General features: G+C 35.1%; 2 protein-coding genes and 1 long non-coding RNA gene across 24 annotated transcripts in view; 2 read left to right on the forward strand and 1 right to left on the reverse strand.

The window, feature by feature from the left end:
* Nucleotides 1–13,825: 13,825 nt before the first annotated feature.
* Nucleotides 13,826–28,884, reverse strand: LOC104890554 (uncharacterized). 15 transcript variants are annotated; one of them, XM_048643397.2, is made up of 17 exons: nt 28,553–28,775; nt 27,705–28,110; nt 26,972–27,378; nt 26,432–26,631; nt 25,708–25,878; nt 21,159–21,473; nt 20,029–20,187; nt 19,802–19,951; nt 19,015–19,212; nt 18,874–18,915; nt 18,470–18,670; nt 18,339–18,380; nt 15,784–16,297; nt 15,357–15,487; nt 15,127–15,179; nt 14,918–14,974; nt 13,826–14,710 (listed from the first exon to the last, which is right to left on the reverse strand). In XM_048643397.2, the coding sequence occupies exons 2-14, from the start codon at nt 28,063–28,065 to the stop codon at nt 15,485–15,487; spliced, it is 2,763 nt and encodes a 920-aa protein (XP_048499354.1). In that variant the 5' UTR covers nt 28,066–28,110; nt 28,553–28,775; the 3' UTR covers nt 13,826–14,710; nt 14,918–14,974; nt 15,127–15,179; nt 15,357–15,484. The 15 variants fall into 15 exon arrangements, with proteins under 15 accessions (XP_048499354.1, XP_048499364.1, XP_048499362.1 ...); XM_048643407.2 differs by having other exon boundaries at nt 14,918–14,963; nt 15,127–15,172; nt 27,705–28,143; nt 28,553–28,774; XM_048643405.2 differs by having other exon boundaries at nt 14,810–14,963; nt 15,127–15,172; nt 27,705–28,143; nt 28,553–28,774.
* Nucleotides 28,885–38,636: 9,752 nt separating this feature from the next.
* Nucleotides 38,637–59,800, forward strand: LOC104890553 (ultraviolet-B receptor UVR8). 8 transcript variants are annotated; one of them, XM_048643412.2, is made up of 15 exons: nt 38,637–39,160; nt 39,364–39,440; nt 42,424–42,502; nt 43,559–43,618; nt 44,748–44,849; nt 44,949–45,042; nt 46,252–46,294; nt 46,388–46,433; nt 46,529–46,575; nt 46,656–46,758; nt 50,947–51,025; nt 51,145–51,211; nt 51,437–51,489; nt 51,663–51,742; nt 59,289–59,800. In XM_048643412.2, the coding sequence occupies exons 1-15, from the start codon at nt 38,905–38,907 to the stop codon at nt 59,300–59,302; spliced, it is 1,200 nt and encodes a 399-aa protein (XP_048499369.1). In that variant the 5' UTR covers nt 38,637–38,904; the 3' UTR covers nt 59,303–59,800. The 8 variants fall into 8 exon arrangements, with proteins under 8 accessions (XP_048499369.1, XP_048499372.1, XP_048499371.1 ...); XM_010676084.3 differs by having other exon boundaries at nt 38,642–39,160; nt 51,437–51,473; XM_010676085.4 differs by having other exon boundaries at nt 38,642–39,160; nt 50,971–51,025; nt 51,437–51,473.
* Nucleotides 59,801–71,486: 11,686 nt separating this feature from the next.
* Nucleotides 71,487–72,089, forward strand: part of LOC125497055 (uncharacterized) — a 1,413-nt gene continuing 810 nt past the window's right edge. The window contains exon 1 of the long non-coding RNA XR_008969122.1: nt 71,487–72,089. This exon is cut by the window's right edge and continues 359 nt beyond it. This is a non-coding gene — a long non-coding RNA (uncharacterized LOC125497055).

Genomic DNA, 72,089 nt, shown 5'->3' on the forward strand with positions numbered 1-72,089 from the left:
ATCAACCCTATTATTTGAATCTTTTGAGGTGAGATTTTTGCTCTCCTCTTACTTCCTCAAAATAATAATAATAATATCATATATGATATTCTATCAATTAAAATAATTACATTATTCTCAACATAATACTATGAATTACCAAATTATATATGGTTTAATTAATCTGTGCAAGATTATTAAGCTTTACTCGGTATATATAGTATCGTCTTCCTTTATCTTTTTTAAGAAAAAAAATAAAAGCCTAAAGCTAACAAGAAACAAATATACTAATACAAGAAATACTTGTATAAGTAACATATGCTACCTTCATATTAAAAAAAAAAAAAGTAGGTAAACAAAAACATAAATAAAATAACGGAGTCGAATAATATTTCAATGTCATATAAATTTGCAGAACAAACAAAATAAGTTTTTTTTTTCTACTACGAGGAGTTTCCCACCATTTTCGTCAAGTGGACTAATCTCTTACGAAAGTTTGCATGGGTACCTCAAATGACAACATCCCTCCCAACTGAGATTTTTTTCATACCCAAGACTCGAACCCGAGGGCCGAGACCTTAGTTAAGAAGCGAGAAGTCTTTAACCACTCACGCCAACCCTAATTGGTAAAAACAAAACTAAGTTAGTTAGTGAAGACGTGAAGTTACTTCATAAAGTTTTTATATATGATATTTAGGACTTGAATCCTGTCTACGCCATCCCATTTTTGGGTGTGCATGCTAGCTAGATCCTCTATATGTTGTGGGTTAGTTTTATAATCGGCTGATATTATAGATAATTAGGTTAATTCAATTGATAATAGTAGAGCAACCAATCCATAATTCAGAGTATGGTTATAGTTAATATGTGGGCCAATATTATTATCTTATAATATGAAAAAACAGCAAGATTTTTTGTACCCCACCAAGTCACCCACAGGCCACAGCCGCACTATTGACTATAGTAATGGTAAGAATAATAAAGTAATAAATTTGCAAAGCAAAGAGATAAATCTAAAGGCTTTTTAATAAGAAAAAAAAAGGTGTGGAAAATAAAGTATATGATGAGGCATTGTCATGATCCAGTAGTACGGAAGCCCGTGCACGATGAGTACCTCAAGTCTTTAGAACTTAGAAGTGCGTGAAATGAAGGGAAGAACACAAAGTGAAAAACACTACGCAACTTGGTATATTTATACTTTATAGGCAGGGGACCATGCAATTCACAATTTTTTAATACTCTTCTACATGTATTTATGCTTTTTCATGTGATAATTTTATTTATTAGATTATTTATTTATTTATTTATTTTTTGTTACCAAAGAGTACGGATGTTAGGTCAAGAAAGTTGCAATGGTCACTCTAGGTAGTTGGCAATTTTTTTTTCTATTTTACCAGCCTTTTATTTTTGTGTTTTGATTAGTAATTCATTTGTATTTTGATTAGTAATTCATTTGGGTTTTAATTGTTCTTATTAGTAAACATCAAGGAGGTTTTATCACAATTATTCAAGTAATTTTTCTATCTCTTATATTATTATGTACTGTATTGTATTCTTTGTTTTACACCTAAAACTTTAAACTTGTTATCTCCTGAAGTTAGTGTTAAACATGGTCAAACCCTCAATATGTTTGTTCTCCTTCTTTCCCTAGATAATTACCGCTTCATTCTATTACATATTACTTCATCCTGCTTTTATTAGTACGTAATTAATATATTATGAAAAATATAATCACGTGGAATGTTAGTAGATTTTTTTCAGTAAATACTTTCAAATACATATAGTTTATTATTTTTTAAATAACCAATAAGATATTAATGATTAATGTTGTGCATTAATATGCATGAAACTCTAATATTGCAATTATCGAAAAAAAAAAGCAAAGGAATATATATCTTTGCATGTGTTACTCGCATCCACCTCGAGTTAATCACCATAATCCTTCTTTAAAATAAATCATCCTAGCCAATGTTATCAAAATCAAGATTTAAATCGTAAAATCGCAAAATTCTACGATTTAACTTGGGCTAAACAATTTCATGAATCGTTCATAGAATAGCAATTGAATAAAATCAGGAATAGAATCGTACAAAATTGGTAGAATCGGTTAAATCATGATTCATTACCGTTTTTCGCGATTCTGCATTTACCCCTTTATTGAAGTCTATTGCTGGATATTAAAATAAATGGACTAGGCCCATAAGATCTCATTTGTTTCAAGCACTAGCTGCCACATATTTACCCTCAATCTCGCACGCATTTCTCTATTTTTTCGGTTCTTCTTGGTACAATATGTTTATTGAATTATCATTTCATTTGCTTTTGACTTAGAAACATGTATTTTCTATACCTCTTTTATTCCCTTAATGTCATCATTTCTCATGTCATATGATTATCAGTACGGCTAAAATTGAATTTTTAGTGTTGTCATTGGAAAAATAGGTAAACAATGTACATATTTCATCATAGAATCTTATTCCCGCAAAATCCGTAGAATCTTATGATTTTACGATTCAGTTATGAAAGACCCTTCCAATTTAAAGTAGAATCACGATTTTGACAACCTTGCTTGATCCTAGCCAAGGCAAGCAAAAGTTGACCAAACTTGACAATCGACCCGAATCTAATTCAAAATAAGCGGGTTAGGGTTGAGATTTTTGACATGATTAACCCATGTAATTAAACGGGTTAGGTTCAGGTTGATATTCTAGACCCAAAGATGACTTGTTTTAACCTATATTATTAACTATACATATAGAAAATTCTAGAAAAAAAATTAATAAATTTAAAATTTGGTTAAAAAAGAAAGTATTATATCTCTAAAATAGTTCATACTTTTTCTAAGAAACTCTCAACATGCATGCTATCAATACTGTACAATTGCTCATTTAGTTTTTAATAAAATAATTATTTTAAATATAATAATAATTATAATTAAACGAATTATGCGGGTACCCGTTTATTAAATAGGTCATATCAAGGTTAAGTTCTTTTAACCTATTTATTAAATGGGTTAGGTTTGAGTTGAGGACTCGTCTATTATCGATTCGAATATAATCCCAACCTGATTGTGATCCCTAATTCTAGCTACTCTAGAACCCAACAATCTGGTCGACTTGTACAATAAATTTGGAAGAACAACATTCATGGGATGTCCATATAATTAAGTGAGGAATATTGTCGTGGCATAGGATTTGAGGTGCTTGCTCATTTACATTTTTAAAAAAATACTTATTTTCAATATGATAATAATTATAATTAAACCCGTTTATTAAATATTCTTGTCAAGATTGAGTTCTTTAATCTATTTATTAAATGGTTAGGTTTGAATTGAGGACTCATCTATTATCGACAGAACACAAACTCAACCTAATTGTGATCCTAATTCTAGCTAATCTGGAGCCCAACAATCTAGTTGACTTGTACAATAAATTTGGAAGAACAACATTCACTGGACATCCATATAATTATTGAAAAACATTGTCATGGCATAGGATTTAACTATTTAAGGTGCTTGCTCGTTTAGCTTTTTCTAAAAATAATTATTTTTTTAGTATAATAATAGTTATGATTAAACGAGTTATGTGGGTACCCCGTTTATTAAATAGGTCAAGTCAACCTAAGGTTGAATTCTTTAACCTATTTATTAAATGAGTTAGGTTTGAGTTGAGAACTCATCTATCGCATCAACCAGAACAAAAATCCAACCTGATTGTGATACCTAATTTTAGCTAATCTAGAGCCCAACAATCTGATCAACTTATACAGTAAACTAGCTATTAGGCCCGGGCTATTCCCCGGGTAAGAAAATTTTCATTTACTAATATTGTACTTTGATATAATAGCACTAAATACTATTTGGTCTAGTGGTTAAACCTTTAGTACATGAACTTGAGGTCACAAGGTCAAAACCTATACTATGCAATTTCTAATTTTTTTATTGTACATGGATTACATGATCTAAAACTCCCTAGGGAGAGCGCCACGTGGCACCGTTCCTGGTTTACGCACGCCTTTTAATATATTAGTACTAGAATTTTTTGCACGCGATGCGTGCTTAAGTTTTTTCGAAACAGAAACTCGATTTTCTTCGGCATAAGAGTCAAATTTTGAACAATAGACATACGAAGTATAATTGTTTTTAGTTGCAAAAATTGATTGGTTTAGTTTCTGTCACTTAAGTCTCTCACCATTCATATTACATGAAAACCTAATGATATCCTTTTCTCTCTCCCCTCTCTCCTCTCTACTTTCAAAAACCCTAGCCTCCATTGTTGATTTTTAAAGGGGCTTCCATCGGTTTTACCGTTGGAAAGCCCCCACCTTTGTTTTTTATTTGTTTTTACGTTTCCAATAACGATTTCTCCCTCGAAAGAAAGGGTTTTCGATCTTCTTCGTAAGAAAAGGTTTTTCGATCTCCTTCGAAAGACAAGGTTTTTCGACCTATTTCGAAAGACAGGGTTTTTCTCCTCTTTTAGAGGGGAATTTCTACAGGTTACAATCCGGGATACTAGATCTAATGGATTGCCGTGAAATTATTTTGTTGGTGAAGAATTATGCGGGATCACAAAGGTTATCAATTTTTCGAATACGGTCAGATGAATCCGACGGAAATCATCCTCACGACTACAAGGGATCGTTAGATTGTCTCTCCAACAAGGCTGTATTTTCCAGCGATATAAGCGGGAGATGTTCCACATTGCAAGATTTGTTTGACGATCGTAGTTTTTATGAAGGAAATTTTTGTTTGATTCAACTTATGTATTTGTTTGATTCGATTGCTTATGTAGATGTCGTATGACTTTTTAATAATGAATTAATTTTACTATTCAAAAAAAAAAAAAAAGTCTCTCACCATTCTTTTTTTTTTTTTTACTTTTCAAAGTTAAATTCTATGAACAAGATAGAAATTTCATTGAATTTATTTATGATTTCTGATATTATAATTTTTTAGTTGATTTTTGAATTAAGTACAGTACTTCATAAATTGTAAAGAAAGTGTAGACTTTGATTTCAAATCAATTTTTTCATAGGTTGTAGTTTGTAAGTGAATTTTTAAGTTTTTGTAAAGTTTCCTCATTTTAGTGATTTGCATAATGTAAATCATGCAATTTTATGATTTTAGTTGACTTGTGAGTGATTGTTATAATTATATTTTTAGTATTTTTGTTTGAAGCCCCCTTTGATTTGTAAGTAAATTTGTAATTTAAAATGGGAAGAGGGCCAAAATAGGCATTTCAAAAGAGGACACCATTGCTCCCCCTTCCCTTATATAATAGAGATAGATTTGGAAGAACAGCATTCATGGGACGTCCATATAATTAATTGAGGAATACTGCCGTGGCATGCATATGATTTAAGGTGCTCCATCCTATTAATTTGTGCTATCCAAATATAATCCTTTGCCAAACAATACATCCAAGTATCCAACTACAAATATTTGGGATATCTATAAAAACATATAGGTTGAGAAACATGCACAAAAAAAGGACCTTTATATTGAGATACTTATTAGTTTATGAGGAAATTACGTAAAGAGATGCGTCGGATATTTGGATGTGCAATCCACTAATTTTTATATTTCACATGTATAATATATACTCCCTCTGTTTTTTTTATCTTTCTCACTTGGAATCTTGACACTATTCATGCATAGAGAGAATCTTCTCAAATGTTCTCAATTTATAAGAAAAAACATAGTCATGTGAGGTCTTGTTTGATTCGTCTCAATTAGTACTTTATTAATATTCAATCGTTATAATTTTTACTAATATATAATGAAAGATATTTAAGTTTTAAAACGTGTATTGGAAGACGCTCACAGAAAAGTAGGAACGATAAAAAAAAAGAGGGAGTATAAAGTATCTAACATATTGTTTGTCAAGTTTCTAGAATAAGTAAGACACTTTGGGTGGATACAAAATCATGTTGAAGTTGAGCCTTCTATATTCGAGTATGGAGAAGTTATGAAAGTGACCTAGCTACTCTATATTTGTCAATAGATTAAGGGTAGGATTCTAGGAGCACTATGGATGGCCAGAAGATGGTGAAGTAGTTAGACCTTATTAGTTTGTTGCGATGAAGTATACCCAGGATTATTGGGAGTCAACTATCATGCATATTATCCATAATATATGCTATCAATCATTTAGCAAAAGTCATTAGTCAACTGTCTCAACTAATGAACATGATAATATGAGGGGCTATTGGCCTGATGAAAATCCTATTTAACCCCTATTATTTTTGCCCCTCTTTAGTGTGGTAGAATATACCCATAGCTTTATACATTATTTTTATTACTTCCTACGTTTAGATAACTTAACATATACTTCATCTTATTGACTAGCTACCTTCACAATCTTGTTAATAACCTACCTTAATTAAGACTATCATTACAATTATATAATTAGTGACCAATGAAATAAAATTAAATGGGGAGTTTACATTATCTACATAGTATCATGAGAATATATATATATCATAATAAATAGAAAAATATTATTATTATATATTCTCCCCCTATTCTATTTCATACAATGTACACCTTTTTATTTAAAAGAGTTAGGTAAAAATGAAGTAGGACGAGATGAAACTACTCAAAATGCATAACACTAAAAAAATGAAAAAAAAAAATATAGAGGAAGATTATCGAATATGTCAACACGCTTATTACAATTATAATCCAATGTAGAATTGATCATTTAAATACCAATCGAATTCTCTACTCAGATTATATGAAATGGGTCTGGGTAACCCAATAAGGAGGAGGAGAGTCCAGCCCACTTACAAGCCCAAGGAGGTTCCAACCTAAAACCCATTGACGATAGGAGGAGTAACTCCCAAGCTTATAAAGTGGTTTAGTCTCTCCTCTTTTCTCCAATGTGGGACACTCACATGTGGGCATCAATGGGATTCAACACTCACAACACCCCCCTCACATGTGAGTGTCATTAGAATTTAGAGATAACTGAAAAGGTACTTAGAAATAATCCTCTTAATTAGGGGCTGGACATCTAGTCGAGGTAAACCTTTACCTAGTTGCTTGATTATAGACCCACAACCCAGCTCTGATACCATGTTAATTTTAAAATTATATGAAATGGGCCTGGGTAACCCAATAAGGAGGAGAGTTTAGCCCACTTACAAGTCCAAGGAGGTTCCATCCTAAAACCAATTGGTTTTAGTATGGAACCTCCTTTAGGCTTATAAAGTGGACCAAGTCTCTCCTCCTCCTTGTTCGGGTCACCCAAGCCTGTTTCATATTGTTTCTAAATTTAACATGGTATCAGAGCCTGAGTTGCGGGCCTCATCTAAACTGAATATTTGATCGCTATTGGATAAGGATTTACCTCGATAGGATGTCCAGTCCCTAAGAGGATTATTGCTCTGTAGCTCTGAATTTCTAAGGACACTCACAAGTGAGGGGGTGTGTTGAAACCCATTGAAAGCCCACTTGTGAGTGTCCCACATTAGAGAAAGAGGAGAAATTGTTGTACTTTATAAGGTAGAGGGGTTACTCCTACTATCACCAATTGGTTTTAGTATGGAACCTCCTTTGAGCTTATAAAGTGGACCAAATCACTCCTCCTCCTTGTTCGGGTCACACATACCCGTTTCGTACTGTTTCTAAATTTAACACATTTTTATCTCCAGCAAACTACAAATTCTGTTATAGCTAAGTAGAAGAAAATAGAACATGAAAAATTCAAAATCTTCTATTTAGTGACCAATTGAAACTATTCAATAAGGAGAGACTATAAATAATCCATCATATATATATAATTGGAGAAAATAACTCTCAAATATGAAGAGATTTATTACAAGTAAAATTACTAAACAACTACTAGATTTATGAGAATGCCTATCAATGATAATTGGGGTTTAACGTCATTAAAAGTCAATGGTTGCCTGTGGTTGGAGGCTAAGACGGGAAGAAGAGGGGCCAATAAGTTGTGTACTACATAAATGGATTTTTGAGGATCAATTTAAAACTAAGATTGGTAAGTAGGAATCTCAATTTAATTCAAATATACACTTGGTAAAATTTTATCCTACAATTATAACAATCACTTAGATAATATTGGTATCTTGGTGACAATTTTGATTTTTGCACAAAATAAACTTTGAGTTGTAAAATTTTTCCTTGCATCACCATTTCATAAACATTTTTGATCCATTGATACACGATAGAAACAATTCACATGGGCTTTCTTTTTCTCTAATTATGTATAGTCATCGATAAAATCTAATCCTATTTTTTTGATAATATATACCTCAAACCTTTATCTGCTAAACTAGCTAGTTGGCAAGTCATGATAGCATATCCTACTGATTTAGGATTTTCACAGCAAATGGTAAAAGAAGAGATACAGATGTAGCTTAAATAAGAAAAAAAGACTCGATCGTTAAAACATATATAACTTATCGTTTAATATTTATTAGCTTTTCGATTTACGGGTGCGTTCTCTTTAACTTATTGACCCTGAACTTATTGGACCTTATTTGAACTGAACTTATTGAACCTGAACTGAACTTATTGGAACTTATAAACCTGATTGGACCTGATTCAACTTATTGGACCTGATTGAACCTGATTGGAACTTATTGGAACTTATTGACCTTATTGAAACTTATTAGATCTTATTGTCCCTGATTGAAACTTATTAGACCTTATTGGCCCTGATTGAAACTTATTAGACCTTATTGGACCTGATTGAAACTTATTAGACCTTATTGGACCCGATGAAACTTATTAGACCTTATTGAAACTTATTTGACCTTATTAGACAAAAAAATTGACCATTAATAACATAAATATTACCCCTAACGTAAATACTACCCCTCAAAATTTATTATGAAGTAATAATTATTAAAATTCATCCTTAAAAAATTAATAATTATTAATTATCTCTTATATATGATAATTAATTTAACAAAAAAAAATTACTATTTATATATATTTGCCTATACATAACTTTGACCGCTAATATATCTAATACTCTTGTTTTGATTTTATAAAGCACTAGTGGAAAATCAAAAGTTGATTAACATTTATTGCTAACAAGTTAAAATTGACACATATGAAATAAAAACGACTCTCACCCCATTTTCATTTATGTGAAGGTAGTAGAATGCATTAACTCCTTATCTCTCACGCTACATTTATATCTTTCATTGTTATTAGTAACGAAAATATGTTATCTCTAGTTATTTAAAGACGAATTGCAAAATATTGTAATTATAATGTTTATTATTGTTAACCTTAATTATTTGACCATGATTATAATATTATTTAACAATAATATAATCACCTAATAGTAATATGAATAATCAAATAATAGACAACAATACAAGTATAATACTATACATTGTGGTACTTTAATAAAAAATTCTAATAATAACATAATCAGCTAATAGTTATATGAATAATAAAATAATAGACAAGAATATATACAAATATTTAATAAAATAATAGACACTAATACAAGTATAATACTATATCATCATTGTGGTACTTTAATTAAAATTCTAATAATAACATAATGGACAATAATACAGATGTTTATTGAAGATTGACTATTTGGACCTTATTAGACCTTATTGGAACTTATTGCACCTGATTGGAACATATTGGACCTTATTAGACCTGATTGGAACTTATTGCCCTTATTGGACCTTATTGCAACTTATCTGAACTTATCTGAACATATTGGACCTGAAATTAATTTTTTAAATTGAGGAGAACGCACCCGTACATATTGGTTAGTAAATTATGCTTAAATTGCATAGTATAATATGATATATGAATGAAATATTCCTTTCATTTCTCACTCCTATAAGACTATACATATACATTTCACCATCCTATAGATAATTATTATCAAGAATATCAACCACAAAGTAACGAACTAATTGTCATATCTGACCAATCTAGGGTTATAACTTTACATATATGAATGGACCACCCATAATCTTATCAAATCATATTCAGATATATACACACCCAACATAAAACACAAAGTAATGTACAAGAAATAAAGATACAAAATTATGATCATTGACAAAGAAAAAAGCATATAGACTTCTTTACCACTAACTGTTATATTGATAAGGTTTGGTTTGATTGATCGCACAAAATATGACAAAGCTGCCAGTGGCCGGTGGGGGGTACGTCATTTTCAGATCTTCAACGAAAACCAAGTAAGAATCTCCAACTTTTCATTTTATATAGTTGTATTTTGCACATTTGATTCCTCAAACATGGGGATCAACTATAGAGTGTCCACTTTACATAAAGGAGTGCCCATACAACTATACAAGTAGTATACAGGATATAGCTATAACCTTCATTGGTTAAATGCTGCAAAAAAATAGCTAGATTATACTGCAATTGTGATTTCTGATATAGTAGTATTATACCTTGGTGCACATATATCATACATGTGTCTCTTTCACTAGTAAATTCTTTGCCTTCTTTTCATGGTGGCTGAGTGGCGACTGCCCCATTTTCACTTGACTTATAGAGTTATAGTGTTCTTAATTTTTATATAGATTAGCTCTAAAAATATTACTATAGAATAATTTTTTATTCTTTTATCTAAAACTTGTATCAAGTTAAAATCTTATTTCATTGAGATGCTCTAAAAATAATTTTTTGTAAAAGTAAAGTAAATAATTTTTTCACCATATAACATTTTTTTTTTGCACCATATGCAAGTTTCATGATTCACCTACATTTATTGGTGAATTTTGAAACTTGTTTGATGAAAAAAAATTGTCCGAGGATTTATGGTGAAAAATCGTACATTTGATTATATAATAGTTTTTCAACCCGTGTATAAAAATTCGAAAAGTTTCTTGTTCAATAATATATATGCTTATATATGAATAATATTCATGAATGCTATTTTCTAAAAGTAGTTTAGTTCATATATGATAAATTAATGATGTAGGAAATCATAAATACTTAATAAAGTAGTAAGCAAATTTAAATATTGTCTCAATAATTAACTATATTAACCGATGTTATCTAATAAGATGGAAGTATCAATAATATTATTCAACTAGGTCAATGATTTAAAAGTATTACTCGTCTAATTAAGTAAATTCAGCAATGAATTACAATACTCCTTAAGAATGTTAGCTCAGCTATTTGTGTAGGAATTACTCAAAATTTTACACTCCATGAAGTTTATCAAATTCCCTCTATATCTTTATTATCTTTCCTACTTTAATTATGCTCATTTGTTAATGCACTCATTGTACCATAATATTTTTCATTACATATTAGTAAAAATTATAATAATTAAATATTAATAAAGTACTCATTAAGACTAATCAAACAAGACCCTACATAACTATCATCTTCCTTAAATATTGACAAAATTTTAGAAGATTCTCTCTAATTGTAAATAATGTCAAGATTCCAAGCGAGAAAAATAGAAGAATACAAAAGGAAAAGTTTATAGTTGTATATTTAGAAATTTAAAAACTTTCAATAAGATGAAATTTCACTTTAATATACTTATTTGTTCTAAAATGAACATAACACTTATCATCTAAGTCATATTGAAATAAATGAAATATTACTTTATATGGCAAATATTTCTCGTTGCCTCTATCTTCATCATATGAGATCCTCATTTTATATTAACTTTTATGTTTATGGTGTAGTTAACATAGTAAATAAATGCATCACACGTCCCGGCGAGAGACCAAGATTTGACTACCAGCTAGAAGGGTTTAGTACCATTGTAACCCTATGGTTCACATCAATCTCTCCACAAATATTCTAGGCTATCCTAGCTATTTGATAGCAAAAGTCCTCAACTCCTCACCCCCTTGGAAACTGGCTAATCAAAAGAGGGCATTTTCGAAAATGGATCCTCAACAAAAGAAAAAAAAAAACAAATACGAATATGTTCAACTTTGGGTTGAAAAGATAAGGAATTTGACTCCGACTATGATTCTTGTCTAAGGTGTAACAGACAAAATAATTATTTCAATTAATTTACTTTTAGATTAGTTTTTTTGAAAGATAATTCGTCAATTTTGTTGCTAAATATTTTTTCCGTTAAGCTGGTCCCACATAATATATTCCTAAATCATACCCTATCCAAACATAAATATAAGTAAGATTTACCCTCTTCTCTATATTGCTCACACCCATCCTCTATTCCGCTGAATTTACTCATCTATTTAAAAAAAAAAAAAAGCATCTAGCAAAATTATTGATCTCAATTTTTCTTCCTTGAATCTAAATAGAAAAACAACAATTTTAGATAGTTTAGGCAAACCAAATAACCTTCTATATCTCTTATTAGATTTTGTTGAATTTTTGAAGTACAATGCCTTAACTTTGCATGTCGATTTTCTGTAAATTATATGATATTCGAGCTGACGATTTCTTTGGAACTAGGGGTGTCTTTAGAGAGAAAGACGAAAAGAATTGAGATCAAATTTGAAATGATTTCTCGCCATTGTAAAATCTTCATTTACATGGCCAAGGATTCATGGGTTTCCATACATTATGCCCTATATTTGTGTCTATTAGGACTCTAGATTGGATTTGTATTAGGAATATGATTGTTATTCCTAATTTATGATGAAGTAGGACTCTACTTTAGATTGGATCCCTAAGTGGGTGGTTTTTCTTGTTGGGGTATTCTCCTGGAAAACAAAAAAACAGATTATAGTTTCTCGCTCGTCTGCAGAGGCATAATATCGGTAATTCTATGGCTGCTATTGTTTGTGAATTAAAACGGCTAAAGCAACTGTTAGGTCATCTTGAGGTTCAGCATCCTGCAGGGATGAGATTTAATTGTGATAGTCAATATGCGTTATATATTGCCAAGAATCCAATCTTTCATGAACGTACTACACATATTGAAGTTGATTGTCACTTTGTTCGTAATGCAGTGGCATAAGGTCTTGTGAGTCTGTCATATGTTCTTACTAAGTTTCAGTTGGCAGGCATTTTCATTAAAGCACTTGTAGGACTCAGTTTGAATTTTTGTTATCCAAGTTGGGCGTTAATTTACATGCTCCAACTTGAGGGAGGGTGTTAGGACTCTAGATCGGATATGTATTATAGGAGAGATATTTAGCCGAAACTAACCTCTTCTGGATATTAGCCTGCAGGGCATACCATTTTAGAGGCTAAATATAACACTAAATAGCTTATAAGACAACGAGCCTAAAGGCCCTCTGCCATTACAAAAGAAATCTTCAACATATTGTTAGAATAACGTATAAAACCCTGAACAAAGCCCTAAAATTCGAGAAAGTATTTCAATGAGCTACCACATTTCCGATGTGTTTCATATCATTACTATTTTGTTTAATGTTATTTTTTTTCTTTTTATATTCCATTGCACAATAATTTATTGGTTCTAAAAAATAGGCTATTGAATGGGTCAAACTATAACTGAGATAATTAAATTGACATGAAAAAAAACAAAAATAGTTTTTGTACTAAGTAATTATTTGGTATAAACAGGAATTTAATTCCAATGAGAAGTTGCATTTCTGTAGGAAGTTATTTCCCTCTTGTAATTCTTATGAAGTTATTTCCCTCTTGTTATTCTTATGAAATTGACTAACGTTTTTTGTTCACAACAAGAATTTTGTAATTCCAATGAATTAATGTGAAAATCTTCAATGACCAATGGAGACTAGGTGAATAAATTTTCACATTTTGTGAAAATTCTAAATTCCCAAGTATTTTCATTACCTCCATTTCTCACTATTTAATTTAGAAAATCATGAGAATTCCTATTTCCTACATATCCTGTAAACCAAATAACCACTAAATGCATTAACTAAAACTGTGAAAAAATGGATGATATAAAATAAAAGTCGAAATAATTATAAATACCACAATAAATATACAAACATGCTAAACTCGGTCATAACCTTGTAGTAGGAAAATTGTAATCAGCCACTAAACGGGAAAAATAATCAATTACCTAAAATTTTAACCCCTACAGAGTACAGACTACAGACTACAGACTCTTTTTCTCTAAGCTACTTTCCATTGTTTAAGCCCTAATGATATTAGGTTATATCTTGCAAGAAGTTGTAGAATCAAATCCTAGCCGAGGCACTTTGCGAAAGCGATTTCCTCTACCCTTTTTCCTACACCCTGGTCTTACTCTTACCTATATAGTTTAGACCAAGTTAACCTATACAAAATTTCAATTCAATACGACACTTCTTGCCAACCTTACACAAAAGATTAAAATGTTGTGATCATAACATGCTAAAATACTACAGTAGCACAGCCCATAAGAGCATTTTAATCACACAGATAAAAAGATGAGATGCTCTGGAAAACCGCCACAACAATCAAAGAGTATAGCAAATTTGGCAGGCATCATAGTACATTCCTCGGTCATGATTCAGCTTAGTGAACAGAGCAACTTCAACCATTGGCACTTTTTAGGCCAACTGTGATGCTGTAATATTCAGCACCAAACTTGCTGTTCAACATCATCGACTTCATATGCCTCAACAGCAGCTATTGGTGCATCAAAGCAACACTTGGAAGATAAGAGTCCTTAAAGGTGATCCACAGGATTCGTTACTGGAATAGCCTCTCACATAACCAAGAAAACCAAGTCGGTGAAGCAAGATAGCTACAGAAAAATGTCTGGTACCAGTTTCAGATCCATACTTGGAGCACATATATCTTCTGTTGTTTGGGACGGGAATGTCAAAGAGAGACAGGATGCTGCAAAGATTAAAAAGAACTTTAAAGAATCTCCAAACACACAATTTAACCTTGAGCAATAAAAGACTACAAGCCAACCCCCGCCAAAAAAACCCGTACCCCAAAAGAAATCACTTGATAGTTAGATGGACGTCGTCGTTCGAATAGGTGACGGACTTGTAGAAACACGGGCAAGACAAGAAATGAGCAATAAACGCTGCACACTACCTCCCTTGGAGAGGTCACTGCAGAATAGGCAATAGCTCAGTCATCACTGATCACCACCTAATGCAAATAAAATAGCATCAGTGAAAACTAACAAGAATGATAAACACAAGTTATCATAAACATAAATCATCCTTTAAAAAATAACATAAATCATCAAGTCCTTATCCACACCCCGACCCCAGCCCAAACAGTAATAAAAAGAAGCTGACCTCCAAAACAGTCCAATACTTGATGGCCAACAATTGTGCACTAATGCTGAAACCTTAAGCCACATAAAAAACAAACACTTTAGTAGATAGAAGTTCAGATACCTCTTAAACAATGGTAAGGACTCGAAAATAAGAATTGTAGGCGTGCAAAGTGGTATGACATTGCAGGATATTGAACTTTAAAATGTTTGATACCAACATTGTTTATCCCATGATCAAGATAAACTTACCCATGCATAATACCAACCCTTTTATTTCCACAAGTCAATGATACATCAGGGCAATCAACCATCTCCCTTGTCAATATAGCCTGTTCTTCATCTCTAAGTCTTCTTCAGATAGTATCCTCTCCAAGAAGTCACTGCATGACCAGGAAAACGGAAATCACACACATTGCTTGTGCAACAAGGATCCTACATGGACGATATATACAATACTGTTTCTGAACTCAATGAACTACACATGTACATAGTTTATGGTACTGATCCTAATTATTATATTGCACTTCCAAAGGATGGACCAGTCAAAATGACCATCTAGGGAGGGTGAAGAAAAACTCTTTAGAAACTTAAAGTAATGTTAGAAAAGTACATCTCAAAGAAGTGATAGAGCCCTTAGCCACATCTCAAAGCATATATGAAAGGTTTGGAAACTCACATTGGACTTCCTCTTCTGTATGCGAGTAACAGACCCATGAAAAAGACTAGCCAAGGGCAAGTCTTCCCATTCTATGTCTTGATCAATATGCAACGTGCTTTTCTTCTGCTTACTTGAGCCAGTTATATTCACAGAATGGGTCTCATTGTCATCATTAGATGTTCTTAACTCCATGGCAACATAGTTTTTCTCTCCAAGAATTGTCTCAGCTGAAGGCCTCCTTGGTTGCAATTTAGAGGACTTCTTTTTCCCGAGTAAAGTATGTATGCTTGACAGTTCTAACGTTTCTTCTTCATGTATCCTCAACTGTGAATCAGAAGAAGTCGACTGACCATGCAGGATTTCAGGACCATTATTCTGATTTGAGCAATGCACAAAGGTAGTTGCACTCATCTCAGTGTCATGTATATCATGTATGTCAGAAGCCTGAGACCCACCAAGATTCCTAATCAAAGGAATCTCCTTCACCCTCACTCCCCGTGGTCTTCTCAAACTGGTCCCAATTGGAATGTCCCTACAAATTACATAGTGCAATATACATTAATACAGTAAACATATTATGGAAGGCAAAACAATGCCCAAGATATACACATGCTTCCGCCTTCCAGTATCTTTTTTTAAACTCTGAGACTGTATAAACATACAACACACACACAAATGCAAGCACCCACGGACACACACGCATCCCCCCCCCCACACACACACACAAAACCACCCCACCACCGACCCCCCCCCCGCGCCCGCACGCACGCACCATCATACATACATTTACATATCAAGGAAGAAAATCGCAGATGTTGTCGTGTTCAAGGTAAGGATTGTGATGATGCAGAAAGGAAAAAGGATGCTCTAACGGGTGAGCCAACTTTACGTAACGGGCAACGAGGCGAAAAGGACGTGGATTTCATTGCAACATTATGCAGGGGTATTCTGTGGGATGTCAAGTTCAAAAGTCGTTGCATAACGGTCATTACTTAATTCTATGGTACATATAGATCTTTATATATGCAATTTTACATGTCCGTGCATGATTGCACGTAAACGTGTATAATGTTCTCCGGGCATGGGTTGGATCCCAGCTTCTATCAGGATCACATGACCCAGACCATTGGCTCCGGCGATCCATTTCAAACCTGGCGGCAAAAAACTATTCTTACTCTGTTAACCAGAATCCACCCAATTAGACCATCATGCAAAAAAATCAAGATAATTTCAACTCCAGGATTAAGGTAAGCCTTGAACTGTAATTGACACATTGATATACAACTATGAAGCACAAAAGCAAAGGGCTTGTTGGTTGCCTAAGTACAGCCAGTCCACCAGAAAGTTTTTTTCCAGCTCCAAGCGTAGTGCATGTTGCAAAGGGAGAGAATAGCTTTTAGTTTTATGTGACAAGTGTTTAATGGAACACGTGCCTCTTACAACAGTGCAACTCACATATCTAACTGGTAATTCACTTCCCACTCAAAAATTCTACCCTGTACTTCAAAAAAAAAAAACTCCTAAGTATACATAGCCAAAGAGAGCACATACAAATAATAGCAAATATATACATAAACAGCCATACCCAGTTCATAGTAGGTCGCGTACAGTGTTCTCATTCCTGTATCCCATAGAATGTACAATGTACTACTATTAGTACATACATATGCACGTATGTCGGTGTGTGTACCAAGACATCTGCATATATATGAATGTGGATGTGTGTCTAATTTTCCCATTTCCCGGACCCCGCTTTTCCTTATTTGTCTTATGAACGACTGATCTCTATTATATAAGGGAAGAGGGGAGGAAGATAGTGTCCTTTCTGAAAACACTAAATTACCCTTGAAAAAAATTACAAATAAACAATTTAAGAACCCTTTCTCATTTTGACTTGTCATTCTAAACAAGTTAAAAATAGTATATGAATCAAATATTTCGATCAAAAATTTAAATGGACAAAATACATCGAGTTCTTTTCATAAGAGAAGATGGTACACATGACGTCCAGCTGAAAAGTCTGAAACACTCACTACCTTTGATACTCTTTAATTCAGTCAACCCAATTCATTATGTCTATTCTTTTTGTTTAAAATCCATTCATGAAAGATTAATGTTAAAAATCACTCATAACCTTGATTATCAGTTTTTTCACATTAGCGAATTAATAATATCTAAATTCTTCTAACTATTAATCTTTCACAGTTTAAGTGTGATCATAACTATAGTATGGATAGAGTATATAATAGGATAAGAAGTTTTGAAATTAACGCACGCATCTTGTGCATATAAGGCTAGTAGTTCCTATACGAGCCCAGTGTCCTCAGTTTTAATTTACTTGTCAAAGAAATATAGCCTTGAGCTAACAAAATACCTATTACCTAACAGTTGTCCTCAAACAACCAGTTAGATAGCAATAATAACCTTAATAATTGGTGAAGCTGCTGACAAGTACTAGAACAAGTTCGGCCAGAAGTACACAAATTTGTAGTTAAGGGCCAATAAGCTCAGGGTATGGAGAATATGAGTTCAATAAAAGGTGGAGAAAAGGTAAACAAACAAAGACGCCTTACCAGGCCTCTATTTCTCTGTCATCATGTGATTTTGTGCTTTTACTGCGCAAAAAGTTGAAACTATCAAGAGAGCGAAAGAGTATCATCTACAAGATAAGAAGTAAATAATAAATGCTACTCATACATCATACCATGAATTCTTGGGTTCTGTTGCAATATTAAGGTTTCCAGTATGTTTCTTTTTCTTGGAACCTGATTTACTGGCCCTTCTCTTCTTATTGTTAGAGGAACCATTCCCAATATTGTTCCGTGCATCATCACAGTCATTATTGCTCTCAGGTGATCGATCAATTTTCTTACGCTTCCTTAATCCACGCTCCTTCTGATCGCGGCTGCATTTTTAAAATAAAGATAATTTCTACAACATTAGATATATATACTATCCTCTTTTTTGGGGATCTCCCTCTTTGTTATTAAAAAAAAAAAAGATATATATACTATAAAATCCTCAACTTAAGAAAAGTTGGAAGTAACGGCGAGACGGATAGGAATTACACAAATGTAAGACTACAGACTCAGCCAAGAAGGCACTAACCAGGAGGCGAGCTCTCTAGTTGGATGTGCTTTCCTACTTTTCCTGCAGTGACATATTTTGATTAATTGCTAGAAAGCGAAAGAAGTAAAAGGCCTGAAATGAATGTAGTTCAAAAATCACAATTAGAAACGATACTGAGACTTCTTTCGTGCATTTGGAACATTTTCAATTTCCTCTGCAAGAGTTGAGTCAGTAATAGGCAAATGGACAAAGTCACTCGGCCCAAGTGCAGGACGTTCTGACTCCCTATCAACAAAATTTGATATAAGAGCAGCCCTCTTTATATCTCTAGCAGCTTTAAGCAGCGGAACTTCATTAGGAAACAACACCTTCCATCTCCTGGTCCAATTAGATAGGATAACAATCAAACAAGAAACCCTAATCAGCAAGAATACAATAAACAAAATGACAATAAAAACATTAAATCATTGGGTTTGCTATACAAACAAAATAGTCCACTTTTCACCATGGGTTTCAGATCAAGGGGTCTGATGAAAATGACTACTATAATGTTGCTACTTCCATCTATAGCCTCAGGCTTTCTTTTCCACTCTTATTCTTAAACCTATTTCACTAAAGATTCAAAGCCAAATTTATGATTTAAAGTTGTGATATTTACATTGTTCAATTATTGTTAGACTATAAATTACAACCTCCGTTCCTTTTTTATTAACAGAACTGAAAGATAGAGGAGAGATGACTTTATCTAGTGATGTAAATGTAATAGAGGTTTATCAATTTAATCAAGTGGGCTTCCTCCAGCTAATGAACATTACATTGAGATAGTTTTGCAATTTTCAGATCTCCAGAATTAACAAAGCAACTTTCCTAGATGATAAAAATGTATATGCTTAAAAATATATAATCCTCATGACTTGTATCTACTGCAATTTGGAAGGAAAATTGGAAATATTCTTCACTATCATACCTACGGCACTGGTTATCTGTTCGTGAACAAACACAGGCAGCAACTTTGGACCAGCAATATCCATATTCTGCTATTGCTTCTTTTAACCTCATATCATCTTCTTCAGTCCATTTACCATGATTCAAAAATGGATCGAGAATATTGACCCATCTACAAGAAAGAAAACCTTAGAAATTTTGATCGAAGTTTTGCAACAAATAGGAGCACGAAATATAAAAAAGTTTTACCTTTCTCTACACTGTACTTGGGTTCTTCCAGGCACAAACTGGGCTATTCTATACCAGCTTTTACGTCCAAAAAGAGTGGCAGCAACCCTTAAACGTTTATCTTCACTTATACTCCACTTCCCCACCTTTTGTCTTGCTGGAAGCAAAGTTTTCTTCCACCTGATTTTAGAAAACAAGATGGATATTCAATATGTCAACTTCCATATTTTAGCATTGCATTTAAATCCAGTAAGACCTGCAAAGGATCACAAAACTATAAAATTGCAAGTAGCTAACTACGGCATAGATGAGTCAGATAACCACTGAATGGAATGATGTCCAATGCTGTCTAATACAAAATGACTACCACAATAGGAGAACATATTTACATAAATGTAAGCCCAAGTACCTTGAAGATAATTGCCTCTCAATCATATGGGGCCATCCGAAAGACAAACATAAAATCTGGCATTGTTCCCATCATAATTCCACATAAAATGTAAGAATGACCAGATACCATATGTACAGTAAGTTGGTATCTGAACTCTCTATCAAACGAAATCAATACACGATGGTCAGTAGCTATGTTACTCAGACTTTTCACTTTACCTTAAATACCCATGTCGGTTCCTAGACTCTCCCATATGGGTATGGACACATAGACACTTCATTTTGGGCCACAATCATGATATTTCCATAAAGTTGCCAATTTGGACACTTAGATAAGTACCCGGTCCAGTGAAGCAAAATTTTCCCTAATCTCCCCACGAATTGCGATCCGAGAAATGAGATTATGGTCAGTTTTGGCCTATTTTTGGCTCATTTTGGGCGAACCGTGAACTGACCCAGTCCAATACTTGCACCCAAGTTTGAGTAACATAGGTCATCAGATGACACTCTTTATTGAGTTCCGCACAAACAACCAATGAACAAAGATTGCTCAAAGCATGAGTCAGATGATATAGGTCTTGTACTCCAAGGAATGTAAACAGAATCATCTGAATGAACCATCATAGCATCAACTTGAGATCATATTCTTTTACATGTACACATAGGAATTTGAAGTTGACTTTGTAATTTGTACTATAGTAGTCCCTAGTGTATGAGAAAGTGCAAAACTTAGTGTAAAATTGTCAACCTGCTTTACTGACCTATTAGAGCACTGAGTACCTGTCCGTCCTTCTAATACAGAAGCAACAGCTTGCCAATTACTCTCCCCAAAAGACTCCACAGCAGAACGCAATTTAGTATCTTCTTCCTCTGTCCAGTCTCTTTTCAATATGCTGGCGTTAAGACTCCTTTGATAACGTACCAAGCATTGGAATGGAGTCCTGTTAGTCTCTAACTTTTCAGCTATATAACTCCAATTATGAATTCCATTCTTTTGGATGAGAAGCAAAAGATGCTTATCCTCGTCTGGTGTCCAAATATCTCGGTTGATCAGACGGTTTTCATAATTTAACCACCTGCATATTTTGATCAACAAATTCTCAATCATTGCCAATAGACATGTTACTGAATGCAACACTGAGCATTGAGGCTTCAGCTAATTTGCTTTTCTTAAGTTTCTGGATAGGAAAAACTCTCTCAATTCAATGTCGGTCCCACGGCCTAGAAAAGGAGGGTTGGAGCAGGTCATACCCAACGTAAAACTTAGTCACAACCATGACCATGAATCAACATAATATGATAATTTTTTTGAATAAGGACATCATTAGCAGATAAATGACATCACACTAAAAAGAACCAAGTCAGCCACCAGGTAAAACCAGAGTAAGAAAAAAAAAAAAGATCACTGAAAATCAGCTAAGGACACAACCACAGAAGCCACAGAGTCATATGTCCGAAGAGGGGTAAGCCAACTGCTCTACCATAAGGACATTGAATGGGTAAGGCTATGTTCTTTTTAGCTTACTTTGTTGAACTTAATTTATTTTTGGTGAGCTTAACTTATTTTTTATGAGCTTAACTTATTTTTACTGAACTTAAAATTTTTTGAGCCATTTTCGCTGATATTAATTTATTTAGCTTATCTAAACACATTGCTGCACAAACATAATTAAGAAGCTGAGAACAAAGCATCTGTCTAACTTCGAAACTCAAATACCCTATTGGTTCTTTTGGACCATACATACCCCACCAAAAAGTCAAATGTTTTCCCCTGTAACGCCTATCAAATACTGCATACATAAAACCAGAAATGTGACAAATTAGGGAGCTGAATATCAAAAAATTCATACCGCAAAAACCAAGAAAAGCTACAATTCACTACCTCTCATTACACCTCGAAAAACATATAGCACACGCATCAAGAGAAATTACTGTAATCTGGAGCAGGGTAGTAATTTAGTACGAAGTTCTTGAAAACTACTGCCTAAACTAAAGCCTCGCCTTCTTAAGAACCTTTAAATTCCAAAAGCAAGTTGAGATAGGGAAAAAATCGTAATCGTTCTTCTACACTAATCTAGATATATAAAGTAAACAATTTGTAAGAACATTCATGTTAAACTGCAATGATTATGCAACCTAACTTAATATTTAGTTGCATGAAATATGTATGTCGGAAAAAAAAGTAAGGTGATATTTAGAACTTATTTGTACAATATATTCTAAATCCTAATTTAGAATGACATGAAATAAAAAAAAATTAACATTATAAGTTAATAAAACTCAAATGAAATGACTGGAAAAAATTTAAAGTTCTGAGAACAAAAACAAAAATACATAGTTCCAGTTTTATGAGAAAATTTCATTGCATTAAACTTCTCTTTCAGGGCTCGTTAATATGCCTCTATGATCATTACAAAATAGTAGATTGTTTGTACGCAGCCATATTCCCTTTTATATATGTAGATAGTTTCAATATAAATATTTGAACTTATTAATGTTCATGCAGTGCTTAGATTTAGAAGGATCCATGGCGCCAAGGTTCCCTTGAGCTAGGCAAAAGCGCACCTTTACATTTTAATTTTGTTATTGGCTTGTGGTTTAAATTTTCAGTAGAAGATCTTAGACTAAAATCGGACGCGTAAGGCATTCTTTCAAAGTGAAAAAAATCGCAAATCAGGGTTTTCCCACTTTATGGATTTATTTTAGATTCCATGTGAGACAATATCATGAAATTATGTTGGTTGCTCTTTTGGAATTCGCATCTAAAAGCCTAGGTAAGATTAACTTTGGAAATAAATTGGTACTTCTAAAATTATTAATTAAAATTTCTCACTCCCTTTAAAAGCTCCTCGCATCACACGCATCAATTCTCACCTTGCCAAAGGCAGCCTGGGGTGCGTGCTTTGACTTGCCTTTGGTATTGAGCTGCACCTCAAACTTCAAAGGCAATTTTCCATTGTTAGCACCCAGGCACACATTTTTAAAACTAAGATGGAGTTTGGTGAGATATAATCTAATTTAAGCTAATCTAACGCGGCCTAATTTTCTTCTGGTGTAAAATAATTATTTTCGTTATGGTCTAAATTGAAATAAATTATTGCGATGTGATCTAACCTGATCTGAAATAATTATCTTACAATATTGCAACCTAAACATAGCCTTAATTGGGCTAGTGCACCGAACATAAACAACTACCAGCCCAACCAAATTCCAACACAAATCACCAATTAAATTTCCCTACTAAGAAGATATCCTTAGAAACCATACCAAAACAGAACCCCTTTCATTGCTAGGTAAACAAAGAAAGTCTCAACCTACTAACTAGATGATTCCTCTTCCCTCTTTACTCCTTTACAAAGAAAATCTTAAAAGCTGGACAGGTTATGAAGTAAAGTCTTATGATATCTTCCATCTTCGCCTTTAACATTGTAAAGTGATTTGTAAAGTTTATGATGAACATCCCTTAATTGGTTGTCCCTAAATTTCATCATAGAGAAGTGTATCTACATCTTTCCCACAAGGGTTCTAAAGAGAGACAAACTGTAAAATAGGCTACCACAGAGACCTAAGTGAACAAGCATTTCTTTTCAAAGAAATTTCAACTTATCCTTGCCTGGAAACACTCAAGAAAGAATATGGATGAGCCATGTTATTGCAAATATAAAAACTCACAGAATTTGGAGACCATTTAAGACCAAGTAGCAAGCACATAACAAACTCACCATCTTCAACAACTGTACATAACCTTCTTCTTCCGTCTAATTAATATGTAGGTTATAGCCCAAATAACTCGAAGCCCCTGTTTTAGCTTCTATATATGAGAAAGCAAACCAAATTCTTAAAAACAAAGGAATGATTTCATTTATAAAATACTCCTTCAGTCCCTCCATTCCAAAGAGCTCTTCCCACTTTCCATTTAAATGTGTTCCACAAAGTTTTTCTCATTCTTGCTCTATTCCATATTTGGTAAGTTTATAATAATTTAATATTTGCATATGACCCACAGGTTGTCCACATTCCACAATATGACACTCTCTCGTATAATTTCATAATTGCATGTCACTCTCTCTCCTCCCCAAATAATAATCCTCCGATCCCACTATGAATACTTTGTAATACTCCTTGGTTTGTGGAGGAACTGTATACGATAACACGAAAAAAAGGAACTTGAGACTAGTGTGGAGTTTAAGGCCCTGGGAACTCAAGACTAATCTAGAGTCTATGCTTGTTCTTTTGGAACTAGTTGTTCATTAATATAACTAATAATATAAATAATATTAATATTACTATATTAATATTAATATTATTTATATTATTATTTATATTAATATTAACTAGTTGTTCATTAATAGTAATATTAATATTATTTATATTAACAGCACCGCCAACGCCGCCGACACCAATAACAACAACAACTACTACTGAATCGAATCCCATTACTTCATTCCAAAAGAGAAACCACTTAATCACCCTATATCCAGTGGTCGAGATTACTTCTTCACCACAGTTACAGTTCCATTAATTTTAAAGATACTTTATAATTCGAAAAATTCAAAATTTTTCTGAAAACACCCATCCCCATTTCCACAATGGCCAGATTATCTTAGCATCGATAAACACCACTACTAGCACTGATGCCATGCCACCCAGGTACCTAACTGCTGCAAACACCATCAACAGACAAGGTTTTAAATGCTAGACTCACAAGCACAAAAGGCCAGTTTTTCAAGGACAGTGATAGCGCTGATAAATCTTACTGCTTATCGTAGGTCTAGATAAGTTACATCTTGTCACCACCCATCTCTTTTTCTCCCTAATTTGACCCTTTCCACATTGGATGTACTCACCCCCGTTATTGTTCAAGTTTTGTTTGAATTTGACAGCAACGCTGCCGGATACTTCCTAACAACTATGTTAGCACTGGTTGTGGAAAGTGAGAAGCAGAGGACTGAGCAGAAAGAATAATGACATGTGTGGATTAAACATAGATCTACAAGTGGTCTGTGTGCTTTGCTGTAGAGCAGGGAGGAGGGAGGAAATGATGTGAACGGCCACTACCATGTGCCTGGTTACTACAAAGAAAGAACTGCTATAAGCCTCTTCCCATGAAGATAAGGAGGAAGACGGAGGAAAAAGGTCATCGGTGAAAGAGGACACTTAATATTTTTTTATTTCCCTTTAGTCAATTAATGTGTTCAGACATTCAAAGCAGAGGGGGCAATAGCCAAGCTAAATGCTCACAAAAAGTCAATTAACCACATGAAGTAAAAGCTTGTAGAAAAAATGACAAGCACTGGCTAAAGCACTCACCTTGCCTCACATTCTGTTCCAGAACGCCGAGTAAACCTAGGGCCAGAAGCCAATTCATTCCAGTCTACCTTCCTCGAAAACTCTTGGATAATTTCCGGAGTAATGTCAAGATTTGTGATTGATGATATCATGTCATCCAGTCCATTAGCAAAGCCAGGTTCCTCCAGAGCACTGACAGAAGTTATATCAGTGAAACGAGCTATATTCACCAAAACTCACTTTATCCCAAAGAGGAAAGAGGACTTAAAAGAGATTCAGAAAGCATTATGAGAGAGACTAAAGATTCAGCTGGAAATATCATTCGAAAATATGAAATAGCAGAAGAAAAAAATAACTGTTCTGAGAAAAGCATTCACATTCAGATATTTAAACTCAAGCAAAGCGAGTATAGTATAAGCCTACAAGCAGTTGATTTTCTTTTTCTTTCAATATATGAAAAGAATTTGCTCTAGAAATGGAACATACAAAAATTAGAAGCTTTTCACAAACAAACGTATTGTAGTTTGCAAAACAACAAGTCAATTAAAAAAAAGGCCATGAAGATAGGAAAAGGATTAGATCCTCCGGATATCCAACATGATATGGCATGGGTACATTATTTGTAGAGGAAACTTACAATAAGAAGAAAGCTCACCACACTATTTGATATGTAGATATCATTTGCTCAAGTATTGCAATAATGTTAAAAGGACTCCAAATGCAAAGTTGACTTAGGAACATATACCTTAGAACATCAGCAGATCTTTGGAACAAGCTTTCCTGAAATTGCTTTACTATTTCTTTCTCAAGATGTTGTGTTTCACCCTTTGACCATTTCTCACGCTGAAATGACAGTGGAAAATTTTCTAAAGCGGTCTTGTACCGAGCAACATGGGAATTCTCCAATGGACCGAAAATCATGGCAGAAACATTTTTCTCAGAACCCTGTGAAGTAACAGTCAGTCAATGAACAATCAACTGTTCATAAATTTTAAAATACGTATGTTCTTGCATATAGATGGCATGTCTAATATATTAATCAACAACCAACTTAACAATAACAACAGCTTCTTGTTCTAACCAACTTAACAATAACAACAGCTTCCTGTTCTAAGTAATGAAGCTTATAATTTCACTCCTTTCCAAGTCCAACCAAATATCAGTTTTGCATCATCACTATAAGAACGCAAGGAAAGTTTTTTGACAAATTAAAAGAGCTTGTGTCGAATTATTACAAGATGTAACTCAACTGAGGGGGGCGGGATGGGGGGGAGGGATCACGAACCTTTACATTAGCTCTCTGCTTCTGAGTTGAGATAAGCTGGATACGAGCATCCTGCTTCTGAGATAATGCTCGACCGATCTTCTTTTTGCACTGCACCTGGAAGTCTCCAAGTGTTTTCAAACGCTTTTGGAGCTCCTTGACTTCTTCCATCCTAGCTTCAACATGAAGCATCTTCTTTCGTATAAATCTCTGACAGGACCTATTTTTCTTTATCGCTTCTATAAATGTTTGTGCAGACGTTGGGAAGCTAGAGGAATAACTAGAAGTCTCCACATTCTCAGCAGGGTCACAAGGGTCTCGTCCTACATCTTCATGTACATCCAGATATTCACTTCCCATAGATGTGCCAATGGCATCATCTTGGAGTGGCTTGTCTATGCATGTAGCATTCTTGCTTTCTACTGCATCTGAAATAACAGTCAAACAAACAATCAACAATGTTTCTCTGAACAGTGATGACAAACTAGCCTTTGTAGGGTGTTGCTCTTTAACTCTTAAGATAAATTGATATCACATTGACATAGATTAAATTTGTACACAGTTTATTTTACATGCTACATAAGCAAAGATACTCATCAGAACTTAATTAAGCATTTATTTGACTTTATATTGGCAGATTTTCCCTACCAATAATACAAACAATTCCTTTTACAGTGAAGAAAAAAACAGCACTGAGGCATAACCAGAACGACAATGCAAATATGCAAACAACAAAGTTCAATCGAACACTCACCGCCAACATCGTCCCCACAATATTGGGAAAAACGCGTCTTGATAGCTCGAAGAGTTTCAAAATCATCGTCATCATCATCAGAACTAACAGGTGGGAGAGAAGTCAGCGGTTTCATAGACAATGGCCCGCTAATATCAATTTCTGACCCATATTGCTCCTTTATACTTCGAACCAAATCTAGGTCGTCATCATCTTCAAAAAATTCACCATAGTTGGTACCACGAGAGCTAGTGGAGGGATTGCCACCAACATCTGAGGTAACATAAGGCATACAAGCCAATGAAAGTGCTCGAATCTCATCTTGCAAGTAATCATCGGCGTCACTGTCACACAATTCTTCCTCAAAATCATATTGCCCCATCACAAAGTTTTATTATTATGTACTAGAAAAGAGGTTCCTGCCAATCTGCAAAGACGAAATCAGCGACCGCCCTGGGCCCTGGGATAACAGGTAATTCATTCCAAATTTCCAGTCAGAACACCCAAAAACTGATTTGATGAAACAAACAAGAACATATGAACAATCACATGAAATTATGAGCATCTAGAAATTGTAACATAAATATTCTTATCACTTGATTCCATGAAACAAACATGAATCATGAAGTTATGCAAAATATTCCAAACATAAGTTTATAACATGTAAATTATCCATAAAAACATGAATTAACATAAAGGAAAAAAAAAAGTTGAATTCAAGAAACAAACAATAACAACCGCATAAAATCAATCGCATGAGTAATCACATGAAGTAGATCTAAAAAATCGCAAGAATAAAAATTTCACATGAAAAATCGCAACAAGAGATTGTTTAAACAAGAATATTCATCTAAGGAGGGAAAAAAAACCTGTAACGAGCTTCATCAACTCAGAATTCCATACGAGTGAGGGAAGCTGAGAAGTTTCTAAAGTTTAGGGGTTGGGCAGAATGTCGGGCCAGGGTTTTGGTAATTATTAACTAGTTTTTATATGCACGCGATGCATGCGAAGATACGTAGAAAATTAATTTCTTTTAGGAGATGAAGAAAATTAAATTAATTATTAATTATTTCTAATAAATTAGGAATATTTGAATTGTTGATGGTTTTCTTTTTGTAATATTTTTTTATTTTTAAAATTAATTAGGTAGTTTTATTTTTTATTTTTTCATTGAAGTAAGTAGTTAGAATAGGGATGTTATGAGGGTAAAATGGGATTTTTAATATTTTGGTGTCCTACCCCTCTTCCCATATAGAATAGAGATTAGGAAAAAATTGAAGGCAGTCACAACTAATCAAATATGACGGGTCCGTCACAAAAAGTCCTAATCTATACAAATATATGAAAAGGCGTGCGAAAACAAGAAACGAGACCTCAAATACATATACTAAAGTTTTAACCACTATGCTAGGTTGTATTTAGTGTTATTATCATAAATTATTATATTAATAAATGAAATTTTTTCTTACCCGAGGCATAGCCCGGGCTTAATAACTAGTTATGAACTAATCATAGCAGGCTCAACTTTTACATGAATTTGACACATGTGGGATTTGTTAACTAGTGCCCAGATGTTTAAGTTACTAAATGATTTTCCCTCTTTTTTTTCTTTCTTTCTCTGTTATAAACTCCCTCTATAATTCATTCTCACAGTAAATGTCTGACAACGGCTATTAATATTGATGGTTGTCTGAATTCTTCCCCATTTCTTCAAATTTTTCTTCTTTTCTTCTTTTCTTCTTTCAATCACTCATCTTCTTCTTTTTAATCCTTTTGTTGTTGGTGAGCAATTTGTGCGAGTTATTACGGTTATTGTGAACTTCACAAGTTGGGTTTTTTTTTGGAATAATATGGGTAAGTTTTTCTTTTAATTATTATTGCATTTTTAAATTAATTAGATAATTGCTGGTAAATTGTTGTACTTATGTGTTTTTCGTACTTGAAATTACTAAATTTTTGTGGTTTGATAAAAATTGGTAGAAATATGATATTTTTGGATGCTAGGGCTCCTTAGTCGATTGTTTTCTACTTTTTAGTTGTGATGTGTTGTTTGTGTTACTATTGTGGTTTTGTTGTGTTTAACTTAAAAAAAATCTTGCTTCAAGAATGGAGGAACTTTTCCATCATGGAGGGACTTTTAGGAATAACAAGTTGGGTGTTTTAGAGTATGTTGATGGGGGAATTAGGACCTTCCCAGTTGACTCTGATGAACTGTGATGGTGGTACTTGGTTGAATTGGTGAAAAAATATGGGGGTACAATGCAGTAGACCAGATTTTCTACTTATTAGTGCCAGGTAAGAAGCTTGAAAATAGTTGTCTAGAGTCTATAATGATCAGAAGGTGTTGAAAATGGGTGCAATGACCATAAAAGAGAGATGTATTGATCTGTTTATGAAACCATGGTTGATGAGCCTAAAGTAATAATATTTCTTGAGGGACCTGGCCAGCCCAAGGAGATGGTGATTGATAGTAGAGAGCCATAGGAGATAGATTGTGAAAATGGGGAGTCTAAGGAGGGGGGGAACTGAAACTGAAGAGCCTAAGGAGATGGGACTGAAACTGGAGAGGCAAAGGATTGGGATTGAAATTGGACAACCCAAGAAAAGTAGGAGTAAGGAGGGGGGGATTGAAACTGGAGAGTCAGAGGAGATTGGGATTGAAATTGTACAGCCTAAGAGAAGTGGAAGTAAATCTGTTGGGTTGGGTCAAAACAAAAAGAAACCCCATGGTCCCCCCAAAAAATTGACCTCATACAGAAAAGTGACAAACCCTAAGACTAGGGTCCCATCATCCCCACTTAGATTCAGTCCTAGAAAGTTGGGACTAACAGCAACCTCAGTTAATCCTCCCCTAGAAGACCCTGAAGTCACATTGATTCCCCCTAGTGACTTTTATGCCAAATCATCAACACTTCCAACTGATCCTCTTGCACAAGCAACCGAACCTAGTCCTTCAGAAACTTCAACGAAGCAACCATTCTCCCCTCTACTTCACAAACAGAACAACAACTCCCACCACTCAATACACCAACTGAACAACCACTACCAATCCCACCACTCGCTTCACAAACTAAAGAACCAATCCCCACCCCTCACTTCACAAACTAAAGAACCAATCCCGCCCCTCACTTCACAAATTGGACAACCAATTCCAACCCTCACTTCACAAACTGAACAACCAATTCCGACCCCACCAAACACAACAGCTAGTGACTTCTTTGAGTGGTATAACAACATGCCTGATAGTCCTATCCCTTATACTGAGCTATTTGCAGATGATGAAGGAGGTGAATGTGGTGGATCAGATGGTTTGTATGAACCAGCTAGTGATGAAGATGATGTTGACATTGAAACTCTAGGGTTAGAGGAGGAGGTACCTAATGCTGATGTGGAATTGAGATGTGGTGAGGATATTATACCTGAGGTGGAACATGAACTGGGAGAGAGTACAAATGATGAATTGAGGGAAGCTAGAGAAAGGATGAAGGGGTGCAATAGCAAGTTATTTGAACTTGCACAACAGTTGCAGATGGAAGCAGCAGAGGGTAAGGGTGGGGGATCTACCTCTCAGAATCTGGGAAACACTTCAACAGGTGGACAGAGTCACATCTGTGTTAGTGACTATGCAGACAATGATGAGGATGAATTGACACCAGTAGATAGTGGGGAAGAAGATTTTAGAGGGAGAATTAGAAGAGAGATGAGGGTTTATAGTGAGTGAACACACTGACTTCACCAAATTTGAGTGAAAAGTTGGTTTTAGGTTTTCCAACAGAGAAGATTTTAGACAATCAGTTGCTAAGTATGTTGTTATGCAAGGTAAAAATCTAACATTTATGTCCAGCAACAAAGAATGGAGGTTAAATGTTGCACTAGTTGTCCTTTTAGGCTTTATGGATCATGGGACGGTAGGAGAGCTTATTTTGTCTTGAAATATGTGGATGGGGCTCACACTTGCACAAGGGACATGGAAAGGAATAGACAACTGATGTCTCTATGAATGGCTAGGCAAGTTCTAGAGATTTTCAAAATCATACCACATTGACCAACAAAGGAGATAATGAAAACTGTTAGGAGGTCCTTTAGGGTGATCCTTAAGAAAGATCTAGTTTACAAGGTTAAGTACCATGCTCATAGGATGTTGCATGGCTCAATTAGAGAATATTACATGAAGTTGGAAGGTATATTATTGCAGCTTTGGAAGATGGAGACCAAGATACTGAAATTAAATTGGCGATTAATCCAATCTAGAGGGGTCCAACATCGGTTTTTCAAAGAATATTTGTCTGTTTTGATGGCATAAGAAGAGGATGGATGGAAGGATGCAGGAAACTGCTTTGCATTGATTAATGTTTTCTCAAAACATTCCTTGGAGGGCATCTCCTTGCTGCAATATGTGGGGATGGAAACGAGCAGATGTTTCTAGTTGCCTGGGCAGTTGTAGATGGAGAAAATAATGACTCCTTGAGCTTGTTTATTGATTAGTTGCAGAGATGCTTGAATCTGGGGGATGACTTAGGTTGGTTGTGGTATTAGATGAGCATCAGGTGAGGTTCTTGTTCATTGTTTAATTTTAATTTCCATACATTGAATCACTAAGGCACATTATTGATTTTGCATAATATTTTTCTTCTTCAGTCTATAACTTAGCTTCAGTTGGATAGTTGTTGCCAAGTACTGAGCACAGACATTGTGCCAGACTAGAGCTGATCATTTTGGCCTGACCCGATGTTGGGCCGGGTTTCGGGCAAATTTTTGGCCCGTGGTCGGACCCGGATCAAATTTGTCTATTTTTTTTTTGGCTCAGTCTGATTTTGGCCCGAAATAGCGGGCTTTGGGCACAAAACTTTGGTCCGAATTTTGGCCCGGCCCAACCAATGGGTACATTTTTTAAGGCGCGGCCCGGCCTCTGATCACCTCTATGCCAGACACATTTTTGCACATTGGCATAAGGATTTTGAAGGTGATGAAATGAAGATGATATTTTGGAAGGTTCTAAAGGCATATAACATGTTGAATTATTGAATGAGGCTTTGGAGGATATGGAGGCTCAAAACCCATATGTTGTTAAGGGTTTCAGGAGCTACAACCCAAAAGTCTAGCCTACATGGACACAAACACCAAGGTTGATGTGATTGTGAACAACCTACCGGAGACATTCAATGGGTACATTATTCAAGCAAGAACAAAACACCTAATCTACATGCTTAAAGAAATTAGAACTTCCCTAATGCAGAAGCTAGTCCTTAAAAGTCAAGAGTTGGAGAAGAGTGTGGCTCAAGTAAGCCTCAGGTTGTAGGTTAAACTGGAAAAGACCAAAGAACAGGTTGTCCTGTGTAGCCCAATTTCATCAACTGCCACAATCTTTCAGGTGAGCCATATGATGGATACTTATTGTGTTGACCTTGATGCCAGGTCATGCACTCACTAGTAGAATAAATGCTATTTGCTGCGGTGATATTGCTGCGGTTTTACCTATACGCAGCAATATTACATGCAAAAAGAAAAGAAAAAATAGAAAATAACAATATTGCTGCGGTTCCCGCCCAAAACCGCAGCAATATTGTTCAACTGATACATTTTGAAAAAAATGTGGGGCCTAGAAAGACTAATATTGCTGCGGTTTTGGGCGGGAAACCGCAGCAATAATAAATAAAAATATTTTAAAAATATATTGCTGCGGTTTCCCGCCCAAAACCGCAGCAATATTGTCTGCTCTTAAAAAAATAAAACGCGGCCCTATTAGGGTTTATTATTTCTTCTTCCTTTACAAACTCCTCCAGCCGTTTCTCTCCCTCTCTCTCCTCTCTCTCCTCACTCTCTCTCATTTCCTCCGTTTCTAAACCGCTTTAACATTCAGATCTGAGTATCTGACCTCTCTCCGCCCAAAACCGCTTCAACTCGTCATTTTTCATTCTTCTTTGTCGTCCTCTGGTTCGTTCGTTTTCGTTTTCGTTCGTTCGTTTTGTAAGAAATCTCCCTCTCCTCAACAGAAATCCAGTCGTTCGTCTTCGTGCGTTTTGTTCGTTCGTTTCCGGCGGCTCTTCGTTCGTTAGTGGAAATCCAGTCCTTGTCTTTTCGTTTTCGTGCGTTTCGTTCGTTCGTTTCCGGCGGTTTTCCTTGTAGATTTTTTTTCGTTTCTTGGTAGATATTCCATCGTTTTTTTTTTCATTTTTTTGTAGATATTCGTTTTTTTTTCGTTTTTTTTTTCCGTTTTTTGTATATATTCGATCATTGATGATCGTTTTTTAGTCTGTATATATTCCGTTCCTTGTCTTTTCGTTTTTTTTCATTTTTTTCCGATTACTTTTTAGATCTGTTTGTTGTTTTTTAGCTTGTAGATTTTTTTTTTTTGCTTTTTCATTTTTCATTTTAGATAGTTTATTTTTTTCGTTTTTTTAGATTGTTTTTTCATTTTACATATTATTCTTTTGTAATATTCATGTAATTAATTTTTTCATTTTTATATATTAATATATTAATGAGATTCATGTTATTTTATATTCAGTTTGTCTGAGAATTTAATGGATAATGAATGGGTTAATTGTTTGGTTTTAATATTTCGAATTTAATTGACAAATGCAAAAAAAAAAAAAAAAAAAATTTACCTGTATAGGGACATATTGCTGCGGTTTTGGTCTAAAAACCGCAGCAATATTACGTGTTAAACAGATAAAAAAAATTAATAATTGCTGCGGTTTGGCCTAAAAACCGCAGCAATATTGGTATATATTGCTGCGGTTTAAAACCGCAGCAATATAATTAATATCTATTGCCTGCCCTTAATTGCTGCGCGCCCGAAAATGCAGTAATAGGGCACTTTTTAACCGCAGCAAGTAGCATTTATTCTACTAGTGACTTGTAGAAAATGGGATTTGACTGGTATCCCTTGATGCCATGCAGTTTCTTGTCTCTGATTGTACCATTGCAAAGCAGAGGACTTTGTGTCAGATTGGTACAAGAGAGACACATACCTAAAGAGTTACAAAAACTTCATCCCTCCATGGGTTGGTGAGAGACACTGGCCAAAGGTAGATGCTCCACTGCAGCCACCACCAATCAAAGTGGGGCCAGGTAGGCCAAGAAAGAACATAAGGAAGGGCCCTCATGGAAACCCCAAAAAAACCTGGGAGGCTAACAAAACATGGGGTCCTAATGCATTGTAATGTATGCAAGTCTACCAACCACAATAAAAAGAAATGTCCTAAAAAGGATAATGCATCTGCACCTCCTCCAAAAAGGCAAAACACTGCCACCTCTTAAACTGGCCCATCAATCCAACAACCTGACCCATCGACCCAACAGCCCGATCCATCAAACCAACAACCTGATGTAAGTGCCCAACCAACACAAATAGGAAGAAATGTGAGGGAAATAAGAGGAGGTAGAGGTGGGGGAAATTTTGTGGGAGGAGGCAGAGGTCCTGCAACTTTAGAGAGAGAAACGGGATTAAGAAGGGGAAGAGGTTTTCGGGGGGAAGAGGGAGGAAGAGGTGTTGACGAAGGCAATGGAAAAGCTCAGGAGGTGCCCCATGGTGTTGGAGTGTTTCACACCCCTGATGGAACAACCTATGTCAATGTAATTAATCAATTCAATTTCTTTTTTTTATTGTTTGTGTGTTGTTATTGGTTGGAGGGTTTAACTTTTTTTCCTACACAAGGAAGAATGCAGTCAGATGGGCCACAACCATCGACATCATACAATACTCTTGGATTGGGAAATCAAGCATCAACATCCAATTTTCCTTGATGTCATTTGATGGATGTTTGTTGTTGATAATCAAACAGTTTATGATTAGTTGTTTTTAGATTGTAATGTAACAATTTAGAATTGGTAGTTTTTGGATTGTAATGCAAATTTTTGGACATTGTGGTTTGTTGCTACACTGTTGAATGGAGTTTCTAGATTCTTACATTTTCGGATTTTACACATTTATTTTGAACACACTGTTTTATCAAAACAAAGGCAAAGATAATTTCATTCATTGATTCCAAAATACAGCCCTAACATCTAACAACATTACTAACATATGCCCTTAGTTCATCATTATAGCAAGAATGAGAAACAACATACATGACAAACCTAAGGCAACTACAACATACTTCTCCCTCTTCGCATTGTTCACCTCTTCAACTTGAGTTTTAAGCATATCGGCCCTCATTTCAAGCATTGCCTCTTCCATTTTTTGCTTCTTCACTTTCATCTTCTTAAACTTATCCTCACTTAGCTTAAGTAACATCTTCGATTATGAAATATGTGTAAACTGCTCCATTAACTGGACTTGCAAATGCTCACACAATCTCCCATCTAAAGAAACCAGTACAATCAGATTGCCTCTAAATTGACTCAAACAACAATATACTTTAACCAAAAAAGCCCTAATTGTAAACCAAATTAATTTGGAAAATTTCCTTAGGTACCCATGAGGTTTGGCATAATTCCCAAAATACCCCCCACATCTGGGGAATTCCTCAGATACCCCCGAGATTTGTGTTTGGGCTCAAGATACCCTTACTGTGGACGGAACCCTAACGTCGTTAGGTTTTCCCTTTCTCTCTCCTCCCATTCCCACACCCACTGCCAACCCCCCTTCCCCACTCCGGCATCGGCAACCTACGCTTATTCCTTCCCATTCCGATTCCTTTACCCTCGGCGTTGGCGTCGGCCAGATTAACAACCTAGGATGGTTTCGGGGGGGGGGGTAAGGGTTTGGGGGGTGTATCTAGGTGGGAAAGGGGAGTGGTCAACTCACGATGGAAGACAGGGAAAGGGGGGCAATTTTTGATAGGGGGAAAGGGGGGAGGGTGTGGCGTCGGGGTAGGGTGGGGTGGGGGAATCGAGAATGGGGAAAGGGAGGGCTAGGATGGGGTGTCGAGGGTGGGGGAAAAGGAGAGGGTAGGGTCGCCAGGTGTGCTGTTGTTCTGGCCGGCGAATGGAGGGGGTAGGGTCGCCGGCGCCGGACTGGGTGGTGGTCGCCGGCTAGGGGAGGGGTGGTTGGCAGTGGGTGAGAGAATGGGAGGAGAGAATTTTTTTAATAATAATATAATCAGCTTATAGTAATATGAATAATCAAATGATAGACAATAATACAATTATAATACTATACATTGTGGTACTTTAATAAAAAAAATCTAATAATAACATAATCAACTAATGAATAATAAAATAATAGACAATAATACAAATATTTATTAAAATAATAGACAAAAATACAAGTATAATACTATATAATCATTGTGGTACTTTAATTAAAATTCTAATAATAATATAATCAGTTAATAGTGATATGAATAATAAAATAATGGACAATAATACAAATATTTATTGAACATTGACTATTTAGACCTTATTGGACCTGATTGAAACTTATTGCACATGATTATAACTTATTGGACCTTATTAGACCTGATTGGAACTAAGATCATGATGCAAATTTGAATTTGAATAGCTGCCCACCTATCGTAAGTGGGTAGACCTGATTGGAACTTATTGCACATGATTGGAACTTATTGGACCTTATTAAACCTGATTGGAACTTATTGCCTGATTGGACTTAGTTGCAACTTATCTGAACTTATTGGACCTGAAAATTAATTTTTTAAGTTGAAGAGAACGCACCCTTAGGAGATGCTCACATTTTACACACCCTTGTTCAAATACAATAGGAGTAAGTAATCTAAATTATCTTCTTTTTGAACGAAACTTTTTCTAGTGAGATAATTTTTTCAAAATTAGTAATGAAAATTTGATGGACTGTCTAAATTATACAACGACAATCAAACTCCAGTCTCAAACTAACTCTTACTCTAATTCCAAATAAATACAGTCTTGCTAGATTTGAGAAAGGGAAGCTCCTATACTATGTGTGTTCATTTCGAACAAATCCCATCTAAAATGCCGGATCAGCGAACATGCGATCCGAATCCGATGAGGAAAAATTGAATATCCAAAATAAATAATTGGACCGGATATTCGAAAACTTAATAATTGATTTTTTTTCAAAGGAAAAATAAATAAAATAAGTTTCAATTGCAATCTTCGAATATTTTTGGATATCTAGTTATGGAATCAGAAATTTTCGGATACGATATGTGAAAATCCCAATAGCATGGACATGGATAATTGCGAAAATACAAAATCAGAGATTCTTGATTTCTATCTAATGAAAATTCTATTGTGCTCCCAGGAGCATGGTGCACACCATGCACCCAGTAAATTTGTTCTATTTTCGATGAGTAAATGTTCTATTTCAACAAATGGTTATTTTTAGCATATTTTTCAGCAAAAAAATATGTTCTATTTTTCGTAAAAACTGTTCTATCTTCTATAAGTAAATGTTCTATTTCAACAAATGTTCGTTTTAAGCTTATTTTTCAGTAGAAAATTATGTTCTATTTTCGTGAAAATTGTTCTACTTTCGATAAGCAAGTATTCTATTTCAAAAAACTTATTTTCCACCCGAAAATATGTTATATTTTTCCTGAAAATATGTTATATTTTTCCTGAAAATATGTTATATTTTCCCTGAAAATATGTTATATATTTGATAAGGATATGTTCTATATAAGTAATTAAATTCTAGTAATGTTCCATTTCAATAAGAGAATATTCATTTTCGTAATTGGATTTTTTTCGTAAATGAATTATTATAATGTTTCATTTCAACAGTAAAATGTTCGTTTTCGTAAGTGAATTTTTGTAATGTTCTACTTCACAGTAAAATGTTTATTTTCGTATTCGTAAATGTTCTATTTTGTATTTTGGGAACATAGTTCTCATTCAATACCCGCATTATCTATCTAATCAGCCGAAATATTTGAAAATAAAAAATCTGATTGAATATCCAATTTATCTGATTGAATCGACATGATCACGAATCGGATACAACCGTAGTTGACTAGTGGTTGGTCGAGTGGATATCTAATGCAAAGTGCACAATTCCAAACCGCCATAACACAAAATTAACTTTTCTACAAGGTTCGTTGCAAGTTGCAACTGTCTTCAATAGTTTCTTACATTTTTACATTACAGACGTTGCAGCTTTCAAAACCATCCAACTTTCAACTGTCTCTTCTTCAAACAACTAATTCTAATCTTCTCTCATCTTCTCAATTCATCAAACAACTTTTTCTCTACAGAATTCTCCCCTTACTATTCCATTGTTCAATTGATTATATTATCCACTTTCTCTCTCCTACATGAACCTTCATTTTATCTAACAATGTGGACTAGAGTTTACTCCCAATTTTCTAAATCATCAATTCTCAACGCGAAATTAGGGTTAGGGTTTTGTTCGAGATGGTATTCTACCGCCGAACGAGGAAAGCGAGTTGCTGCGCTTTGGGGAAACGGCGATTACGGTAGATTGGGGCTTGGTAGCGTCGATTCTCAGTGGAAGCCCGCAATTTGTTCTGGTTTTAATGGCGATAATCTTCGCTCCATTGCTTGTGGTGGTGCTCACACTCTTTTCCTCACAGGTTTTTACTTCAATTTACTCAATTCATTTGTTCTTCAATTACGAGCATAATGGCGTCGGAAGTGGAATTCATGTGTTTTGATCACTTTTGTATGTATATAGTATAAGCTGATTGATTTATGTTTTGCTATGATTACTTGGAATTGTAAATTATTTTGTGTGTTAATTGTTGGGAGGAATTCAGTTTTAGTTGTCATATGACAGAATCTGGGCATGTTTATGCCTCTGGGCTCAATGATTTCGGACAGCTTGGGATTTCGGATGATAAGGATTATGCCATGGTACGATATCGAGTGCCAAAGTCGGTCCAGAATAAATGTATCATTCCCTGCTATGTGTTTTGATTTTTTCTGGAATTTCGGTGCTATTCCTTGTGAATGCTTCTTGCTTTGAATAAGCTTATGATTAGGTTGATTATTTTGTGCTCCTTCTTTATGAGGCTTTGAAATTCTGTCCGTTTGTTACAGCTCTAATTGATGCAAAAATTTAATTCATGGGCCAGAGAGATGCTGTTGGGGGTACTTTTATTTTATTTTACTGTTTCTTTTTTGGAAGGGCAATGGAGGGGAAACTGTAAATAGTGATATCAGCAATGATTGTAATACTGTAATGGTCGGTAATGGAGGTGGCAGTGAGATGATGTTTAGGGGAGGCTCATGGTTAACACAATGATTTTCCCCTTTTTCGGCTCTCATTCAAATACTATAAATTAATGTCATTGATATAGTAAGTTGGTTTGACATATCAATGATCAACTAACAAATAATCCAGCCAAAGTAATAGGAATTGGACCCAGTGGCGTATCTAGGAATTTACTCATGGGGGTACGAATACGTAAGTAGTTAGACTCGTCAATTTTTTTTTTTTCAAAATAAAGCTTTATTAATATTTTTTTCTCCCTAAGTTTAAGTAAGAATTTAGACATAATTGCTAACTATTTAAGTGTTCAATGTTTCAATTTAAATAACCAGATCTTTAAAAATAAGTTGTTCAATTTAAAAACAGTAGTTTAAGTATATAAATGAGGAAATTTTGAAGGAAAAAGAATAGAGACAATATTATTGTTTCGGAGCTTTTCTTTTTGTGGGCTTATGAATTTGTAGTTGCAGAGTAATCTTAATTATAAATTTTTAGTTTCACACGAATAGCAATAGGCCCATAGAGAGTAGTATATAGTAGAAGTGTTGAAGATAAATTAAACATGAGTCAAAGGGGAGTAATTAAAAGCAAAAAAAAGAACTTTGTGAGGTTTTGAACTCAAGACCTCCTCATGAATTCATGGATCTTTCTTTTCCCTTCTGCTACCAACAAGACAAACCTCAACATATTGATTTGTTTTCATTATTTTCCAAAAATAATGGGGGTACAGCTGTACCCCTTGTACCCCCTCTAGATCTGCCTATGTTGGACCTAAGACGATTCCAAATAGAAAAACTTCAATCATTTCAATTCATTTGAAAAAAAAGAAAGAAAGGTGATATCTATCCCTAAATATTAATCTGAATTTCCCATGAATCTCAATTAGTAAAAGGTGCGCAAGGGTAGAAAATAGCTTTGCACCTTCAGTTCATCTTAATGCGTAAGCACTCTTCCAAAAACTGGATACAAAATTGCTGCTAGACAGACTGCTTTGTTAAGAAGCCAATGTAAATGAAAGACTAGGTCAGAACATGACATTGAAAAAAAATGCAAACAATGGTATATTTTCATAATTGAGATTATATCATTGCCTTACCAAGTTTGCTTTTTTAAGCTTGAGGGTGAGGACCTTCTCAAAGGACCAAAGAAAGAGAGATAGAGAGGGATTGAAATTGACATTTGCACACCCTCCTAGCTCCTATAGTATTATTTTCATCTGGGCTGTTCTTGGATATGCTAGTGTTTCTATGATTGCATCTTTAAATATTAGGTTGGTCAGACTGAGTGGATTAAGTTTGTGTTGGCATTGGCATGAACCAATGGAGCATTAAACATGGATCTGGGATATTGTTTTGTCTCTGGAACCAGCTTGCTGTCGACCTTAAATTTATATATGAAATTGAATCTGCTGGATCTTAACCCATCCTGCTTAGAACTGGATAATGAATAAAGTTAAAAATATAAGATCTTTACCACAAGATGAGTAGTAAGGAAATAATAGAATCGAAAATAGAACTGCAAGACCTGTCTTACATGCCGTGACACTGCACGAGAATGTTGATGTACTGTGCTTTAGGTAGCACTTCTGTGGATGAGCGTTTTGAAACTTCCTGAGATTTCACCTATTCTTGTTGTAGTATAGAGCAACTAGGAAGTAGAATATGGAGGCAGAGTCACTAAAAAGGAATATTCGCAATTTATCTTTTCTTTTGCTTTAGTAATTTTGTGACAGAATTTTGGAAGATGGGCTAGTCTTAGATTTTCCGATTAGGTCAGCAACTGAAGCATGCTTTATTTACTTTCCTAAGGTTCCAGCTTGTGCGCCTATAAAATAACTTGAGTTTTAAAATAGATATAGAGCACTTGTAGTTTTCTAGTACGTATATTGAAAACTTAGAGTTTCCTAAACCAAGAAGAATATTGATTTTGGATATGTAGTAGTTTTCTCTCATCTGCACATGGACATTATTAGACTACATCATCATTGTTCAATTCTGGGTAGGCTCCTGTCTAAGGCACGGTGGGGTGGCAGCTCAGATACGTAGCTTTGTTCATGCCATAACAAAGATTATATTACTGTGAGATTCTTGATCTGAAATGCGACAACTATCTACTATCATAATAAAGTAATGCAAACGTTAGAATAGGCCACTTTGATTTAGTTTATAAAATTGGAAGGCAAAATAATAGTGGATATTTTAGCTCTATTTGGAATTGGATGGGTTATTGAAGAAGATTGGTCATATGCAAAATTATTTTTGTCTAGGTCTAAAGACTAGATTATTTTTGTTCTTACTTACTTTGACTGTTTATAGTACCCTTTGTAGTATAATAATATTCTTTGTCCTTTGCAAGGCTTTGCAAGGAGGTGAGATGTTGAAGGAACATCTCAAGTTCCTAGCTATATTGCTTCATATTGGACTATTCCAAAATTTTATAATTTGTGTGCTAGCTGTTTGGTGGTTACTCTTAACAAGAGTTTTTTTGCTTTTTCGAGACATGCTGATTTTCTGTCCCTTTTTCTCTTGAATTTGACTGTTTTTTTTTTTGTGTAACAGTATCCTTTCGTTTGGTCAAAATGTCAAAAAAATGGCTATGTTACTTTATATCTTCATCTCTTTTCAGGAGCCAGCTGAAGTTTCTGGAATTGAAAAAGAGATCAAATGTATCTCAGCTGGCTACTGTCATTCATGTGCTATTACAGGTTCGGAGTATGAAACTCTCAATTTAATATTATCATAATAAATTGATCACTACCCCCCCTCTCCCCTGTTCCATTCTAAAAAGAATTTGAAGTTGTTATCTTATGTGATTTTTTGGGGTAGAACTGCCTGATTAGCTGATCCAGTAAGTAAGTGTATCTGATGTTTAATTGCACGGTATGACGGTTCTACTCCCAGAGTGATGTATGAATAAAGGAAAACGATCATAAAGGAACATAGGACAGAAAACTTTTATGATTTTGCTGTTCCAATTTTGCATGGAGCCACATTATTGATGTATCATACTTGTACATCTTGGTATCTGTATTGGATCTATAAAGTTTCCCTCACTACTGCAACGTTATACTAGCTTCCATTCTTACATATATTTTTACGCATACCTGTATAGGATATCCCGCAAAATTTTTACCCTTTCCATTTCTAGTAAAATTTCTCTTTCCACCCCCAACTTTTTCTTACTATTTCTTTCTCTATTCCCAAGACTTTCTCTTGTATCTAGTTTCTCTATCTATCTGCAAGACTTCTGTTATGTTTACTCTCTAATCATTATTGTTGATCCTCATGCCAAAAGCAAGTGTGATTTCTACTTTGGAACAGAGGCTGTATTATATCCTACAACATTAGCATTACCCCAATGCAATAATGCCTTAAGGAAGCTCTTGACTTGGTTAGGTTAAATGGGGGTTGAATTTAAGCGTCTTTCCCTTTATGATAAAAGAAAGCCTGTTTATTGACATTTCATCTATTATGCATATACGAAGTAACTATCCTCTATTTCACAATAAATAATAATTTTGATTGATTGATGAGCTTTTATCTATGTAGTCCATTGTAAAGAAGAAGTCAAAGTTCAGATATTTTGTGTATGTCTATACAAATATTCTTTTAAAAGAATTGTCGTGCTTTGCATTTTGAGATGTGTTAATGCAATTGATATGTTGTTCCTACTATGCCTTTTCTTTTATAAGTTTTAAGCTTCGTCAATGCTGTGGAGCTTTTCATTTCCATTAATGGTTTTCAATTTCTCCAAATTGCAGTGGATGGAGAGCTCTATATGTGGGGAAAGAACTCTAATGGACAACTTGGGCTTGGCAAGAGTAATTATCTATAATTGATCATATGATTGATTGTGAAGCAATATATAGTTACTACTTTGGTGATTTTTATCCTCCAAGATTTTCCATCTCTCAACTGTGAATTTTTGATGATTTGAGAATTTCATAATTCTATTTCCTTTTTTTTTTTTTCAATTCTTTTAGTTAAAGAAATCATCACCGTGTTATATACTGGCAGTTGTGTGGATTACCATGGCTTGTCATTTTGAAGGTGTCTGAAGCTTGTTCCATTATTGCTCAGTTCCGTTGCTGGTCATGATAGTCATTTGTTTGACACTCTTTGTCACTTTTTTTTTTTTGTTACTCTTTTTACATTTCATTGTCTATGCTAATCAGGCATTGCTTGTTGAAAGTAAGCATGTCTTGGCTATCCCAGAACTTAGTATAGCTTATATCTAAATAATGCATAGTTGTTTTATGTCATTAGTGTGCTGCACTTGGATGGTATGGCAGCTAAGCTATGATGGTTGCTTTGTACTTGGTTCATCCTGTGTATGGTTGTCCGTATTTGCACTCATCTGACATATTCTGTACGTGTTCAATATTTTTATTTGAAAAACTTTGAGGAACTATAAGACATGCCCATTTTTTCCATGTGATCTGCTGAATTTTATTTGGCCCTTGAGACCTGTTATTTCAACTAAGTTTAGCATTCAATTAGACTTAGCTTATGAATTGGTTTAAGGCCACTTCTTCTTGACATCTTAGGGGTGTTTGGTTAGACACGTAGTAAAGAAAGGGTGATGATTGTAGTGGCAGTATGGTGGCTGTCAGTGTTGGTGAATTTGGCTGATGGTGGTTGAGTGATTAAGATGGGTTGTTTGAGTTGTTGGGGGTTGTAGTTGCCGCTGGTGGGCTTGCGCAATGGTGGGGTATGTTGTTGATTGGGGTGTTGACACTTTGACAGGCAGTTGTCGTACAGGGATATGGGGGGACTTGACACTATTAAAGAGGAAAGGAAAAAAACACTGACAATGGAAAAAAAGGTCGTCATTATCTTTCTCTTTACTAAAACCTCGATACCGAAAACACTCCTTTAACGTGTTTCGTTGGACTTAGTACAAGCTCTTAATTACTATATATGGCTAGTAACATGCTCTCTATCTGTCAGGTGCACCAAAAGCAGTCTCGAGACCAAGAAAGGTTGAATTCTTGAATGGGATCATCATTGGAATGGCCGCTTTAGGTTCAGAGCATTCTATTGCTGTTACTGGTAGAATCTTTGTATGATTTCCAACACCTAGTACTTACATCTAAATAAAGGTACTTTATTCACCTGCTAAAACTTTCTATGCCCTCTTTCTAAAAAAAGATGAAGGTGTCACCTTGAGCTGGGGTGGAGGAGCTTCTGGAAGACTTGGTCATGACCGTCAATCTGGATTGTTCAATTTTTTGAGCAGTAGGAGGTACATGTATATTATATCAATTTTCTTACTTTCTTAGTTATGTATTTCTTTGGATACATTAGGATAGTTCTAGTTCTCTCTTTCACAAGTCCTTTTAGTAGGTATAGGGGTTTTTAAAATTTCTAGCTCTTTCTTGGGTAACTTCTCGTTTACATTGGAGATGTTATTAATGTCCCCATATACATGTCTGGAAAGTCTTGCTACCCTCTTAGTTCTACATATCGTGATTGTTATCAGTAGTTTATTACTTTCAAATATCCTCAAGTAAGTTTTTGACTTGGTAACTTGCATGCATCTAAGACTAGTTGGGTTCGTTTTGAGATTACTCTATATTTACTTCCTTCTGGATAAATCTCAGTGACACTCTAGCTAAGGTGGTTATAAATAATACTGAAAAAGATTCTATTAAGCTGGATCTCGGGGTACTCATTTGTATATTTCAGTTACAGGTCAGGAAGTGCATAGATAAGCTGCTGACTCCCACCACTCTGTTTATGTTGATTGTTTAGCTCTACAGGATGATAAATTCTAGCAGAAAGACCAATTACTTTCTAAGTTTGTGCCTGTTTCCTACTTCCTCCGTTTCAAAATAAGTGCAACATTTGCATAGTGTTTACTATTCACAGTTTAAACTTTAATTAGCTTTGGTGATTTACATTTTAGGAAAAACATAGTCATGTGGGATCTTGTTAGATTCGTCTGAATGTGAATTTTTTTAATATCAACTTTTTATAATTTTTAGTTATTGATAATTGAAGATATTAATGGTTAAAATAATGCATTGGCAAACGTGGAAACAAGAAATGTTGCACTTATTTAGAAACGGAGGAAGTATATATCAGATCCAGTTCAAAATTCACGATTGCAAGTTATTCTTTTGACAAGTAGTAAAGAATTATATTAGAAAGACACCAAAGGGGTGCAAACATGTACCGGGGGGGGGGGGGGAACAAAATTTTATGCCCTTGAGCTATCATGGAGTAATTATCAAATTAAGAGAAGTCTAGTATCGCTCAGAATTTATACTGACTCCATCCATACAAAAGTCTCAAAGGAGAAACAAAAGAGCTTGATGAGAGGAGGCTAAAGTCTCTTACAAGCTATTGCTAGTTAGAAGTATCTATATATTCATTAGGGACTAACGAACCTAAGTGGTCTGCTTCAAGTCATAAACTTTATGTTGATTCATGTTATCATGATCTACTGCAGTGAATATACTCCGAGGCTTGTCAAGCGACTTGAAGAAATCAAGGTGTTTCACTTCCCCTCTTTTTGACTTAAGGTCTTTGGATACTTGGGCCATCTGGAGTTTAACATGTTTATGAACTTATTACGTGATTTTCAGGTCCAAACTGTTGCTGCTGGCTTGCTGCATTCAGCTTGTATTGATGGTATATATGTAGTGGGTGCCAGAAGATATTCTTGAAGCTCACTTGTGTTCATGTAGATGACTGGATTAAATTTCTGTCTTTCCTTGTTTCTACAGGGAATGGCAATGTCTTTATGTTTGGTGATAGAAACCTAAACAAGCTTGTGAGTCTATAATTTGTTGCTTTGCTTGATTTTGCTACTTGGTAGCTTGTCATTCCCATACTAATTTAATCAATATGCAGAGCTTTGGAAATTCAGACAATGCTACTGTTCCCTCAATGATGTCCAAACTGCCAATATCTGAAGAAGTTGCTTGTGGTGGTTATCACACTTGTGTCCTAACAAGTAATTTCTGACTTTTTCTCTCTCATATGTGAAAACTTGTCTCATTTGAATGTACTGCAAATGCCGAGAATCTCTCATTTCCCTGTATTATAGTTAGGCCAGAAAGTACAATGTTAATAACATATTTGAAAGAAATTTAAATATTAGTGACGAAGTAGAATATATATTAATCTGTTAGCTCATGCCACCGTGCTCACATGATAAAATTTTGACTACTCTGTGACCGTCATTCTTTTCAAGATTGAAACACACTTCTATCTTAGTTTTACGGCTATAGTAGGAATCCCATTTTTGATGATTCTGTTACTACTACTTTTTTTTTTTTCCTTTTTGGACTATTTCTTGTTTAACCCATGTCTTTTTTAGTAAACTTTAAGGTTCCACCACTTGACCTTGTGAGGGATGATCATGATCCCCTTTTCTTTTGTCTACCAAAGGGTATTTAAACCACCAACCGCAGACTGGTTGGGTCCATTGACCCTCTGAAGGTTAATCTAGATCCATCTTTCATCCTCAACTACTGAGTTTATAGTTAATTCTTCCTTTTGAGTGTAAGTGACCAAATATTCTTCTTTTTTAACTTCTTCTGGGAAAAGAGGACAGGTTGAGACCTTATTTAGGTGGGTTTCAAGCTTGAACTATGATGTGTGCTCGAGTAGGATGGAGAGGATCTCTGATGCACGTAATTGTTTTAGATCTTGTACTTTTGTTTCGGGAACACTTGGAAACTGAAAGGATTTGAAACATTTCCAAGAACTGAAACATTCGTGTGAAAATGCTTGATGAAACACAGAATGAACAGAATTTCCTCCTCATTGCTCATGTTTCTCGATTGTTTCTTGCATGCTTTTTGTGGAATAATAGAAAGTTAATAATAAGGAAAGGTAGACAGATCAGAAGTCCCACCAGATCTAGAAGTTTGTGAGAGGGAGAGAGGCAGCAGGCCAGCAGCGTGCATTTACTATTTGCCACAATTTAAGTTGCAGTAAAATAGTGGCAGATTAACTATTCGAAATTTCGGATCAAATCGATGGATAATCAGATCGTTCAGATCAGATCTTTTTGCACACCCATAGTAGAGATACCTTTTGTATTCAAATGGAGAGAGTAAAGCTGTTGTAGAGTTCTATTGAGCTAATGTAAGTGCATGGTTGTGTGAGTCGAGAATTGGAATGAAGAAGAATTATTTCTCTAAGTTTAGAAACACTTCCATTTCCTTTGTCTAAAAACGATAATTATGCTAGTTAAATCTATGTGATAAGAGTTAGCTCTCCATCCATAATTTCAAGTAGGCTATTATTTAGTTGAATCCTATGATTTTTGACTCAATTTGATCAATATTGGCATCTTGTTCTTGGGATTCATGTCTCTAGAATTGTTACCAAAGCTGCACTACCCAAGTTTTTTGGGATGCTAAGGGGGATAAGTAGCTAAAACTAGAGGCTACAGACCCTTCTCATTTCCTAAATTTTTTGAAGGTGCCAGAATAATTATTGGATGCACGTGGTTTTAGAATTGGTGAAAATTATGATGCTGAAATAGAGTCCCTTACAATTGGCAATGTCTATAAGATCTGTCCAAAGGAAGTTGCATTCTTTAGATTGGGGATGGTGGCGAACTATTCATTGAGTTAGAGGTTAAAGGTTCAATTTCTCCCGTTAGTAAAGAGATGTGCAAAATACATTTAAAAGATAAAATGGAGAAGCAAAAGATGACAAAAACTTTAGTGGAATTTGAGCTTAAGACCACAAAGGTTGATAATGAAAAGTCAGAGAAAATTGTTCCGAGATTTGATGTACTTTTACTTGATGAATTTCGTCTTTGAGAGACGTCTTTGCGAGGTGCAGTCACTTTTCTCGTTTTTTAGAGGATGAAAGATGAAATTCATCAAGTAAAAGTACATAAAATCCCGGAACACTTAGCTTGACTTTTCATCGTCAACCTCCATGATCTTTGTGCACAAATTCCACTGAAGTTCTTTCCACCTGTTTTCATTTTATCCTTTAGATATATTTTGAATAGCTTCTCATTATTGGAAGAAATTGAACCTCTACCTTTGCCTCAATGAATAATTCACCATCCGTCCCCAGCACGAACGAGAATGCAACTTCCTTAGTTCCTGTAGACAAATCTTGCAACAGGCATCACCGATTGTAAAGGAATCGGTTTCAGTATCATAATTTTCACCAATTTTCAAAACAAGGGCATTTGAGAATTCTTTATAAGCACTTTAAAAAGCTTTAGGAAACAAGAAGACCCCATAGCCTATAGTTTCAGTTGTTTATTCCCCTTACCATCCATAAAGAACTTTGGTTTCGAAATTATAATCCATCTTGGGGTTAGAGAAACAATTCCAGTGAGATGACTCACAATAACAAGAACTCAAAGACTCACAGGATTCAACTAAATAATAGCGTACTTGAAATTATGGATGGAGAGCCAACTTATCACATTGATTTAACTAGCATAATTATCATTTTTAGACAATGGAAGTGATTCTAAACTTGAGAAGTAGTTCTTATTCATTTCAATCTCGATTCACACACTCATGCACTTACATTTAGCTCAACTGAACTCAACAACTTTACTATCTCCATTTGGACATGGAAGGTAACTTTATGGCTGAAGTCCTTTATTATCATTTTCATTTTGTTCCTAATAGGTTGAATATAAACGGACCACTGATTTTACCTTAACAACTTTACTCTCTGCTCCTTATAAGCGTCTTTTTAAACTTCTTTTAGATATTGTAAAATTTTAAGGGTATTTCTGATATTTTAAGTGTCATTTGGTATCTAATTGGAGTATCATACCTTTATCTAAGGCTATGTGGGGTTCTCATCTAGGATTTAAACAAAATTTGATTAGTCTTCGCATAATATGAATTGAAGGGTTGGCAAAATTAAATTCTTGGGGAAACTTAAAGTTTCTACTATCGAAGCTTAAGGTCCAGCCTGTGATATCCAGTGATATTGGAGGTCTGAAATGAGAGGCAGTTAAAGAGTTTTCTTACACTGGCAGTGCTGGTACCCTGTCGAAGATGTTGGTTCAAAAAGGTAGATGTTTTCAAGTTTACCTAAAGGAGTATGTATGTAGGGGAAGTTCTGAGGCAAAAGATGAATCTAATCGTAGAGACTGAAGTCTGAAGGTGTAGGGGTATGAGTTGCAACATTTGTAAGTGGTTTTTAGTTTCAATTCCCTAGCATTGCTAAGAATGGTTTAAGTTGTAACTTTTGATTCGAAGAGGAGTAAAGCATTAGACAGGTTTTATCGCTAGTTTGGAATTTGTGAATGCCTATAAAATCTGATAAGATGAAATGGATAAAGTAATGGTGTGTGAAAAGCTAGGACATGAGGATGCTTGTCATGTATTGTTTCTCAATCCTAGTAAATAGGCAATTGAGGAGGAGCTACAAGAGTTTTAAAGCTTTGAAGGAAGGATGATCCATAGGCCACAATCTCATGCTATTTCTTGTTTTACTTTTTGTAAAATTTAATTTTATTGCTTCAATGCACATGAAAACAGACATAAGTTCTCTCTCTCTCACACACACACACACACACACACACACACATGAATCTTATTTTGAAGCATAATTCGAGCATTCTCCAGTGGTTAAATTTGTGATATTCTAAATTATGTAGCAAAAGTAATACTCAATTTCAATCAAAACCAAACTCTAATATCTCCTTATCTAAAACTCTATACATGTATTTCTATAGTTGTAGACCTCCTCTTTGAAATTAATTTTATAATTTTAATGTGGCATGCTTAGGTGGTGCTTCCTTTGCTTTCCACACTTAGGTGGCACTCCCTATGCAACTATCTCTCCAAAGTTTCTCTTTTATGTACATATATAGATTGAGAAACACTAGATTCAACGTAATCTATTATTTCATGTGACTTTTAATTGGCTCGTCAACCCCGCTGTTTTAGTTTCTATATACTCTTTTGGCTTCAATTTCTTAACCAAACACCCTTGTTGTCTGTAATTGTCTGACTTACTTTAGTTTCCCTGTTTAGTTATGTGTAAATATCCGAGCATTTGGTCTCCATGATATGATAATAGAATATATATTAACTTGAAATATGAAGAGATCACTTGGCAGCTCTTCATACTCTAAGAATCGCCTCCGGTTATTTGATGCACATGAATGCTTATTAACCTTGTACATTGGATCTTGTAGTTTACCATTGTTATTTTGGCACAGAGAGGGGAGAACTGTATACATGGGGTTCCAATGATAATGGCTGCCTTGGCATTGGGTATGCTTCTGTTGGATTTCTCTTCTTGAAACATGACTAAATAACTTTTGTTAGTGATATTTTATTCTAGGAAATCTCATATAGCAATTAACTTTGTCCCTTTTCCTTTATTGATATAGTTGTACAGATGTCATCCATTCCCCGGAAAGAGTTGAAGGTCCTTTTAGGAGGCAGTCAGTGAGTAAGGTTTGTACTATCCTTGGAATTCAGTTATTTTTTCACAATGAGAGCATGAAATTGCTGCCTGAATAAAAGCCAAAGAGGGAAACGTGTGCTCATGTTCACTTTCGTTGTGTGTCAACTCTTGTATATCGGGATGATTGCTTTTCTGATTGACATACTTCAAAATCATGAGGCTCCTAGGTTGTGTTTGTTACTTACATGATTTTACATCTACTTGCATCATATCAGGTTTCTTGTGGTTGGAAGCACACAGCTGCAATTTCAGGTGGGTGTTTGTCATTGTGAGTCACATTTCATTTATTGTAATCCTTTTGTTGGTAGAGATTTATTCATTACTGATGCATACTTTTATTATTATTGATCAAGCTTATCCTCCTCATCATCAATGTCTGTTTCAAGTTTATGTTGAGTTTTGCCTACACTGATGCTGTATCCTTTACCTTATGTTTGGCAGATGGTCATGTTTTCACTTGGGGCTGGGGAGGTTCTCATGGAACATTCTCTGTGGATGGTCATTCTTCCGGTGGACAATTGGTCTGTTATCATTTTTTGCACACCCTTCAGTTTTTCCTTTCTGGCTTTACATGAATCATGGTTTTAAATTTTGAACGTTCCTGTTATTGCAATAATGGTTACCCACCTTCACTTACAACACTGATGGTTTGCGGCTGTCGCGGCCAAATATGGCGGGCCTTATATCCTAGTACAGAGCTTTCAAATGTTATTTTCTGAAGGGCACGCCTGATGCACTCCCGTTTAGGCGCTGGTAAATTGCTTCTTGGTTGTCAGGTGCAACGAGCTTGCACAAAGCGAGTCGTCTGGGCTGCTGTTAGATGCAAGTGAAAGTGGCTATGAAGCACGGGTACGCCTCTTGAGGGCCGAATTGCGTACCCGGTACAGATACGGTACGGGTACGACTAGGATTCGTCCCCAAAACGAACTCAAAAATCTGGGTACGTAGGATGCTCTTGGGTACGGCCAGGCGAAATTTGGGTACTGTTGGGGCTTGTGAGAGACCTACCCAGCCTTGTATAACTCAGATCTAGGGTTTTCCCCAATTTCCCCCAATTCGATTATCTTGGTTTTTTTCACTCTCATGGAAGCTGCGCAACCCCTTTCTCTCTCTCATCTTCACCAGCAAGCAGCACAAATGCTCGGCAGTCACGCATATGCTCATCTTCACCAGCAGCCTTGTTACTTGTAGCCATGCTCGAGTTTTCCTTCTGTAGCTAATTCCTTTCTGGTTTACAGTTTACTTTTTTATTTTTGAATGTGGGGAAGGGAAGGGGAAGGGTTAGACTAATAAAGGAGCACGTGAAAGTGAGAAGAGTGTCATAGACTCATAGTGGTGTAGTACAGGTACACTACAGCTGTCCAACATATTCTTTTAAAAAAATAGACAAAGTTGTTTCTTTTACTGTTTGTCTTTTTTCTCCATTGCCACATGCAACTAGCCTGTCGAGATCACTCGACATAGTAAGAGGAGATTCTCCAACGCAGGGGGCTTCAATCCATTACAATTGCACTTCTGTGTGCATGAGTTTCAAGTTCTTAGAAAGATCCCACTTCTTCATTAAGCGTTCGTCGGCACATCCACAACTAGGCTCTTGGTCAAGCTTTTCACAAGTTCAACAACTTGTGCACTCATCTTCTGGCAAGTGCCTTGATCTCTTATCTCCCAAAGAGATCAATAGCTTGACGCTACCCATTTGGACCTTGGTCGACGGCTCACAAGTTCAGTCACTTGTGCACTTGTTCTATGAAACGTGTTTGGGATTCCATTCATGAACCCATCTAATGCACCCACACAAGGGAGGGGTTAGACCCACGAGATTACACATTCATGTACTTGCATTACAACAATATCTCGGATAGCACATCAGCCATTTCAATTTTCTCGAAGGATTCTCTTGAACCATCCCACATATGGGCCATTTCAATTTTCTCAAAGTACAACGAGAGTTGGCTCTTAGTCATGGGGATGCAAAATGGCTATCCAATTGTCTTTCTCCAATCCATCCAACAATCGCAAGCGTGACCAACAACATCTATGTTGCCAAGTTAGTGAGTTGTAAATTCACGTTGGAACTCTTTCGATTTTGATGGAGGAAAGACCTACTTAGGATCGTAGCCCAATCTGCCATCTCCCTTTGTTGTGGCATTACACGTGCTTGTGGTTGGAAAAACGAAAACACATCCAATGCTAGGGAAACATGTGTTCGTACCAACGTTTTTCCCGTATGTTCTACTCCAACCAAGGTCCTATACCAAGTGGACAATTGTAGAACAATTCCATCCACAAGCATAACTGTTCTATGCGCAACATTGAGACTATATTTCCAGCCCGAACTTAGCCAAGATATATTCGTTCAATGAATAATATTCCCACATGGTTTATTTGACGAATAAAGGAAACACAACACGATAAGATAAGTTAAACAAAATAGAAACAACCACAAGTTTCTCCAATTTACCGTGCATTCCTTTGTCGTTCATTAACTCATAGAGCAAATAGTCCAAAATTCGTCCTTCGAAACATGGATAACGCATGTCTTCGTTTCCAATGTGTCCCTTTCTCGATCGTATGATGAGAACACTAGTCTCAAATACCCTGCATCAATCAGGTTTCTTATTAGAATAATCAAAACTATTCTCATTGCCTCATTGGGTCTCGTATAGATTCCTATTAGAGACGTTGATTCTCCCAAAATAATTGAAGTTCCAATCATTTGCGTGCCCTCCTTTTATTGTTCCGCACTTTTTGATTTGGTCGTGGCACTTTGCTCGACGCGAGTGTGCATCTCGTTTGCTGCAGTAGGAAACGCACTTGAAGTTGTTCTTTGCATAATTCCGACACCTTCATTTAACTTGCTTGCTTTACTCTTAGCCATCACATTTGGCGTTTGTTTTTTCGAATACTTCTTTTCCGCACCAAGAGGTTCCTGTGATAGCGCATAGATCTCGCCTAGACCAGCCTACGACACTCACGCAATTTGTATATCAGAACGACGTAAGTAAGAGCACACACGAGAACACAAGAGTTAGAGAGAACTTTTATTTCTTGAGAGCATCTTTTATAGAATGCTAAAGTGTTTACAGAATTCTCTACCAATGCCTAAAGTAAAGCCTCTATCTATAATACAACAAAGCGGCTACAACCCAGCCACACATAAGGAGGTAACCGCCCACTAACTCTGGTATCTTCTTAGTTGCATGCGACTTTCACGAGTTATATATGTCAACCGCCATGGCCTCATCCAACGTATAGCATTGCGCCTAGACGTAGTCGACTCTATGACTAGTGCTGACAAAAGTGACGGTTACAAACCTCCCCCACTAAATAGAGGCTGACGTCCTCGTCAGGTTTTCACTACCGAGACATTCGTCGAGAGGTGTACTCTTTCCCCTCGCACGAATTCTAACAAGTAGTCGTCACTTTCCTTCCGGTTCGAATCGCTCACTACGAGTCTCCTTTATCCCATCCCCCTCATGATCCTCAACCAATCAGTGGCATCCGCACACTTACGGGCTTCAGATTTTGGTCACCTTATGGCCTTTAATCACTAGCTAACGGGATCAAGGATAATTTCTATAACCTCTCCGCCATTATTTCCTTCAAAGGCGACATAGGAATCTAGGGCTTACTTCCCACATCAATGGAAGTAATCATTCGAGGTACCTCCCTTTCCACAAAGGAGGGGCATCTTCCCCTTTTTCAAAAGTCTCCCTCATCACGGGTCTTTTTTTGGTGCGAATGATGACGTTCTCCCGTCATCCAGTCGTGTGCTTGAGTGCTCATGTGCTTAGGAACCACATGCAAGCCCTTTCCTCAAGACTTAGGTTAACCATCGCTAACCCGTGTCGACAACAATCGTCATTGTTGTACCCGACACTACACATTACGAGGCTAACCACCTCTTAAATCAGTTTACTCTCATCACCCGAGACTATTCGACAAATCTTTTACCCTCTCTTAGGGTTTTCCCAAATTACAAGTTCGAGCTGCAACTGCAATTTGGCGTCGAGAGACAACACCAACGCATGGAAGACCTTACACGGTTCCGTCCATTGATTGAACTCCCCAAATTTCTTCACTTGGAATGGAAGTTTCATTTGGGTAGCCTTCGATCCAAACGAACAAACGTTAACGTTTGCTTTGTTATGAATCCAAGGTCCAGTGCATCCCGCTCGAGTTAGGATACACTTGTTCCAGTTTCTCCGTATGAGGTTAATCCCTCACACTTTGCCGGCCGCAAGTATGTACTCCTCAAACCTCGACGACGCTGCAAAGATGAACTTTCGCCCACCTACAAACAGTAGGCAATTTGCATAAAATTGATTCAGTTTCATCCCTAAATCAGAATCTTAAATCGATAAAAACCATTATTCACGAATTTGGGTAAAATATGGATAAGTATGGTCTTTGACTCACTGTTATGACAGAGATTACCAGAGATCCATCTCCGGTGATGTCTGGCGCTTGGGCAATGCGTTTTGAGGCAAGTTCACTCTCTTTGGTCTTCTCTCTTTCCATCTTCGCTTCATCTTCCTCCGTTACCTTTTTTCTAATTCTTGTTTCCTCCTGCTTTCCCTTTATCTTCTATCTGGAAGCTTCACCAGTTCAGCTCCAACAGTGTTCCTCATTCTTTATTAGTTTTATTCTCTTTTGACCTGTATACTGTTTGTCTCGATTTCTCCCTTTTGTTTCATTGTGAATTGTGAGATAGACTAGGTAGGTACCCTCTCTTCCAAGGCCCTGGACTAGTCACTGTGAACCCCTCTCCCCTTCTTTTATTGTATGTGATAGGCTTTTTCAAAAATAATAAGATTTCTTACCACTTGTCTTGAAGTTGTATCAATTTTACTTATTGGGCTCTTTTACAAGAAATCATACTACACAGCCCAAAAAATATACCATAAAGAATACACCAAATATAGTTGGGACTCACCTACGCATATGCACACCTTTGCCCATGTGCCTAGGCTTCAGAGTTCAAAGATCCTTTGCGGCTTGCGCGATTCAAAACTAACATGGAGTGTTGTTATACTGAGAGTGTAGGAACGTGGCAAAACCAATGTTGGTTCGGCTTTGGGTCGGGTGATCTCCGTTTCAGGTCATTTCAGGTTGGGTCATAGAATATTGGGTCGGCAACCACTTGGTCATGACCAGAATGTTCAATTTCAGGCCAAGCAAGTTAATGTAATCGAGGTTTGGTTGGCTTCGACTCTTACTTTCCTTGGTTGTTCGGGTTCAGTTGTTTTTGGGTTTTGGGTCGTGATTTTGTGTCAGTACCTAATTTTCTCTGATCGGCTTTGGGTGGGGTCAAATTTTGCCAAAATTAGTGGCGGCCTTGCAAAAATTTAAGTTTCCAACTTTGCCAACATATTTCTTCTAGTTCTGTGTCTCTTTCTCTCCTCTCTTCACCCATTTCATTGATTCAGTCTCATGAACACATCATTTTCTGTTTGCTTTGCTCTTTTACCAGCTACCATATATCTAACATGACATCTATAGGCAGAAACAGTAAAGAAAAGCACCCTATAGTCTATAGCATTACAGCAAGAAAATGCCTTTGCAGACTCTGTCAGGTGCGCAGGCATGTCAGGCAACCTGACATGACACTAAAACAAGGATAAGACACAAAAGTAGTGGGTTAGTGATGGGATATTTCAACTTGTCTAGTTACAGAACTTATACTCTGGCCTTTTACATTAAATAGGGCAATTAGGTGGTTGCTGTTCAAGCTTTATACAAAATGAAATGATATGATTCAACATGAAAAGAGCAGTCTAAAATAAAATGCACGCTGCCATGAGGGCATGAGCAGGGTTTCGCAAAGGTGATTTATTATGTAGCTTTGCAAAAACATTTTTTAACAAAATAGTGCAGTATAGACAGAGAGATACACATACAACCCTTCTCCTTTTTGGTTTTCAATGTTGAGTAATATGAATTTAATTGTGAAATAGAAGAAATGGTGGTGGTGGTAGTATGTAGTAGTATTAATAGTAATACTCACTCTGTATTTTTTAGTTTGAGCACTTGGTATTATGCACAAATATTAAGGAACTTAGGGAAAAGAGGTAGATATGTGGGTTGATAATGGGACATATCTCTACAATCTAATATATTTAATAATAAAGGAATGAGAGAGAAATGGGTTCCCCATAACTTGAATTTATTATAAACAATTGGATGAGAGAGAAAGTGGTCTCATCCAACTTTTTTCTATTACAAATAGTGAGAGGAATTGGATGAGAGAAAAAGTGGTCTCAATGCCATAAATATTAAGATTCAAAGTGAGTAAGAAAAAAGAACCCTATAAGGAAAGTAAGCAAGATAAAGAAATACAAAGGGAGTATTAATGAAGGTAGTAAGAAATAGTGATATGATTTATCCTTAGGTCTTTGTTTTTCAGTAAATATGTCAATTCTAGTGAAAAGGGAACCATCTAAAATTTATGAAGACAAGTATATGATAGCTTGATTTTACGAAGTCTTGACAGATTTGGGGTAATAGCCAAAGAGGACCATATGATTTTATGTGTGAAAGGAAACAGATTCCTTCTGTGGATTCTGAGAATGGGAAAAAAAGGGTTTTGTGGGAAGTATAGACAATATAATGCACAAAGGGGTCGTCTCTTTGAAAATTGCCGGGGGGGGGGGGGGGGGGAATAATAAACTTATAAGAGCATAATGTCTCACTGAGGTCATTGGCTTTTGATGAGTTAGCGGAACTATACTTGGGACCGAATGAGGCTTTCTTTAAATTAATGTTGAGATTGTTCTGCTCTAATTGGGGAAGGTCTAAATGAACATGAATAATACGTTTGATTATGTTGGGGTTACTTGGCTACAATATTACCTATATTGTATATGGTGGACGGCAAACTATTGTAGGAGGTTGTTTGGGATGTGTAGACATTTCTTGATAAGTTCTTTGGGACTTTTTAACTATTGTAGGAGGCTGTTTGGGATGCGTAGACATTTCTTGATAAGTTCTTTGGGACTTTTTACCCACATTTTGAATGTTCTGCGAAACACTATGTTTTTTCTTTGGAGGCAGTTTATTCTGTTTGATTCCATAACATGCATGTTATAGTCATTAAGCGGTATGAAAAGTGATTGCTACATTATTGTCCAGCATTGTTACTATATGGAAGTATCTGTGAATTGTGATATTCATACTATATGGAAATATCTGTGAATTGTGATATTCATACTATATGGAAATATCTGTGAATTGTGATATTCATCAGTGTCTGTTAGGGCCTTATCGTTCTCTTGGATGCCTATATTTCTTCGAGCCGTAGCCATCAACCAATCGTGAATTCTTTACTTTTGGAAGTGTTTCTGCTAGTACATTACGAGAATGAGTAGTTGCCTTCCTTCTAGGCTTTGATGGACCATTTTATCCCTGTATCCTTGGGTGTTGAGATGACTAATTTGAATGCCAGCTGATTCTACAGGCTGCTTATGAGAAAGAAAATAAGAGAGATCCCTTTGTTCAGGAGACGATTCCTATGTTGGGTGTGGTTGCCTCTCTTTTCCAGGGACAATTGTCTTAGTATGTTGTCTTATTTTTCCGTTGGCGCTTTAGTTCAAGCTCCTAAGGGTCTTGTGGGAATATTTTGTATTTGTTAACTGGGATCATTTCAGGTCGAAAATACTATTTAAGATGGATATGGGTTTACTGATAGAAATAGGGGAACTTTTATAGGGTGGTGTAGAACCATGAGACTTGTTATCCTTTTCAGGTAAGCTTGAACTGGGTCCATAAATGAGATCTTGCAGGCTGCCATCTTTGATCATAAGCAACACTGAAACATTAATTGGACATGTAGACCCTCTATATATCTTGTAAATGGGAGTTATTGAATCTATTAATAAAATTATTTTATCTACCAAATACTTTATCCGGATATTAATTTGTTAACCTGCCTTGGAGCATTCTTAATTTCCTATACACTCCCATTCTCTGTCTGAGGATAAAGTCTCTGCTTATAAGATGATACGGTTCTTGCTATATCATTTTTCCTGGTCATTTATCATTACTTTTGAAACTTTCTGATGAATGCAGGGCCATGGGACTGATGTTGACTATATTGAGCCAACTGTCATTGATCTTGGCAGCAATTTGAAAGCGGTGGAAGTATCTTGTGGATTCAACCACACTGGTGCCATTTATGAATACTGCTGATTTCCAGAAGACGGCACTTATGTCATGGACAAGTTACTCCCAGAGCTTTTATGACCTGGACTAGGTACGCTGTGTATTCACCGTGTAATTTTCATTACATCAAGTTCTTTTGTTTTACATCTCCGATGTCATTTCTGTAATATAATCAATATGTCATGAATAATGAACAAACAAATATGAGTAATTTACATAACTGTATCTGTAGAGCAGGCCAAATTAGTTTGTCATGTGAGAAGTATTTTTGTCTCCCAAAGCCATTGATTGGTGTAAAGGTACCATATGCATGAATACTGTATAATAATTGTAAATGCAACTGTAATAAGATTCATCCCTACAGAATCAAACATGGAAAGTTTATCGACATTAAGTGACAGCTCAGTTATCTTCTCCAATTTGCTGTCATTTTTATTTTGTCCAAATATGATGCAGTTGTAGATAGCTCATCTCATAGAAGTTGAATTAATAATCTTGGTTTTGAAAAAATTACCTTCACTCTATAGTATTCTGCACAGTTATTATAAAGCAAGGTCATAGTTGTCGACCCTGTTCTCCTTGTCTGCTTTTGGTCTATGAGGAGTTACAAAAGACAGTGATGTAAACAAGATTTATTCTCGAGTCTTAACGTAGAGTCGTAGATACTCCCATTCGTGGAACAACCGAAACAACAATTCTATTCTAGGTATGTATTTTGGTTATATATATGTTAAGCTCACCTTTTTCTAGTTTGGTATCCCATTGTGATGTCTTATATTTCGTTGTTTGTTTAAGTTGTTGCTATGGATATCTCCAAGACTAAACCTGAAACAATACCCAATTAACATTTGTCGTCACCAGTTAATGAGGTTTAAGGTCCTGATTTTCTGAGAAATGTCGAAAACTGCTTAAATTACCCTTGGGAGCCTTTTGTCTCTCCCATTTTGTTTGTTGAAGGTTCTATCCAACGTTTGTTTCAGCTAGAAATGTTCACAGAATCTTTCGAACTTTTTCATGTGAGTGAATATTTTGTTTTTTTGATGACACATAAGAAATTGTAAGTGTCATTCGATAGTTAGTTAGCCTGAATATAGCCAAAATTATGTACCAAACATAAAGAGTTATTGAGACAATAGTCCATGCTAATGTATATGTCTAATCTTTCAAGTCTTAGTAAAAAGTTAGGAGTATTATATATATAATGAGTATATATTATTAAGTAAACAGTAGAAGAAAGAATTTTGACAAGTCCATGTTGATTGTTGATTGCTCCTGTCACTGATATACATGCCACAGCAATTCAGTTGTGCAGTGTGGCGGATAGACACACTTGTTATGCAAATTGGACCTTGATATATCATATTCACATCAATTCGTCTCTGTAAGTCTTGACTTTCATATTTTAATGGCCCCCACAATAATTTTGTTTTTGGCTCTGTCACACTATGTTAGAATTTAAGGTGACTTGTGACATTACAATTTTTATGTTGGCCTTTAAGATCTTAAGAATAAGATGGTGAAGGTCATAGAAATACAAGATACACAAATTTAGTATGAATAATCTTTATTGCTAGGAAATAAAATTTTTTATATGGATTTAACCGAAGCATCTATCCTTTTCGTTTATTACTTACCATTAAATTGGATGGGGATATGACATTCATCAATTTTGAGATTTTAATTTTGCAATAGAAAGATTTGAAATTTCAACTTTTTCATAGCTCATGAAAAACTTGGTTTAGAATATAAGTTTCCCATGTGCTACCAAACTTGTTTTTAACTATTATTGTGTTTTGAATACATTAAGGGGCGTTTGGTTTGATTAATGGAAACAGAATGGAAAGGATTTGGATTAGAAGGGGAAATGGAAATAATAATTGTTACCTTTAATAGTTGTTTGGTATCCTAGTGGATTGGAAACAATTGAAAGGTTTATGATTGAGGAAGGAAACGTGATTTGTTTTCACTAGTTTGATAAGGGTAACAAATAGGAGGATTGTGAATCCCTCCGGAAACGGTATTTGTTACTTCACACTCATACCAAACAATTAGAAATGAAAACGTTTATTTGAATTTGTTTCCTATATCAAATTTTTCTATACCAAACACGCTCTAATTAGTTACTCCATATGTTTATACAGTAAAGAATCATTGAATCACCACAAACTCTTAATATGTACAACCTTTTTTTCATCCCTAGTGGCTAATATTTTGAGTTGATAGTTAGTCTTAGTTAATAGACATAAGAGTCTTCAGTCTTCTCACAATCACACTCCTTAGTCATTATGATTAGATACTTCTTTTTTCCGTGTATTTAGCAATAAATCCTACTATTTTCATGGAGAATTTACTCTCTCCGACCCCCTGATTTCAAGCTAGCAAGCTCAATAATTGGATAATACAACTTTATCAGTTTGTGATGATTAGTATAAGTCAATAGAAACAACGCATTTCCAGCTGACGACCATAAGCTTTTTTGCCTATAGCTCTAGTAACTCTAACCCCTCAATCTCCCTGTGGCCTGTCCTAGAGGGAAAGGTACTCTGTTTCTCTTATCTATCATTAACTCATAATTGTATTCCAATGGTCCCCATCATAAAGACTTCATAGTAGCCAACTGAATATTTCCACATCTACACCCTGTCAGCTAAATCAAGTCTACACGTAGTGCTGTCTAATACTATTATTGAACATAAGAGTGTGTTTAAGGCTATGTTTAGTTCACCTGAAATTTTCTGATCTGAACTTATCTGATCTGATCTGAATTTATTTTTTCTGATCTGATCTGATCTGAACTTATTTTTTCTGATTACAAGATCTTATCTTTTAGATTTTTCTCAATATATAAGAAAAAATATAGTCATGTGGGGTCTTGTTTGATTCGTCTCAATGAGTACTTTATTAATATTCAATTATTATAATTTTTACTAATATGTAATGAAAGATATAATGATTTTTAAATATAAGCATAATCTGAACTGATCTGATCTGAACTTATTTTTTCTGATCTGATCTGATCTGATTAGATCTGAAATAAGCAAAAATAAGGTGAACTGAACATAGCCTAAGAGCATAGTAAGGCACTAAGGCCATATTTTGGACTTATTTTCAGTTGAGTTCATACACACTCTTTTTTAGCGTTCTTGTAGTTGAATTTCTTTCCGTTTAAAAGAAGGAGATCTAAGTGGTTTTCTACAGGATTCTCCAATCTCTTTCATCTTTTTTCTCTATGACACTTTCAAAAACTATATCAACAAAATGAACAATGGTCAAGTTTTTCAAAGGGTTGTCCACTCTCTCTGGTGTTTGGTCCCCACTTCATTTGAAGAATTGTTTCCATTTTGCCTAGAAATGGTGTCAATGGAGAAATCTTCGAAAAACATGTAAGAAACCCATTGTTGCCTTGTTGGGGTAGATCTATTTCTATTTCTCTCTTTCCTTGGAGAATTAGTAGGAGATATCCGTTGTTAGTTCTCTTAACATAGAAAAGTATGAAGTGCGGAAGGATGTTGAGTTATCTAACGGATAGAAATAAAGAAATTATAATTTAATGAGTTAGTTTTGTGTGGACCACAGTCACCCATATGACATAGTAACCTTTTTTTCATTAGTCACCTATTATAATTTAAAGTTACATTAATCTATCATTATTCAATATAATGATAGTTTTTTTTCCATACAACTCGCTTTTACCCTTTTAAGGAAGTTCCTTTGTTACTAGCTTCTTCATAAATGTTCGAGCGCCTTTCGAGGGCTTCCTCACTCGTGTTACCTTTTCATAAATTAGTTTATTATAGGAAAAATTGACAAGAGCGGTCCTAATTATAGTCCCCCTTCCATAAAAGATCCCAACATTCGATTATTCCACAACATTCCCAGCTTTGTTGGGTGCTTTACAAAAATGGTCCTAGTAGGTAATATAACCTGTTACAACAGGTAAACTTCCTAAGCCACCGCCCTTACCATCCCTGCCACCCTTCTCCCTGCACTCCTACCCCTCTCCCGCCCTCGAAACCTCCTCTCGTGCCTGGCACCCCTCTCCCGCCCTTGAAACCTCCTCTCGTGCCTGGCACCCCTCTCCCGCCCTCGAAACCTCCTCTCGTGCCTGGCACCCTCCCCGCCCCTCAATTCGCCACTCTCTGACTCACTGTCTCCAACTCATTAGCCGGCCATCCTCCCGCCGATCACTACAACACTAACCCCTTGCCTCCTTCCCCTTTTCCCCACACAACACTCTCTCTTCGCTTCTAAGGTCTACTATTGCACCACCACTCGCAACTGCTCTCTGCCTCCCTGTCGTCAGCTCGTCGGAGCCTGACCACCATCGCACCGGCCATTGCAGCATCACCTCTGCAATCTCATTCTCTCGCGTCCCTTCTGCTCCCCTCCCATAAGCCTAAGTACCTAAGTACCTCTTAGGCAATTTTGTCTGCCTCCAAAAGACTTTGTTGTGCTATGTGACATATTAGGGTAATTAGGATAAGGGTCAATTGATTTTGAGTCATTTAAGTTAACAAAATCACATGTTAGGGTAATTAGGATAGGAGTCAATTGATTTTGAGTCATTTCACTTAACAAAATCAACACCAGTATGGTATTCAATTATGAAATGAGTATTTGATAAGAAAGGATATCAGAAAACCGAAAAATTGAAATTTTCAGATGCAAAAATTAGAGATGAGAAAACCTAGGATTGAAATTTTCAAATGCAAAAATTTGTCATATAATTTTTTCCGGTTGCAAAATCTCCAAGATATTGAGTAGCCCATGAGTGATTGATTGATTGTTGTGGAACAGAGCAGTAAAGCAAGATTTAGATTACCAGAATTTGTCACGGACAGAAAAATGCAGTCAGAATGATCGAGTGACATTATTTCTTCGGCCCGAACTAAGGAATCCCTTAGATATGATGCGAAATGGATCTTGTTCTATCCTTGATCATAGATTTCTCTATGAAAAATACGAATCGAAATTGAAAGACGGGGAAGGAGCCCTCGATCCGCAACAGATAGAGGAGGATTTATTCAATCACATAGTTTGGGCTCCTAGAATATGGAACTCCTGGTCCTGGGGGCTTTCTAGTTGATTGTACCGAAAGGCCCAATGAATTGGGATTTTCCTATTGGGCCAGGTCATTTCGGGGCAAGCGAATCATTTATGATAAAAAGGGTAAGCTTCAAAAGAATGATTCGGAGTTCTTGCGGAGTGGAACCATGCAGTACGAGACATGAGATAGATCTTCCAAAGAACAAGGCTTTTTTCGAATAAGCCAATTTATTTGGGACCCTGCAGATCAACTATTTTTCCTATTCAAAGATCAGTCCTTTGTTTCTGTGTTTTCATATCGAGACTTGAGGGGGGAAGGACCGAAGAAAAGTAGGAAACTTAGGGATTGATTATTATCTCTTGGTTTAAATTTCTGGATTTTCCGAAAAATGGGCCCCTTGTTCTTTTGGGCCCTGGGCCACCGCCCCTCTGTACACTCCTCAGGGCCGGGCCTGAATATATATGAGACAACTCACACATGCAAAACAAACATGTGAAAAATCTCTTCGATGTAAAGAGAAAGTCATGGGACTTTTGAGAAGTCTACCCTGTCACCTTTTCTTATTATGATAAAAATTGAGACCAAAAGAACCCAAATTAGTCAAACAAAGGTCCACAACCCACCAACACTTCCATACATAAGAGATACACAATTGAGAAATAAAAGATGAATAGTATCACCCAATTCGTACGTTAGGTCCAGCTGCTAACCTCACTTTTGAGTGTGTATTTTTCTGATTTTCTTGTTGTTGACCTTACTCCCTCTTTAGGTCATAATCATTCATCAAAAAGACACTTCAAGGTTTTCAAGATAAGCTAACACATTTAGCCCCAAGTGGACTAAATAACATAACCCAATAATTTGGGCTTACAAACACACAATAAAAGACTTACTTGTACAACAAGTGAGCTGGACCCACAATAATTTGTTGGTTAAAAAAGAAAAGAGAACTCTTATGCATTATTGGTCTCACTTTCGTGGATTACCGTCATATGGCAATGGGACGAAAGAGAGTTTATAGACTATAGTCCAATTATATAAGTAAGATAATGAGATAGGAGGTTAGAGTTGGCTAGCTCTCCGATATTCAGGTAGAAAGTTGGGTCAAATCTCAACAAACTCATTATAAGTAAGGCTGACAAAAGCTGATACGACACGAACACAACCTGAAAAAACCGGGTTAGGATTGAAATTTTCGACACGAAAAATTAAATGGGTCGACACGGACACGAAAGTAAAATTCCTAAAAAAGATTTTTTTATCAAAGATTTTTTTAAGCCAATTTAAACTTAAGTGGCACTGTGGCACTATTACTCGTCATCTTATTCAAATTATAGAATCTGGTTATCTAATTTTAGTATTTCTCTACATCAACCAGCTTATTCTAATAAGTTGATTCCATTTCTGCTCACTCAACGACATATACAGCTACAGTTATGTGATTTCCAAACACTGCGGTCAAACAAACGTTAATTCTTTGAGTTTGACCTTAAAATGGTAATTGTAACATCCACTTTTGTCTAGGTGACCAAAAAAGGTGACATTATTATACTAATCTATTGGATTTGCCTTTATTGTGTCGAAAAGTTACCTTTTCCAAGCCAAAAAGGCAGATCAAAGCTACACTATTTACCATTGGGAGTTGGGTTAGTCACTTATTTGGCATGCAGTGAAGAATTTACTTCCCACATTTATTCACCTCACTTTTTCTTCTTCTTCTCTCTCTCCCTATTAACGGGTGAAATTTCCCTCATTCTAGTAACGTCTCGTTTGATAATCGTTAATAAATTACAGTAATGGGAATGAATTTTAAGTGTAATTTTATTAGGAAAGCACCCCTAAAATCTCCATGATGAGGTATTTTTTCTCCATGGGCAATCAATCTCACCCATAAACTTGTGTTTTTGTCTCCAAGGGGAAACAATTTCCATTACCACTCATTACTACCTACAAGGTGGTATTGGATGGGAATGAAAATTCAAGAAGGAAAGTAGACACTTTAGGATAAATTAGCATTACCATGGGAATGGACAATGATATTTCTAACAAATTTACACACAAATTCATTCTCATTACCACCATTTATGACCAACTACCAAACGGGCCGTAAGTGTATGCATACGTACTAATTCGAAATTGTATTATAGGAGCTTTTAAATAATTGTCTTAGCTTATTACTTCTTTAGCCTAGTTTAATTGTTACTTCATGTCATCTTAATTTTTGCAAACTTAAAACATTCATGCTAAACATTAAAAATCTTAATGTGGTCATATTATACATGCACATGCACTACAGAAAGATCTTTGGTATTTGGTAAATATACAGAAAAGGATATTAGGACTAGGATTAAAATCTTACTGTGGACTGGTTAAATTAATATGTTGAAAAATGCAACGCATAATGTTCTTAAAGGTTATCATTAGATTTGTCTTCAAAGTATTTATAGAAGCCTTGTTATAAAATTTATGGTAGTATATTACTCCCTCCGTCCCACAATATAGTGCCTATTTCATTTTTGGTGGTCAAACTTTAAAATCTTTGACCGAATATTCTCATTTGTATATATAAAAAAACATATTCATGTAGGATCTTGTTAGATTCGTCTCAATTGTGGTTTCATAATATCAACTTTTTATATTTTTTATTAATAAAGAATTGAAGATATTAAAGGTCAAAGTTACGTTTTGGAGACCGTGAAAAAAGAAACAAGCACTATATTATGGGACGGAGGGAGTACTCCCTCCGTTTCCTAAAGATCTTCCCTCTTTTGCTTTATTCTTTATTTGGCAAAACATATTTCCCTATTTACACTCTCATGTCACTATCATATGATCCACCATTACATTATTAATTCAATTTTACTCCCTTTCTCTCTCCTACTTTAACCCCTTTTTATTTGTTTATTTATTTTAACCCTTTCTCTCTCCTACTTTACTCACACCATGCCCCACACAACTTGATTTTCCTTGGTATCTGTAGGAACAGTAAGTGGGAAGATCTTTAGGAAACGGATGGAGTATATGATAAGAAAAAGACAATGGTGAAACTTTGTTTTTGCAGTACAATTTATGTTAAATACATTGTCGAGGACCTTTCTAAGGGTCTCCCAAAATGCTTCTAAGAGGACTCTTGTATGGAGAAAGTATTCTGTCATAGTAGTATCCGATATTGGACAATTTGTCCCATATCATGATATTTTTGAAATATTACTAGCAACTTTATACAATACAATACAATATAATATAACATTCGCTCGATATATAAATCAAAATGTTATAATCGTTTAGATGGATTTCCTTGTATGGTTGCTTTGTTTTATAAATCTCTTGAATGAATCGATATCCTTCTAATTGGGTGTCTCACACACTATGAAAGTTTTCCTCCTTTTGGATGGAATACCCAGCTTTGAGTAGAGATTGATTTAATCTTGAGATTCCATTAATAAAAGTCCCAAATTATTAAAAAAAAAAAGTTAACTAATATGATAAGATGGTATTAAGATAGAATACACTAGTCATTTAATACATCAACCAAATTTCAACTAATAATTCCCAAATAAAATATATATGTTTTTTATATAATTTTTTGATATTAATTTTTTTCATAAAAATTACTTGAAATGCCATGGTATTGGATAATTTGCCCAATATGAGGTTTGGTAATATCATTGCTCCTCTTGTATGATAGAGACTAGGGAGTTAGTTAGGGACCCTCTACAAACAATTGACTTAAACAATTATTACATTTTGATTTATATATTTTTCTTTCAAACTCAAAATAGCTTCAAATGCTTTCAAATGGTCTGTTATATATTATCTTAAGATGATTTTTGTGAAGTGTTATTCTTGATCCCGGAGAAAGTTCAAAAGCGTATGTTATAGCCTTCAAAATAGACAATTTTAGGACTTTTCTAGATCCAATTATGTTTTCAATAAGGAACCTTTTCAAGTCACTCAAAATGTTTCAAGATGATTCTTGGGTGGTTGGGACCCTCAAGATTGACTTAGGGAGTTAAACTGAGCTAAGATGAATTGAATTGAATTGTATTGAAATAAAGTTTGAGAAAAAAGTAGTTGAATTGAACTATACTGCAATTGTATCCAAAAAATAGAATTCGAAAATGCCTTTTACAACGTGTTTTATATAATTTTGTTCAACCCCAAAATAGTTCAAAAGGCCTCCATTTTTTTTACCATATATATGCTTGTTCCTTCCTATGGATATACTTTCAAATGGTCTCATATGACCACATATAAAATCCCCGTGATTTCCTTCTTAGGCGCCCAAGAAGATTAAAAAAGTGTGTATTATAGCCATCAGAATCGGATTTTTTAGGATTTTTCGGAACCCCACAATGTTATTTTGAACGGTTTACTTTGTAAAAAATAAAAAACTTACATACTAGGCTTATTAAAAGCAATTAGGATACCTTATGAGCCTTTTTTTATCACTGATTCTTTATGAGCCTTAATTATGTAATAATGGATATTTCACCTCCCATAGTTCTACAACTCACTAGATATAACCGTTAATTAATGGTCTAAAATATAACATGCATATTTTATACATAAGATTTGAAGAGACATGTTACGTAAAAACAAGTCTTTCTTCTTGAATTACATCGTGTTACCTTATGATGAGTTACTTTAAAGGTTTTTTAGTATTTCATTTCAATTGGTTATTAGGAGCAAATATATGGTATACTTATTGGTGACAAATTTTTCGTGTTAAATTAAATGTCTTTTTAATCATACTTCTCATCATTAAACTTAAACATGACAACAGGGCAAAAGACAAATGTAGGTTTTTACACATGAGTTAATAAGAGGGTAGGTTTGAACTTTGGAGTAAGACTTCCATTTGTATATTGGTCAATTACTTATGCATTGATCATAATAGTATGCTAGACAATTATTTTTAAGGATCGAGAGAGCTTTTTTATATCAAATAGTAACATATTGTACTTGTGGTTAAATTGGAAACTATATTATTGATAGAAGATTATTATGTAAAAACCCTACATAAATGGTCTTTAAATTTTTTATATAGAAGTATATGAAATCTACATGAAATTAGCTTTAAACATGACATCTTTACCCAAATTGTCAATATAATATAATTTTTATCCATATGAGTTACGAAGGCAATACACAAAAAAAGGAGGAGGATTCGAACATGTAACATATCGTTCACAGCATCTTAATTTTAACCACTAAGTTAAGACATCCTTGGTAAATTGTGAATATAATATCGCCGCGTTGTTATGGCTTAAAAAAATGGATGTTGTGTTACAGTAGTACTATGAGACAGTGTAAACAGCAGTAGTACAGGTTAATAAATGTAAGACATGGAAGAGATGAGTGAAGTGATGAGGCAAAGGCTTTACCTGATGTGCATGGAGGCCGTACAAGGAAGAGTAGAAAGAGAAGAAAGAGGTGAAGCTAAAAATAATAAGGTAATGATGATACGTGAAAGAGAATCGCATTTAAAAGAAAAGAAAGTTTGGTCATTGTGTTATCTCGTGTCAAGTGTCAATTCCATTCCTATAAACAAAAGCCAAAATATAGAAATCAAACATTTCACTTTGTCTTGTTATGTGTCCATCTTTTTTATTATCTTATTTATTATATATTTTTTTTGTTTTTTTATTGTTGGACAAAGAAAAAGAAAAAGCTAGGTTCAATAACTTATTACTAGTGGTAGCAGGTGACCAGGAGTACTGTACTGATATAAATGTAACAAATAGTTTTTTTTTAAAAAAAAATAAAAAATATAGTGGCTTGTTTCTTTAAATATCTACATTTTTATCCTAATTTTTCTAAGGTTTTTTTTTTTTGTGTGATACTTCTATAGTTCTATATATATGTTATTGATTATAGTGAGATTATGTGTGTTAATTAAAAAGGTGATAACATAAGTACTCAAAAAAATACTCATGGGGAAATCACGATTAACTTATGCCAAACATGTATCTTTATGCAATTAATCACAATGATATAATTAACAAGATATTAGTGTTATCACCTCTAGATCAAATTCTTTAACTTGTTCATGAACGATAGTATTATGAGTGCATGTAGTATACTATACTTTGCCTTAACAGAATGATTTATTATCATAATGGATTTATTATATTGATATGAATGAGATGTAAAATTAGTCAAGAATTTATTATTAATATGATTATTGAGAAGTTTAATGAGATAAAGCTATTATTTGTTGATATGTATAGTGAAATAATTAATGAGACTAGGGCGTGGATTGACCATGTGCATATATATGCGGTGATAATCCAACTCTCTTGTAGATGTTTTAACAAAACAACATTGTCACTTAGATATATTGAGTCAAATGATAGTTGAAGATTGTGGTTTCTTGATATGATTTGTGTATTTAAACAGAAAAATGGTGCTATATGAGGGAAAGATTATGCCATATTATTGCCAAAAAAAATCTGATAGTTTTATCTTGTATTGCGATGTTGATATAATATAGAATGATATACATGAACTAATTAGTCTCCTTTGACAATTTAATAGTCGAGATGGAACTTTCAAATGCAATATCAAGCATATATACTTTCTAAACTTAATTTGCGAAAATTGATGTTTTACTATTGTGATTTTACTCAAAATAGATGGTTATAAGGTGTGAATATTTTACCTAAGAAGATAGATCCGCACACCTCTTTATCGAACATAGATAGTTCATTGATTATGGTACAACGAAGATAAATTGAGCTCTTGATTAATACTTCTATATATAATCCAAAGTTTTGATCAAATGACAATATTATATATAATACATCAATAAAATGCAATCAATAAAATTTAAATAGAGGAGTCTAACACTAACGACGTACAATAAAATTAATATTATAATATAAAAAGTAGTATTTAGAGGTTGCAAATACTTGCTAGAGGTTGCAAATACTTGCTAGAGGTTTCTTTGGTAAGAGATTGCCTACTTTTAAATAAAAATTAAGCAATAATAAGCTCAATTTTAAAAAGAAAATTAGCCCAAAGTGACTAGTTTAATTTCTTTCAATGACTAGTTTAATCCATTTAATAACTAGATCTACTTTTATATTAAAATTAGACCGTCTCTTATACTAATTTTTGTCAAACAAGTGAACTCTTAAGTAAAACTTAGAGGGCAAATAAGTAATTTAAAAGCAAACAAAGTTATGGAAAAAGGGAAACCATAGTAATGAATGAATGAATAGTAAAAATTGCAAATTCCCAAAGCACAATTAGGCACTGAGATTTAGTGACCTCAGTAATTGTAGGTGGAAGGTTTATTTGTTCCTATTCCTATAGCTCTTTAGGTCTTTGTTTTTACTGCCTTTTAAAGTTTTGACTTGATACTTTTTACTCTGACTCCCAACAATACCCTTCTTTTTATTTATTGTTATAAATCAGGGGTTGTGGGCGTAGGTGAATTAGGGTTTCATATTATAAATATGTGAGATACAAAGAGTTTTTAGAGAGAGAAACTCATAAACCTCATCAAACATAAAACTTTGAGGGGAATGTTGGCTGGCTCGAGGCTTTGCTATCATCTACTCATCATCATCATACATCTCATGACCATCATGATGATCATTATCATCATGTATGGATGATGATCATCATGTATGTATGTATGTATGTATGATGAT

The sequence above is a fragment of the Beta vulgaris genome, chromosome 4 (genome assembly GCF_026745355.1).
Source record: "Beta vulgaris subsp. vulgaris cultivar EL10 chromosome 4, EL10.2, whole genome shotgun sequence".
NCBI classification, from domain to species: domain Eukaryota; kingdom Viridiplantae; phylum Streptophyta; class Magnoliopsida; order Caryophyllales; family Amaranthaceae; genus Beta; species Beta vulgaris.

What these genes read in the sequence shown, in the direction of transcription:
- LOC104890554 (XM_048643397.2), bottom strand. Translation starts at nt 28,065, where the DNA reads ATGGGGCAATATGATTTTGAGGAAGAATTGTGTGACAGTGACGCCGAT. An exon ending in GGAACAGAATGTGAGGCAAG is followed by an intron (nt 21,474 to 25,707) that starts GTGAGTGCTTTA and finishes CAAAATATGCAG; the next exon opens with GTGGTTAAATTATGAAAACC. An exon ending in GACAGAGAAATAGAGGCCTG is followed by an intron (nt 16,298 to 18,338) that starts GTAAGGCGTCTT and finishes TGTAATTTGTAG; the next exon opens with GGACATTCCAATTGGGACCA.
- LOC104890553 (XM_010676084.3), top strand. Translation starts at nt 38,905, where the DNA reads ATGTGGACTAGAGTTTACTCCCAATTTTCTAAATCATCAATTCTCAAC. An exon ending in GCATTCTATTGCTGTTACTG is followed by an intron (nt 44,850 to 44,948) that starts GTAGAATCTTTG and finishes TTCTAAAAAAAG; the next exon opens with ATGAAGGTGTCACCTTGAGC. An exon ending in GGAGGCAGTCAGTGAGTAAG is followed by an intron (nt 51,212 to 51,436) that starts GTTTGTACTATC and finishes GCATCATATCAG; the next exon opens with GTTTCTTGTGGTTGGAAGCA.